The 51,261-nt window shown below is 47.2% G+C and overlaps 1 protein-coding gene across 1 annotated transcript; it reads right to left on the bottom strand.

Annotated features, from left to right (window-relative positions):
* Positions 1-10,523: 10,523 nt before the first annotated feature.
* Qsox1 (quiescin sulfhydryl oxidase 1) lies at positions 10,524-47,009 on the bottom strand. The gene is made up of 12 exons (XM_090340317.1): positions 46,656-47,009; positions 37,293-37,393; positions 30,455-30,500; positions 29,863-29,965; positions 27,127-27,217; positions 24,882-25,027; positions 22,964-23,098; positions 20,458-20,587; positions 15,742-15,864; positions 14,265-14,412; positions 13,107-13,286; positions 10,524-12,299 (listed from the first exon to the last, which is right to left on the bottom strand). The coding sequence occupies exons 1-12, from the start codon at positions 46,948-46,950 to the stop codon at positions 11,545-11,547; spliced, it is 2,253 nt and encodes a 750-aa protein (XP_090196443.1). The 5' UTR covers positions 46,951-47,009; the 3' UTR covers positions 10,524-11,544.
* Positions 47,010-51,261: the final 4,252 nt, after the last annotated feature.

The raw sequence follows: 51,261 nt of genomic DNA on the forward strand, positions 1-51,261 counted from the left end.
AGTGTCCTGGATTCAATCCCCAGTACCAAAAAGGAAAAGACCAAAAAAAAAAAAAATGTTTACAGTGCCTTGATCATTTCTTAATTTATGCATGTATTGAGTACCTAATATAAATCAGCACAGGCCTATCATACACTAAGCTTCCCATATATAAATGTTAAGTATCTTTAGTGGACAGGGCACTCAGTACCCTCCTGTGAGGAATACTGAGAGCTCTGAGTGTGGGGGAGAGCAAAAGATTTACCCTAAGGAAATATTCTTCAGAATAAGTCCTCTCTGATGCTAGGCTCCTCTGAGGTTTACAGCTATGTGAAGTGAAACTCACTAAGCCTCTGTTTTCCTTGATTTGAGTATTTCTCAGCTAAGTCTCCTGAAAAAGCCTTAAGATATCATAAGAGATCCAATATGAAAATCTCCTAAGGCAAATGCTCTACAAATATTCCCATTCCATCTCATCTCCCCCCCCCCGCCCCCATAGCTCCTCAGATTTTTCTTCTTTTAGTTGTGGGGGGTGGAGTTTTTCAAGGACTACAGAGGTCTGGGACGGAGAGTTCTGCATTTCTACTGGGTTTCTGGAAGATTTCCTGACAGTGTAAGGAGCTGCAGAACTGCTGTACAGTCCTTGGCAGCCACTGGCCGTGGTGGGTATAGTGTGCATAGCCTTGTGGCTGGTCAGAATTTGGATATACTGGGTTTTGAAAGCTTAATATACAGAAGAGAATGAAACATCTCACTCAGATTTAAGTTTAGTTCACACATGGAGTGAGTATTTTTGATAGATCAGGTTCATGTATTGCTTCTTTTAGCATGGCTGTAGGAAATACAAAATTACCTAGTGACTGGTGTATGGTCCTTTTAGGGAATAATCCTATTCTAGGGAGTTCTGACTTGCATGGGACTGTATACACCACACACACACACACACACACACACACACACACACACACACACTACACACAGGTATGTTATATAGTCCCCTTTCCTCCCAGCACCTAGCACAGTACTTGGTACCAAATGAGGATGTAATAAGCATTTGCTGGGGGTGAGAGGAAAGATAGCAGCAAATGTAGCCTCAGAAGCAACGAGCCCCCACAGTGCTGAGGAGACCTCAGCTGCACAAGCTGGTCAGGTGGCTGAAGAATGACCACCTCCCCCTAGCAGTTGACCCTGACCTTCTACCCATCTATTCACTGTCATCTTCAGCTCCACCCTCTGCTCTTTTCAAGGCTTTGACAGCCCAGGAAAAGGAATTCTGGAGTTCTCTCCCTAGGGCTCCCAGAAAAGAGCATCAGGCTGGAAGGGGACTGATTGGGGACTGCTTGAAGTTCAGGGCACAACGGTTCCCTTCAGGCTTCCTGCATGGCTGAAAGCCCAGCCAACCTCATGGGTCCTGGCTGTTATTTTTACCCACTCCCCCCAACCACATCATGGCACCCCCTCTTGGCTTCTCTTTGAGGTCCAGAATGATCCCTGCCATGGCCAGAACCCCATGATCACAGGGCTTAGGCCCCCAGGAACCTGCCCAGACCTCCTTTGAGCCCCGGTTCCTGGAGGGGGGAACAAGAGGAGGGGCACAGGCACCACTCTCAAGGGATGCCAATGAAGGAAAGGCAAAGAGGCTACCAAAGATGCACCACCTCCCCTCCTCCACTCCATCAGCAGACAGCCCGGGCCCAGATTCCCTCAGCTTCCAAGTCTCCCAGGGACCCAGATTCCCAGAGGCCTGAGTCGGGTTTCAGGACATGGGGAAATGGGAAGTGGCTGGAGAGAAAGCTAACTTCGAGAAAGGCTGGGGAAACTAGGAGAGTCCCAGGGTGCTGGTGAGTTGAACTGTGCCCTAAATTGCAGGATACTGAGTGTGTGTACAGGAGGCCCACACCCTCCCACCTCCTTGGCTCCCACACCCCTCCTGTCCATTCCCCCCCCCTCACCCCCGCCCTCAATAAGCCTTAGCAGGACAAAGAGAATTCTGGAAGCATATGAACTTACCAGAGGCCTGAGGAATCTGCCTTTATGCAGAGGATGGGGAGGAGGAGCTGTTGTCTTGGCCAGTTGCTGTCAAGAGAAGTGGGGTCTGGGAGGCTAAGCCCCCATCCAGAGAGGGACCAGAGAGGGGCATGCAGGTGGGGGCTCCAGACTGCAGGACAGAGCCTAGTGCAGGCCTTCTCTTTGCTCTGAGAAAAGGCGTTCTACTCCCCTTTGGAAGCTGGGGAAAGCTGGGTCTGCCTAGGGGGAGGGTAACAGAGGGGCTGGAGACCGCCTCAGAGAAAATTAAATTGCACTTGAGGGCAAATTCTATTAGGGAATAGAGCCTGTCTCTCAACAGCCTGTGTCCATTTAGGTGATTAGCTCAGCCCAGCACCTCCACCATGGCTTAGCCAGCTCTGTCCCACTGCTCAGGGAGCCAGGTGGTAGCCTCTGGTGGCTCAGCCATCCTGCTTTCATCCTGGTCCTCACCCACTCTAGGAGTGAAATCTCTCTCTACCTGCAGCCCCATAGGTCCCCTTTGAGTGAGTGAGGGCAGGTGGGAGGCACAGATGGGTTATGGGGCAGATCTGGAGCAGGGATGAGTGGAGGGGGTCAGAGGTATATGGGGAGAGATCACTGGGTGTTCAGGAGGGCTGGAGTGCAGGGGGCTGGGAGACTGGAGGGGGGTGGAAAGGTGGAGAGGGCAAGAGGCAGAGGGAATCTGCGACTTAGAAGGAGCCAGTGGGTTCAGAGAAATACAGTGGCCAAGATTCAGAGAATGGAACATATAGTGGTAATTGAAGTGAGCATAACACTGAATGGTGAAATAAATTCATCTATTAAATGGGCTTGATAATAACTTAGACATTTCTTGAACTGTTAATCTACTCCTGTGCACATATGACGAGCAACAAACACTGTCAACTTGAGCATAATTCAATTGTTACAAGCGCTTGCCTAGCATTTGCAAAGCCCACAGTTCAAATCCCAGTACCCAAAACCCAAACCACAACAACAGACATTGGGGGCTATTACTAGCTACTCAGTGTATATACATATGCTGCCCAGGATTTGGCAGAAGACTCTAGATTCCAAGCCTTATGAGAGCCTTTAAGTTCCACTCTCACTTTCTATTTCATAGCAGGTGGATGGGTGGACCCTCCTCTGGATCCTGCTGCAGCTGCTTGATTTCCTTCACCTTATGGCTATTAAACTGATCTGCTGAACAAAAATGTATTAAACCCATCTGCAATGTAATCTTAGGAGACTCTTACACAATTTCTAGAACTAGGAGAGATGTAAGCACACACAACTTAAAACAAGTTCTGAGAATACTTAAAGCACAGTCTTTGTCCATGTGCATGAAGACCTTATTTATGGGACCCTCCTCTCACAGTCTCTCCGAAAGCTTCCCATGTGCCCTGGGGATGCAGAATTTCAGCCCTTAGTACATTTAACCTTTAAACCAGGGGCTAAATCATGCATTTATATTACTGGGGTAGCTGCACTTACCCAAAGGGATGAGTGCAAGGCAGAGTGTTGGGGGCTGGGAAGGGGATGCTCAGTGTGCAGGAAGGAATGTGTGGGATATAAAGACACAAGTGTCCCCAGGCTGCAGGCTAGGATGCTTCAGGCTGTGGACTCAAGAGAGCCCTGGCCTGTTCTGCCCACCCCCTGAAGTTCAGGATTTCTTGAAGGGGAATTCTTCGCCCACGTGCTAGGATCCAGTGAGCTCCTAGCCAATCCTTGACACCTGCCTGATTTTCAGGGTGTAGATCTGAAGATCCTGTAGGTCAGGAGACCTGGCTGGTGTGGCAGATAGCCAGGTGCCTCCTGGTGGGGGCTGGTCCAATTTCCCAGGGTCTAGGCTTTGAAAACAAAGAGCTGACAAGTGTCCTGTTCCTCAAGTATACAGCCCCATGGTGTGAGCACAAGCTCAGCTGTCTTCAGGACAAAAACATCCCTAATCACACTTCTCTCAATGGGTTGGGTACCCCCACCTCGCCCCAGTGGTCTACACATGAGGACTTAGCCAGGTGGCTATGAGAAGGCCTTGAGGATTGCTGATTCTCATTTTGCTCTTCAAGGTTATCAGTGCTGTGGTGCTGGGCACCCACCATGTACCAGCTGAGAGAGCTTTGGCAAGGCATTTAACCACGCAGTGTGGATGCCTCTTGGTCCTGGCTTCTTCAGAATCATCGCAGAATTTCTGCACTCCGTGCCTGCCCTGAGGAACGGCTCCACAAAGTGGAGTGCTGGGCTCCTTTCTCGACCTCTTTTTGCTAGCTGAATCAAAATGGCCGATTACCCTTCTATGTTCAGCTCTATACATAGCACTCCAGCACAGTGGGCTTCTTAGGAACTATTTGTACGTAAAGGGAAAGCATGAATAAGTTTATAAGTAATTTGCTGCTACAGCCCAAGAATGAGGGGAAAATGAACCACTTCCTCTTGGGGTCAGCGGGGCTGGCAAGGGACACCTGCTCTCCAGAGCAGCTGAGCCGCAATGGTGGCTCTGTCAAGCCTGGTTAGATTATTGGCACTGTTATTAGTGTGGTCAGCTGGCTAGATACTCACAGTGATGCGGCTGTCAGGGCCCTACTTACCTCTCATCTGTAATGGTCCCTGGCTTTTTATGTACTTCCTGCTCTCCCGTGGCACTCAATGGACTTTATTACATTCGCCACATGGTGTCCTGTGATGGGAGCTAAAGCAGAAGGAAGGCTGGGAAAAAAGTCCAGAAATGGAAGCACCAGCCTTCTCCATCAGCCACTGTTGACTGGGGTAAGTCAGGCCAAGGGAACACACCCCACTTCTGCCTGCTTTCCACAGCCCTTCCCCGTCAGCTCCCAAAAATTGAGTCTTGACTCTATTCCCAGAAGCCTCCAAGCCCAACTGCCTAGCCAGACAAATGTAATGACTGTAGTATCCCAAGTGAGTGGTTTCTGCCTCAGTGTGGATACAGGATTCAGAGGCTTGGAGTAGCTAGAAAGGGCATCTTGGTGCTATGGTGCACAGGTGGCTCAAAGAACCACATCTCTGGTATTTGTGTCCTTGCAGAATCATCTTCTTGATTCTGGGTTGAGCTTTTGACTTGCTTTAACAAATTAAACAGCCTAAGTGACAATTAGTTCTGCGACTGAGCTATAGGAAACCTGGAATTCCCCTTTCCCCCCACACACTGGGTTTAAGTTTTATTTGTTATTGTAAAAGTGATGCACAGGGGCTGGGAGTGTAGCCTAGTGGTAGAGTGCTTGCCTAGCACACACATAGCCCTGGATTCGATTCCTCAGGACCACATACACAGAAAAAGGCCAGAAATGGTGTTGTGGCTTAAGTGGTAGAGCACTAACCTTGAAAAAGCTCAAGGACAGCTCAAGGACAGTCCTGATTCAAGCTCCAGGACTGGCAAAAATAAATACAATAAAAATAAGTGATGTACAGAGAAGTTATCATTTCAGGCAAGGCATTCTGAGTAGCTTTAAATCCTTCAGTCTTGTAAGAACCCCAACTAGTTCAGCTGAGAGACAGAGAGAGGTAGATGGGAGTGAGTGTGGGTGAAGATACAGAGAGAGGAGAGCTTACTTTCAGCAAAGCCTAGCCTTCGGTTTGCCAGCTTGCTGAACACAGCCACATTAATAGTCCTGGCAAGACCTGCAGAAGAGGTGCCCAGTGAAAACTAGCCCAGACTGCAGAGTTGTACACAAACAAAATGGGCGTTGTTTGAGGCTGACTGTTGGAGGTGGTTCATCAGATAGCGATAGGTAAAGGAAATAAATCAGAACATGAGACACCTGGAACCTTGATGGCAAAACAAAACCACAATAAATGGAAGTAGGATGTAATATTTTACAATGACATCATCTAGAATGTATGGACTCTTAAGTGCCTGGTTCAAAGGAAGAGAAACTGTGTGGACTTTGGTCCCTTGGTACAGAGATGACTTCCATCATTTCCTTTCGCATCCCATTGGTCAAAACTAGTCGTGAGGCCCCAGCTCCCTGCTCAGGGCTGGAAAATTGAGGTGAAAATGATTGACTGGTGAGCATTACTGCCTCTTCCTTTGTTTTTAGACTTCAAATACCTGCGAGTGACGTGCAAATGATTCGATACATTGTCATTTTAGTCCATTCTGCTGAAGCAGAAAACTTCCCCATTTTTAATCATGAATGTGATCCCTATGCCTTTCAAGAGTTCAGAGATGCACTGCAGTAACAAATGAATGACACAGGCAGGGGTTTGGCAGTGAGCGATCTTGAAACCTGGAAACTCACAAGTTCTACTGTCTCAGCAGAGACCCAGGCACCTGTCAGGATAGCCAGAGAGACAACAGAACAGACACTTCAGAGCAGCAAGATCTCAGTATGTTACAGGCTGAGGAAAGCTTGGACTTGTTAGGATATGACATCTTAAGAAATACCTCAGGCTGTGCCCTGCTCCGCTGAATAACTGCACCCCCCCAAAAAAAACCCCCAAAACTTCTGCCTACAGGATCTGGTTCAACTCTCCAGGCTGTTCGTTCATCTTAGGACATGGCTGTTTTCTCTTAGCATCTCAGCTCCTCTTTCTCTGTTCCTCCTAATCCCATGACGGATGTGAATTTCCCAATGAACCTGTGAACCTCTTATTCTTTCTATAGGATCACCCCTCAACTCACTTTGCCATGAGAAGGAGGTGACTGCTTATACTCACAAGGCTTGTCATTCTGTATATTCACTTCCAGGTAAGTTGTATGAGACTCTACAGGTCAATTTCCTGGCTATGAGCATTACTTCCCCATCTCTCTTTTCTCTCTGGAAAAGCCTGCCTGTAGCTGTCCTCTGGAAGGGGCAGCTCATCTTCTGTCCCACAGATTGAAGTATTAGCGGTTACGGCTTCTGGTAGTGAGTTTCAAAACATGTCTATAATTCTTCAACACCTCCCCAAAATACAGCCACACTATGGCTTCATTCTTTTTCGTCTCAGAGAGAGGACAGTGGTGACAGGAAGTATTGCTCTAGACACAGGCTGGACACAGAAAGGAATTCTTCCAGAAACAGAATGAGCACCCCTCCCTCCCTCTGATGTTGAGAAGTGACAGCTTCCTTTCGGCTGCTAATCCACCATGAAGGCTGTGTTTCACACTTGTGCTCTGGAGTGGGCCTACAGGGAATTGCTCCTGGAGAGTGAAAATTGGAACCCGTCAGGGTAATTTGTCCATTTTACCACACACGATGCCATTCAATGCTGCTGCTCAAGGACAGAGCTGGGACTACTATGATTAAGACTGCTCTCAGAGAGCTGGGAGCTTGACTTGGTTACCCTTGGTTCACAGAGGGCTTGGCCAGCTGACCAGCAAGCCTGGCCACTGGCCCTGGCATGCTCTTCACCTGCTGTGTCATCCCAGCTATGCATCTCATTGCCCTGCTCCTCCCAGATCAAGGGCAAGAAGAATATCCTGCCAGGCCTGTTGGATAGAGTCGTTCCTGGGTCTAACTAGGGAGATGACAGCTGAGGTCTTAGATCATCCAAATACTTTCTTTTTCTCTTTCCTTTCTTTTTCTTTCTTTTTTTTTTTTGAGTTAGTCTCTTGGATTGTCTCCCAGTTTGTGGTCCCTTGCTTACTTTTCCATGGAAGGGAATTCTTCATTGAAAGATAAGTCCATTGATACGTTACCTTATGGTTTCAGCTTTGAACTTTCTGTATAAAAGGTACTTGATCTACCACTCTACCTAAGTAGTATACTCTCATATTTTCTTTTATTGGCTTTATAATTTTTCATATTTATGTTTCATATTTATGTTTCTAAACCTGAACAATCCATCTTTGGTATAAAGCATATATGAAGCCAGCTTTGTATCAGCAGTTACTAATTCATTGATTTATGTAGTCACCTGTATTATATATCATGTTTTCATAGATATTCCTTTGAACATTTTTTTTCTTTTTGCCAGTCCTGAGGTTTGAACTGAGGGTCTGAGCGCTGTCCATAAGCTTTTGTGCTTAAAACTAGCACTCTACTACTTGAGCCACAGCTCTGCTACCAGTTTATGGTGATTAATTGGAAAAAAAGAGTCTATAGACTTTCTTATCCAGGCTGGTTTCAAACCTCAGTGCTGAAATCCTTCTGAGTACCTGTGCTCAGCTCCTTTGGACTTTTTATCATAAGCCAGTCATCCCTTTATTTTTTCCTACAGTAAAATTATTTTTTGTACCATTACTAGGCCTTAAACTCAGAGTCTGGTGCTCTTGTTTAGCATTTTTCTTTAAGTCTGGAATTCTATGACTTGAGCCACATTTCTACACTGGCCTTTTTGCTAGTCAACTGGAGATAAGAGTCTCATGGGCTTTTTTGTGGGAGCTGGCTTCAAATCTTAATCCTTATATCATAGCCTCCTGAGTAGCTAGGATTTTAAGTGTGAGCAATGGGCACCCAGCTAAAACCCAAGGTTTTTTAGGGGTCATTTATGAAGAGCTCTATCATTACTGAGTCCTAGATAGTAGCACTTACTGAGGTAACTCAGGGATGTCACCTAAAGGCACAGTGCCAGAATCCCTTACCTGCATGGTACTCTACCTAGGCACAGCAGACTCCCTTAAGTTTGTATGAGGTAAGACAGGAAGCTGGCATGAACAGTGTGCCCTTTATTTTTGGCCATCATGGCACAATAGTCTGTGAGTGAGGTAGCTTAGCTCTACTCATGCACAAAAACAAGGGGACTTCAAGAATCAGTTACACATCTGGGAAGTATTAAGAGCTGGATTCAGATTCAGACATCAGATTCCAAGTTCACTATCTTTCAGGGTAGACTTAACTCCTCAGTGTAGCCCAACCCAGATTAAGGGCTTCCTCTGGGTACTCGGGGGTGGCCTGCCCCTGGGCTTCCCTATATGGCCTCCCTTGGGCCTCCTGTAGTAGGAAATAGAGAGCTCTTGGCTTCCCACCCTCCACTTATTGGCTTTGAATCCCAGGTCTTGAATAAGCCTCTGGATCTTCTCTTTGCTGGTGTCTGTCCCCAGGAAGCACTCATTTCCATCTGTACCTTTTACCTCTGTGTTTTACCTCTGTGTGTGTGTGTGTGTGTGTGTGTGTGTGTGTGTGTGTGTGTGTGTGTTTATTTGTAAAACTTATTTCCAGACAGCAGGAAAACATTCTTTGCTTAGAAATTCTCAAGTTCACTACTTTGCTTCATTGGACTGAGAGTATGCTTTCTCCTCTGCTTGTGATACATCTTTCTGTTTATTTTCTTCACAGATGCCTACTCATCTTTCATAGTTCAGCTTGGCTGTCACCTCCCGAGTCTTTAGGAGGTCACATGTCACACACACACAAGCAGGTCTTTCTAGCCCTAGAAAAAAATAAAACAGCAACAACAAAAGAAACATATCCTTGCCCCCAGACCCTCTTTTGCCACAGGAGCCTTCTAAGGGTCAGGGAAACAACGCCGCAAGGAGTGTAAGGCACAGCCAGTCCCAGCTCCCAGCCTGGCAGCCTGGTGGGGGAGGGGACCAGCTGGTGGGCAGGCTGGCTTATCAAAGCGGTGGACCAGAGCCCTGGGGAAATCAAGGTGAAAGGCAGCAGTCCTGCAAAGGAGGCACACCCTGCCTATCAATCAGAGGGGCTGGGACATGGCAAAATGAGGCATGCTGTGAGGAGGGAAACCCACGCTAAGAAGGTTCCTGAATAGGACCTCGCCTCCATCTCCCCCGTGGGTAGACCCTACTGAACCAGAGCAGCCCATGACAGCAGTTCTAGCTGAGCTCCAATCGTAAACACCCAGGTCTTGGACTGAAAAGGTGGTCAGTGAAGTCTATAGGAGTTGCTGACATGAATCCTCTGCACTTGACATTAAAAAGAAACCAGGTGGCGGGGGGGGGGGGGGGGGCAGCAGGCTGACAGGCCTTGAGCACTGGCCCTGCCTGCTAGATGTGCTGGCCTATCTGTCTCTCAGACTCCAGCCAGGGCCCGCGCAGCACATGCTGCTCAGGAGGATGGATGGGGCAGGTGGGTGGCTTAGGCTGAGGCATGGAGAAGGAAACTGTCCCAGAAGCTAAAGAGGTCAAATGACACCAGCTGTCCAATACAAGGGCTATCCTTAGCATTCAACTAGCTCCACTCAGTGCTGAGACCATCTGACCAGAGTGAAGATGTCAGAGAAAACCCCAAATCGGATTGAGGGCTCCTGCCCCCTTAATGAGGTTCATTATCAGCTGCTCTTATCCCTGTAAAATCCAGCCAGCTGGATTAGGGGCAAGCACTCTAATCCGGGTGACTTCCTGCTGAGCAGCAGCCAGGCCTGCTTAGACCAGCAAGCCCTTCATCCTGCAAGAACTGAGGCCTGAAAGTGTTGATGGCTTCTCAGGCAGGCACGCTGGGGAGATGGGGAGAGCAGGGGTCGCAAGACCAATATCATGAAGACAGTCTCCATTACATATAGAACCTGGAGGCTGGGCACAGAGCACTCTGGGGAAGCGTGGGGAGGACTGTGAGTTCTCTCCTAGGGGAGGTGGAGGCTGCATACCATGTCCAAACCCTGACACTAGGATCCCAAGGAATTAAAGGACACACAGATGCTTGCCTTAACAAAAATAATTTATTCCACATCCCTCCCTAGTGGTGGGTAGGGTGGGAACCAAGCACATATACAGCGGTGTCTGGCCCTCAGACTCCAGGACTTCTCCCAGCCGGGAGGTGGAACCTAGAGGGAGAGCACACTCCTCACTGCTCTCAAGCAGCACCCTCCACATCCAACAGCTAGCATTGATTTAGAAGACCACAACAAAAGCCCAAAGACCCAGCTCAAAGGAAGGAGCCCCATGGGGAGAACACAAATCACATCCTTCTCACTGTACCCCTCAGAGTTGAGCCCACCGCCATGGTACCACAAAGCCCAGCATGCTTCCTGCACTGGCCACCTCGTCGGGATCCACCAAGCAAGCCACACCCACAGCCCAGTAACCATCATCTGGGTGGGTCCACACCAACCCAGGACACTTGCATGGCAGAAACTTTCGTCTTAGCCCGATCTGGGAAATGAGAATGATTTCCAGAAGATTCCAGATCCCCTCCCTAAAGCAAAACCCCTCATAGGTCTGAGAGGGATGTTAGATAGGCCGGAAGTGGCTCTTCCTCTTCAAAGGAGCCTCCTCATGGACCCAAAGAAGACAGGGGCAGCCGGAGCCCTGGAATGCAGTGAGGAGTGTCACTGAATCCCCACCCAGCCTGGGATCCTTCTCTGGGCAGGAAGCCTTGGGAATTCTGAGCTTGTGTGCTCCAAATTAGAGCCAAGACTAATCAGGAGAGGCGGAGGCTTCAGCAAGAATGGGGCGGGACTTCAGATAAGCTGAAAAACAGGAAATTGGTGCTGAGAGACCAGGGCCTTATTTTCCCATTCCCTCAACTGCTAGTCCAAATTTCAGTCTTTTGTCTATGGGACTCTCCTTCCCTGTTCCACCAAGGATTCACTAGAGCAACTGGCTTTCTGGTCTTCTCACTTTCCCAGGTTGGACAGGGGTAAAAGGTGGAGGGAGGCAAGGGGCTGGAAAAGCCCCATGGATAGCAGTTGCCTTCCCTACCCTTTCCCAAGTTGGACAGTTCAAGCCACAGGGTGACCAGCATGGCCTTTGAGGGCCCTCATTCTGGCCCGGAAATAGGTGTATACAGCCAACAAGCCCATGAAGGACAGGGAATAGAGCCCCACACAAAGGCTAACATCCAGGTGAGAGAAGCCCCCTCCTAGCACTTGTAGCCAATGGCCTTGGCCCCTCGCAGCTGGGAGCTCTGGTTCTCCATCAGATATTCTAGCCAGCTGCTTGGAGCCCCGGCCCCCTTGCCTCAGATCTGAAAGGCCTTGGAGGTGGCTCACCTCAGCCCAGGACTCAGCAAGCAGCATGGCCCCTGTGTCTCGCTTACTCAAGTGTCGCTGCCCCTGGGGCTGCTCTGGCACATCCCTCTGAAGCTCTTGCACATGCTCAATAGATCCCTGCTCTGGCCTAGCTCTAGTCATTCTGAGGTCTGGGTACAGATCCTGGGGGCCACTTGCCTCAGGTCCGGGGGACCCTGCAGTACCAGCCTGCTGAAGGCCCAGTGCTGAAGTTCTGGGTGTCAGTTTCCATGCGCCCATTACCAGCTTTGGGGTATCTGTAAAGCTCTGCACACCCCTCTGGTGGGCCAGCCCAGATGTAGGGGAATCCAGGATGATGTTCCTTGGGGAGAAGTGGACCTTGAGGAAGCTGAGGGTGGCATCCACATCCCACACTGGCACCCCGCCGAGCTCATTGTGGCAGGGAGAACAGAGTTCACGTGGTGGCCACTGCACCTTGGGAAACTGGGGGTCTTCACTGGGGGCACCTGGAGAAGGAAGCACACACAACCGGGCTGAGACACTCCAGGCCTGTGAAGGAAGCCAGAACTCACTCCCCCATGATGAATATCTACTTCCTTATTTGCACAAAGGGCCTTCAAAGAAATGGAGCCAAGAGATTCATAGAAAACTTGCACAGAGGGGCTGGGAATGTGGCCTAGTGGTAGTGATTACCTAGCATGCATGAAGCCCTGGGTTTCATTCCTCAGTTCCACATAAACAGAAAAAACCAGGAGTGGTGCTGTGGTTCAAATGGTAGAGTGCTAGCCTTGAATACAGAGAGGCTCAGGGACAGTACCCAGGCCCTGAGTTTAAGCCTCACAACTGTCAAAAAAAAAAAAAAAAAAAAAAAAGAAAGAAAGAAAGAGAAGAAAAAGAAAGAAAGCAAAAAGAAAAACTTGCACAGAGCCTGGCACAGCAGGCTGGCAATCAATGATATATCTGCACCCCACCCTATCCTACCCCAGTCCTCTGGCTCTAGGAACTCTCCCAGAGGAAAGCTGGCTTTGCATCTTGAACCTGACATGGCCAGAGTAGGAAGACATGGGACAAATTGCATTGCAGGCTGGTTGGTCTACCAGTGTCTGTCCTTTTTGCCCTTCACAGTTTTCCGAGATTTTACTTGTGTTGATGAAAGGGATGCATTTCCTGCTGGTACAATTCCACAGGTGCACCTCTCTACCCAACTGCTGGATGGAGGTAGGCAGGACAAGGCAGGCTGAGGGGAGAGGAGGGGCCAGGCTGACTGGGACAATGGACAAGTTCTGGGAACTGCACCGGGTGCATTCTCTTACCTGCAAGGCGAGCATTGACCTTGTTGTGGCTAGTCCAGAGCCAGAGAACTGCATCATTTGGACTTCCCACCTCGTGCATAGAGGCAGCAGCCATTTGCTCAAAGTGGTTAGCGCACTCTCGGCAACCAAAGAAGTAGCGGATGTAGCTCCGGACTGCTTGGAGCACTTCCTGGCCACTGGCTACAGGGGGAGGAGACACTGTCACTACAGGAGGAGGAGACCCTATAGGCTGTCCCACCCAGCTAGCTCTACCTTTGTTCCCTTCACAGGACAGCTGGTCCTTCCCAGCTCTGCTACAGTCACCCCTCCACAAATGCCTCCTAACAAGGAGGGTGTAGGCTCCCCATGCCCACTTCTCCCTTTCCAGGGGTCATTTTAGAGGTGACTCCTTTTCCTCCCAATTTCCTAAACCTCACTTCTACTAAATCCTGACTACTTTCTCCATAGGCTCATTGGCAACCACAGCCCAATCTATCACTTGGAACTATTTTATTTCTACAGCTTTCTGATTGGCTGCCCTGCCTCTCCTTATCCCACAAAGCCCACCATCTCTCCAACAATCTTGCAAAATCATCTTTCTTTATTCCCTTGTCAAATAAGAAGTTTCTCATAATACAAAAGTGAGATGGGAATCCATCCCTCAGCAAGGTCCTCAAGCTAGCATGCTGTCTCTGCCTGACTTCTCTCTAGGCTCACTTCCCTCCCTCCCTTCCAGGCCCCATGCCACAGTGCTCTTGTTCTTCCTCCCAGGCTCCATGCCTGTTCTGTTGTTCTCTGTTCCTGTTGGTCTTGGCCTCAAAATCTCCATGTTCAAGTTCTAACTTTCAGTTCCTGAGAATATGGCTATCTTTGGGACAAGGTCTTAAAGTAACATTTATATGGTGGGTCCTAGTCCACTATGACCAGCTTCCTCATCAAGGAGAAAGTTTAGACACAGGCAGGCAGGAAGACTTGGTGAAGAGCCACAGTAAAGGTGGTCATCTGCCAGTTAAAGGGAGAGGTTTCAGAAGTGACCAACTCTGCCACACTTCCATCTTGGGCTTCAAGTTTCCAAAACTGTGTGTCACCCAACCCTAAATGTATACAGCAGAGAGCAAACTTGCCTCTTGGAGAACAATAGCTCTGAGGCATGGTAGGGTGAAACCAGCTGGGACTTACCTGGTCCATGCGAAGACTCTGCACTTTGTTGACTCGCCTGCACAGTCAGGGTGTGGAAGAGGACCCACAAGGAGCAGGGAAAGCCTCGGAAATGTGGCTGGCTGCCCTGGCAGCCAACCCAGTTCACCTTCTCAGCAAGAACAGAGTCCTAAAGGACACGTGTGCAAGTAAGTACACAACAGAAAAAAAGTTGTGGGAAAGGAGGGGATGAGAGATGCTTCCCAGAGATTCCACAGTCAGCTCACAGACCTACGACCCTTAGGGCTCAGCCTATGTTCTCAAAGCTTCATGCATCAAGGAGTCAGCAGGTTTGGAAACACCTTCATTCTAGCCTCACCTCCTGCGAAACGAGGGGCTAATCTCTAAAGCCCTTTAAGCTTTGATATCCGACAAGTCTATAAATTTATAGAAATGTATAAAAGCACCTACTTGTACAAATAGCTACAAGAGCAGGATACCAGAAAGAACCCTGGGCCTGGAGGCAGCAAAGTCACATTTAAAAACTCTGCTGTTGGGGCAGGGAGTTTGGACTAGTGGTAGAGTGCGTGCTTAGCATGCACCAAGACCCAGATCCAATTCCTCTGTACCACATACATAGAAACATTGGAAGTGGTGCTGTGGCTCAAGTGGTAGAGCACTGGCCTTGAGGAAAACGCAAGAATAGTGCGCAGACCCCGAGTTCAAGCCTCAGGACTGGCAAAACAAAACAAAAGACAAAAACTCCACTGTCTCACTGTCTTTTATTCCTAGTCATCTACTAGCACTATGTGCTCTCAGACAAGTTATTTAATCTCTCTTATACTCAGTTTCTTTATCTAATAAATGAGGATATCTACCTCTTTACTCATTTATGACACTAAAAGGGGCATGCTTGTTATGTGCCAGTGGCTCATGTGTGTAATCCTAGCTACACAGAAGGCTGAGATCTGAGGATCACAGTTTGAAGCCAGCCTGGGCAGGAAAAGTCCAAGAGAATCTAATCTCCAATTAACTACCAGAAAACTAGAAAGGGGATCGTGGCTCAAAGTGGTACAGTGCTAGTGTTAAAAGCAAAAGCCCAGGGCCAGGAGTTTGGCCTAGTGGTAGAGTGCTTGCCTAGCATGCACGAAGACCCGGGTTCGATTCCTCGGTACCACATACAGAGCAAAAAGCCGGAAGTGGTGCTGAGGCTCAAGTGGTAGAGCTCTAGCCTTGAGAAAGTCCAAGGACAGTGCTCAAGCCCTGAGCCCAAGCCCAGAACTGGCAAAAAAAAAAAAAAAGCAAAAGCCCAGGCCCTGAGTTCAAGCCCCATGATGGACAAAAAAAAAATAGTGATATGCACATAGCGCTTAGTAGCAGTTTAGCAATTATTAATGGAATGAGATCTCTGCTTCCTGAATGCAAATTGAAGGAGGCTGGAGATTAAAATATTGACCTCTTCTACTCCCTTAAATATTAAGGATGGTGAAAAAAATACTCATTTGTTTCCCACACTCACCTCTCTCCTGTTGTCCAGAGCAAATTTAAAGAAATTGTAGGGAATTTTCTTTCTCTGCTGTTTCACAAGCCAGTCATTTACAGAGTGCAGAAAGTTCTGGACCAGAGGCTGGCCAGGAAAGTACTACGGGAAGGAACAAGAGGAAGTTGTGGAGTTAAAAAGCCATTCTGCCACTCTCATAGTCCTATAAAGAATAGGAGCAAGGGTAGTCCAAGGCAAGTTCTCTAGAACGTTCCAAAACCACTAGGAAAATAGTCCGCCTAAGGTACAGATGTGAACTTTTCACTGCCTTTGCTCTTAGAAGCCGGTAAGACAAAAGGGAAGAAGTGGGAAGGGAGGACACCTAAGTGGGGACAGTTCCCAAAGGTCTCTCCGCTTAAGACTGAGGCTCTCATGCTAACGTGCACCGTGCACCATCACATGCCACCACTCCAAGGAAGGCCTGACCACCAGGCCGTCCCCAGGGCTGCTCTTCAAGTAGTCTTCTATTGGGAGCAGCTGGCTAGGCTAGAAAAGACCTTACATTTGTATTCATGGACTACCAGTAGGGACCAGCCAGCTCAGGGGCTTACAGCCAACATCCAAATCTTGATGGGAGCTCCCACAGTCTCGGAGGAACATGAAAAGCTACTCTGACAATACGTCAACTCAAATCTGATTAGTATCAGCACTTTAAAACCACAAGGACTCCAGGGAGGAGGATATATGTGTGCGTGCACATGTGTGCATGGGTAGGAGTGGGGGTGGGGAGGCAGAGCAACAGAGCAGGGCAGATAAAACCATGAAGAGGCAGATGGAGGAGGAAAATGACCCTGAGAAAATTACAGAGAAAAAAGAAGCAAAGAAAACCATTTGAGAAGTTGGGCACCTGTAACCCTAGCTATTCAGGAGGCTGAGATTTGAAGATCAAAGGTCAAAGCCAGTCTAGGCAGGAGGGTCTCTTATCTCCAATTAGTCACCAAATAGCCAGAAGTGGAGCTGTGGTAGAGCACTAGCCTTGGGCAAAAAAAGCTCTGGGACAGCTCTCAGGCTTGAGTTCAAGCTGCAGAGTCAGCACAATTTAGAAACATAAACACTGAGTCAAGGACTGATGGTTCACATCTGTAATCCTAGCTACTTAAGAGGCTGAGATCTGAGAATCAAGGTTTATATCCAGCCCAGGCGCGAAGGTCCATGAGACTCTTCTCTCCACTTAAGCACCAAAAATGGGAAATAATAGAGCACTAACTTCAGGCAAAAAAAAACCTGAGAGAGCGCGCCCAATCCCTCAGTTTAAGACCCAGGACCAAAACAACCACAACAGAAAGAAAGAAAGAGAGAGAGAGAGAGAGAGAGAGAGAGAGAGAGAGAGAGAGAGAGAGAGAGAGAGAGAGAGAGGGACAGAGAGACAGAGAGACAGAGAGAGAGAGAGAGAGACAGAGAGAGAGAGAGAGAGAGACAGAGACAGAGAGACAGAGAGAGAGAGAGAGGAAGGAAGGAAGGAAGGAAGGAAGGAAGGAAGGAAGGAAGGAAGGAAGGGAAGGAAGGGTCCATAAGATTATCTCCAATTATCCAGAACAATAGCTAGAAGTACAGCTGGGGTGTGCACATGCTTATATGTATATGTGCTTGCATGTGTGCTCATGCATAAGCACATGCATGCACACACACACACACACACACACACACACACACACACACACACACAATTTGAAGAAGGACCCTGAAAATATAAAAATGAATAAATAGGAAAAATAGGCTACCAGATCCAGTCCTCTATGAATGCCACTAAATCTTCTTTTGTTTGTTGGTTGTGAGGCTTCAACTCAAGGCCTGGATGCTGTCCTTGAGCCTCTTTATAATCAAGAGTAGTGCTTCTTCTGGTTTTTGAGTGGTTAATTGGAGGTCAGTCTTATGGGGAGTTTTTCTGCCTGGGCTGGCCTCAAACTACAATCCTCAGATCTCAGCCCCCTGAATAGTTAGGATTACAGGCCTGTGCCCAATGAGTGACTAGCACCTGGCTCATCAAATACTCTTATTAAACCTCGGAGCCTGGACCCCTTTCCCTAAGTGAGAAGTTCTAGAAAGAGCTGAGCTTCAGTGTCCTCCTTCCCCATCTGCTCACACACACAGACTTACAGCTTAGTCAACATTTCTCACTGACTTTCTCCTGGGGTCATGAGCTGACACCTGACGCCTTCTAAGGCCATCTTGTCAGAAGGAACAACATATTCTATGGCTGTGGAGTATAGGAAGTCAGGAAACCCTGGTGACCACACGCCACCCAGTGGCCATTCTTTCCAGCTGTTCATGTGAGGCTGAACTGGCAGAGTAGGCAGGCCGGGCCTACAATGAGCCCTCTAGTGGTAAAGGGCAGTGGTGAGGTGGGTGAGAATCTAAGCTTGGGCTATAAGAGGGAAAGAATACTAACATCCCCTCAGGAATTTAAGAAATAAAAGTAAACAAATAATAGTGTAGTTTCAGATAAGAGTATCAGCTCAAGGAAACACAGTTGTTTCCATTATCAAGGAAGAAACTACCCCAGCAAGGATAGGGTCAGAATATTGGGAGGATGGGCTGGCAAAAGGTCAGAGGGGCCTCAATACCCTGACCCCAGGTCCATCTATTTTGCTGTGGCTTGTCCCTGGTTGGCCTCCCTCTGTCCTCTGCTCCAAGGGTCCCTATGTCTTTTTAAGGGCTTTGGCCTCTGGTGGACGCCACCTTGTTCCATCGCTTGCTGCAGGTGGCACTGAGCAGAACATAAAGAGGGTGCTGCTTACATCCCTCCCCAGCTCAGGCACTTTCTACATTTCTGTCCTCATACTGGCTACACATAGCCCCATGGGGGAGCAAAAAACACCCCAAATCCAAGCTTGTGTACAGCTGAGAGCTACATGTATCACATAGGAAACACTGTGCTGGGGAGCGCGCTCTCTCTCTCTCTCTCTCTCTCTCTCTCTCTCTCTCTCTCTCTCTCTCTCTCTCTCTCTCTCTCTCTCTCTCTTCTCCCCCCCCCCCCCAGGACAGTGGAGAAAGAGGAGTGTCTTCATCTCCTGAGCCTTGCTGGAAAAGCAAGCTGGCAGGAAGATAACAAGGACTTGCTCTGGACTTATTTTCCTTTGGGCCCGGTCATTTGGGGCAGTGCACTCGCAGGCCTCAGGGAAAGGTCTTCATCCCCTCAACAGCTTCCTCTAAGAGGACGAGAAGGATGTAACTTCTCTCCAGGGTAACCATGGCGTACTTAGTCACAGGTAAAACCAAGCGGGCCAGGAAGGGTGGGGCTGGGTAGAGTGGAGACTAAGGACAGATGCAAGAAGTTTCTGGAGCCCAGACTTGCTGAGAGGGGCACATGGAGGGCACATGGAAGCACAGGCAGCCCAAGGGGACATGTGCACTCAGCAGCAGCCTCTGCCTGCCAGGCACAGAGAGGTGCAGAGTGGAGTACAGCAAGGGAGAGGGAGCCAGAGTCTCACTCAGAGGAGGGCTGTGGGCAAAATAAAAAGAAAGAAAAGGGAGGAGGGAAGATGGCACAGAGACAATAGGGACCCAGCCTACCTCTCTCCCACAAAAGAAAGAAATAAAGCAGCACAGACTCTGCTGAGGGCTAGTGGCTTATGCCTAGCACTCATTGAGATCCGAGGATCACAGTGAAGCTAGTCCCAGCAGGAATGTCCATGAGATTCTTTTGTTGTTGTTGTTGTTGTTGTTGTTGTTGTTAGTTGTGGGGCTTGAACTCTGGGCCTGGGCACTGTCCCTGAGCTCTTCTACTCAAGGCTACTGCCCTACCCCTTGAGCCACAGCACCACTTCCAGTTTTCTGGTGGTTAATTGGTGATCAGAGTCTCACAGACTTTGTGCCTGGGCTGGCTTTGAACTGAGATCCTCATTTCTCAGCCTCCTTGGTAGCTATAAGACTCTTATCTCCAATTAGCCACCAGAAAACTGGAAGTGGAAGGAAGTGGCACTGTAACTCAAAGTGGTAGAGCACTAGCCTTGAGCCAAGAAGTTCAAGGATAGTGCACAAGCCTAGAGTTCAAGCCCCATGACCCAGACACACACACAACACACACACACAAGTTCAAGGACAGCGCACAAGCAGAGTTCAAACACAGGCGCTCTGGTCCAAACCCTCTAGAAACCCTAAGGCAAGTAATGTGCACCCCTTGCAAGCCATCTGGAACCCTTAACAACTACACTTGCCACATTGTAAAGTAGTAAGAGAATCAACTACTAACAAATGCTAGCACCACTCCAAAGAGCATCGGCCTTCTCAGAAAAGGCCCAAGGAGTAAGGTAGGCAGAGCCAGGGTTCAGGATCAGATTGAGAGGTGAGACAGAAGCTTCAGAAGAGTATTCTCTCCACCGTCGTGATCAGGGTCCTGCTTCTCCAATGGCCATGACAGGGAATGTAAAGCCACATTCTGGGGTGGGAGAACTCAGGCAGGCAAGCAGAGTGATGGCTAATGAACAGCTGGGAATACATCCAGATGTCGGGGCTTCTTGCCCTGTGTCCAACCCACCCTCCTGCACACGGCATTTATGCTTGGCACAATGGGCTGACAACCCCCTGGCTGAAGGAGGAGGGAACCAGTCCATGGCAGAGAGGAACAACTATGTATCTAAGCGTCTAGACAAATGCTGAGCTCTGGGGAGGAGGGGCTGACACAGTGTGTGGCTTGCAGGAAGCACACTAGTCCTGTGTAGAACAGCAGTGACAAAGCCATGGCCCTATACTCACCTTGGCCAAAACTGCCACAAAATTTTTCAGGGCCATCAGGCGCTGCCCTTCCAGAACCGAGAACTTGCCCACTTCTACTCTCAGGATATAGTGTAGTGCAGACTCCAGGTCTGCCATGTAGATCTTGGAGCTGAAGAGCAAGAGAGAAATAAGAGGAAAAAGGAAACTAACTGCAGGGCTGGGCAGGACACCCAGGGCTGAAGAGAGAGCAGAGGAGGGGCACATCTCATGTTCAGAGGCCTGTATGTTAGCACTTGGCTCTGCCAGCAGTTTGGTGAGTGAGCTTGGATGAATAACTTTAGGGATTCATATTTATAGTATAAAATGGCTATTTAGTGTTCCTATGGATTTGTAAGTATAAATTAAAGCAATTAGTAGGTCCCAATATGGGCCCCAATTCCTCCTGTATACAATAGGAATAAACCTGTGTTCACAGACAGGTTGCTGAGAGGACTAAATAAAGCACAGCTTTATTTAGCACAGCCATCAGCAGCTGCTGGGGAAGCAGGGGTTTCTCCTGTCCAGGCCCTCAGCCTATCAATCCTGTGACTCACTCCTCATTCCTCAGGTCATTGGTGTTAGGTTGTTTCTTTCTGTTCTCAGTAAAGACTGCTAGGAACACACACACACAACACACACACACACACACACACACACACACACACACACACACACTACTGGAAATGCCAGGTCCTCTGTGAAATGAAAGGCCATGAGTTTAGCCACCCACTAAGGCTGATGTGCAGGAGGGCAAAAATAGTTTCTTTCATGACTCAGGTGGAGCCCCATCTCAGACTTTACCAGCTGGCTTCATCAACTCATGCCCTTTATGCTTCCCCTAGCGGACCAGGGATCCGGTGGAAACAGTCTTGAATGTTAGCTGCTTCTCTCTCCCTGCTTCCTGAGAACTGGGTTCTGGTCACAATGAGCTTAGGCAAATTGGGCCTCTGTAAAATTACCTAATCATTCTGCCCCTTCAACAAGGCCAATCCCCAAAGTTGCTCTATCTTCAAGTCAAGTCCTCTTCTGTTCTGCACTCTGGTGTCTTCAAGCTTCCCCTTTGGTGCTCTGCTTTAAGAGTTATCCTTATAGAGCTAGGTGCTGGTGGCTCATGCCTGCAGTCCTAGCTACTCAGGAGGCTGAGATCTGAGGATCGAGGTTCAAAGCTAGCTGGGACACGAAAGTCTGTGAAACTCTTATCTCCAATTAACTTCCAGAAAACCAGAAGTGGCGCTGTGGCTCAAGGGGTAGGGCAGTAGCTGAAGAGCTTAGGGACAGCACCTAGGCCCAGAGTTAAAGCCCCACAACTGCCGAAAAAATAAAGAAAGAAAAAGAAAAGAATTAGCCTTTGAGCCAAGTGCAGTAGCTCATGCCAGTAATCTTAGCTACTCAAAAGGTTGAGATTGGGGCAATGAAGCTTGAAGCCATCCCAGTCAGAAAAGTCTGGGAGATTCTATTTCTAAAATAACAGCAAAAAGCCAGGCTGGAAGAGTAGCTTGAGTGGAAAAGTGCCTGCCTTGGGTTCAATCCTCAGTCCTTCCCCCCAAATAAAAGTAACCAATAAAAAAAGGCATGGGCTCAAGTGTCTCCCCACACACAAAAAAGTATTCTCATGAGGATAAATTGAATGACCTGAACAATCTTAATTGGAATGAACATAATGACCATTCCTATCTCAGTCTCTCTCTCCCCCATGGTTTACTAAAAAAACTCTCATCATTCCTCCACATTGAATCCATTTGTTCTTTGTTCTTCCAGTTTTTTTTGTCTCATTTTTGCTTTATTTTAAGACTGGGTTTAGGTCTCCTATATAAGTAACTCTGTATGTAACTCACTATGTAGCCCAGGCTAGCCTCAAACTCAAAATCTTCTGCTTTGGTCTCTGCAACCTGAGTGCAAGGATTATGCATTACAGGTGTGAACCACCACACCCAGCTTCTATTTGTTCTTTTTTTCTTTTTTTTGTTCCCAGTCCTGGCTTGAACTCAGGGCCTGACCACTGTCCTTGGGCTTTCTCAAGGCTAGAGCTCTACCTCTTGAGCCAGAGCACCATTTCTGGCCTTTTCTATGTATGTGGTATCAAGGAATCGAACCTAGGTCTTTGTGTGTGCTAGGCAAGCACTCTACCACTAGGCCAAACTCCTGGACTCTATTTGTTCTTGAGTAGAGTGTTGTTTAAGGGATGTGGGCACTGAGTAGCATTCCTTCTATCATGGTGGAAAATGTGACATGCTATTTATTCAGCACTGGGGCCCAGCACAGACACCAGAAAGGCCACCCATTAACTTCTGTGCTCTGACCCAGCAAGACCCTGTAAACATGGACAGCTGTTCAAGGTCATCCTCGGTCATAGGAGGATGAGTGGCTAGACTCAGTACACAGGTGTACCTGTGACAAGAATGGGAATGAACAAATGTGCACGTGAAGGTGTGATCTGTGACCACAGCAGAGATGGGAGTGAGGTGTTACATGGAGAATACCATGGTGGTATATCGGTAAGCCTTACCGATCTGCAAACTTCCACACTGTGGGTGCTATGTTGTCTGTAACGGCTGGCACAGCTGTGGGTGGGGGCGCCTCTCTGGTGATCCCGGAGAGTCTCTGCAGATAGGCGGTATAGAAAGACCTGGATTCTACCAGCCTGTGAGGAAAGAGAGCACAGGGAATCAGTAAGTACAAAGGACAAATCCCATAGCTGGCCAATGTTGGGAAGGGTCGCCTCTCTAATAGAAAGGCTTATCAAGAAACATCTGGGCTGAGGTGTAGCTCAAGTGGTATAGCCCTTGCCCAAGAGGGTTTAAGTTCAATCTCCAGTACCTACCTACCTACCTACCTACCTACACACACACACACACACACAATAATAATAATAATAATAATAATAATAATAATAATCTGCTCATGGACAAGAATGGGTAGATCTGACTACTTTCCTTGCAGACCCAAAAGGTAGCTGACCTTATGACAGTTTCCACCTATAAGCTTGCTTCAGTGTATCACAGATAACACTACTTCCTAAGGAAGTCAAGGGGTTTGGTGTGTGACATTTAAGAAAAGTAGACACTGTAAGTGCAGTGGATCACATCTGTAATCCAAACTAGATGTGAGGCAGAGAGCAGGCAGATCGAAGTTCAATACCAGCCTGATCAAAAAGTTCAAGAGACTTCATCTCAACCAGTGAAGCTGGGCATGATGGTATATACCTGCCCTTGCTGCTATGTGGGAAGTCTAAACAGGAGCATCCCAGTCCATGTATAAACACAAGTCCCTATTTGAAAAATAACTAAAGGAAAAAAGAAGTATGGGATATGACTCCAGTATGGGGATATGACTGTTAGCAAGCACAAAGCCCTGAGTTCAAACCCCAGTACTACAAAAAGAAAAAAAAAGCATGAATATCAAAGAACCATCAGGATTTTCACAATCATAAGACTTCTCTCTTCTGATATAGGAGTGCTCAAGAGCAGGCAAGAAATGTCTTCAGAGCACAAACTCCCTCTTACTCACCAGGCTACCTAGAGACAGAGAGGTCAAACCCAGCAGCAGTGACAAGATGCCCCAGCAGGGACTGACACTGCTTTCCCCTCCACCATCCTGGCTCAGTGTTTACTGATGAGCAGATGGCTCAGGAGTGGCATCGTCATAAACAATTTTCCCTTCCACCAATTCCGAGTGAGAAAACAATGCCTTTTCTCCCCACCAGGACTGGTACTTTCTGGGCCAGTCTGGAAGTTAGCCCTCCCCCTCCCCCTGTGGCCATCATGCTTCCTGACTCTGACAGGTCTGTCCCAGGGCCACCTGGTGATCTTGCTAGGGCAAGGGCAAGTGGCCATTCTGCCCAGTTTCAACACTGTGTGGCACTAATGGCCCTGAGGAGCAGCAGCAAATTGGGCACCTCAGAAGAGCCTTGATATCCCTGGCTCTCAGCTGCCTGCAGGGCCAGGCCGATATCAATCATCTGCCCAGGGAGGGCACCAAGGCACCATCTGGCGCCATTTAACAGGCCATTCAGCAGCCAGAGGCTGACAGAGGGGCTGATGCTGGCCTGATTGTTTTCTCCTGGCATTTTGGAACAGGCTATTGTCTGGTTCCTAATGAACTTTTCTGCAATTAGTAAACCAAAGGGAGGGAGGGTCAGGCATATCTGAGTCCTTGCCAGGCCTACAGCCTGCCAATGAGTCTGTCTATGGACAGAGGAGGATGGGGTAGGTCTGGGTGTAGATGGTGTAGAAACAGTCAGAGCTGCTAAAGTCAGACCACTGAGCTGTCCTGTACAGAGAGGCAGAAATGTGCTTCTCCTGTTGGGGTGATTCACCTGTCCTCAGAAGAATCTCTAGGGTTAAATGTTTGTCAGGACTGTTCCCTTTCTAGGCAGGAAGGATGAGTACAGGGAGAGGAAAGAAGTGAGGAGAGAGCACACTCACACAGGGATTCGAGCGACAGAACCATTCCGAGACATCAGGTAGCACGATGGGAAGTCAGTGACACCAAACTTGGTTACTACGTAGTCCTCTGTGTCCAAGACCCTGCGCACAGCCAGGCCATGATACTGAGACAGGTCCAGAATTACCTGCAGAGACAGCAGGATGTTTGGGGACTAAGCCACTGGACAGAGGGAGCCAGGAGTTGGGTCCTAGATCAGTGCTGGGCAGGCACCAAGACAGCAACTGTGCTCTGTGCAGACTGTCATGAAGAACAAGACCCTTGTGCCACTAACCCACAGGCAACAAGTGTCAACAACCACCTGAGAGGAGGGTCCTTGGACTGTGTAGAAAATCTTTAATGTCTATATTGAATACAAGGTGAATTGAATACAAGATGAATCGAAGTTTTTTGTTATTGGTGGTGGTGGTCATGGGGCTTGAACTCTGAGCCTGGGCATTGTACCTGAGCTCTTCAGCTCAAGGCTACTGCCCTACCCTTGATCCACAGCCCCATTTCCCATTTTCTAGAGGAAAACTGGAGATGAGAATCTCACAGTCTTTAGTGCCCAGGCTGTCTTTGAACCTCGATACTCAGATCTTAGCCTCCTGAGTAGCTAGGATTACAGATGTACGCCACCGCGTCTGGCTAGAAGTTCCTTTCTAATAAAGGTATTTGAAAATGGCAAAATAAAATTAGCTGTATTCTTTTTAAAAAGCATTCCATATATCCCATCTACATTCAGAACAATATGCTTGCCAGACATGGCATATTCATTTTAATATAACACTTAATCTGTATGAAATATTTTGTTCAGATTGCCTCCTTCAATCTCCAAAATGACATTGTACTAGGAACTGTTGTTCCAGGCAGCACAGTATGATGCCAACAGGTAAATTCAGAGCCATAGGATGAAAGCATTATTGACTCAATTTCTTTGCTTGGAAAAAAAAAGCTGGGCACTGGTAGCTCACACCCATAATCCTAGCTACTCAGAAGTCTGAGATCAAATCAAGGTTCAAAGTCGGCCCAAGCAGGAAAGTTTGTGAGATTCTTATCTCCAATTACGCACAAAAAATATCAAAAGTAGAGCTGTGGTTCCAGTGGTAGAACTCAGTGCCTGGGCACTAAGTACAAGCCCCAGGATGATTAGAAAAAGAAAAGATAAGATAAAACAATAATACAAATCTCAGAAGGCAGTTATGAAGATTACATGGGTTAATTTTATAAAAATATATGTAATAGTGACTAGCACATGTAGGTAGGTAACTAGTTATTAGGAATAACAAAACTCCTATTTTGTAGCTGAAGAACCTGAGGCAGAGCAGATCATTTTCCCAATCAGCATTATCCATCATCTCTGGGTGACCCAAGTTGTGGATAGAGTCTCCAGAGAAGTTTTCCTCCTTCAGGAAAGCTGATTGCTGCTCCCTGTCCTCTGTGCTTTCCCTGAAGAACTGGAATGCCTAGCGAGGCTTCTGAATCAGCCCCAAGCAGGCAGCAGGAAAATGATGCCCCCAGAGTGATGTTAACTTTACCCTCTGAGGTATCATCTCTGTTCACTGATATGCACTATATCCCAAATCTGTACTTGGGAAAAGTTCCAAGTAGTTTGTGGGAAAGTTCAGAAACCAGAAATACTGTGGGTGATGTCTCTGCATCAGACAATGAGGTAGATCTTTATGAAGCACCTACTATGTGCCAGCTGCAAATCCAGACCCTTCACTTTAAATTGTCTCACTGGACTTTGCCAGCAATACTATAAAGAAATATAACTGTTACTATTCTATAGACAGGGAAATGAGACTCAGAAAACTTGGGCAACTTGACTAAAGATATATTATAGACTGACTGAATGGAAATTCAATGTGCATTGCTAGTCAGGGACCCAATTTCTCATGAGGAACTGGGTCATCCCTCATGTTTTGTTACAGTGCAGTGGAGTAGTGGAGAGACAACTTGGGCTTTGAACCCAAACAGCCCTAGGTCAGAGTTCTTTTTCACTTTACTAGATGCATGATCCTAGACATTATCTGATGACCCCTATAGGGATTAGCAGTCATATGTCTAGGACTGAACTCAAACAGGTTGGGGTTACCTTTGGCTTCAGGGAAAAAGGTTTTAAAGTAGTTTTAAAGTCCATCTCTGTATTGCACATGTCCCCAGAAGGGTCAGGCAGTGCCAAGCTAAGTAATGTACAGGGACAAGATGCCATCCCAGGGTGGCGGGGAAGAGGAAGTAGCTCACCTCTCTACCCAGGTAGGAGCCTTCCTTTTCAAAGACTAGAGCCAGGTACTCTTGGTTATTCCTTGGAAAGAATCCGATGATCTCCTCCAGCCTGTAAAAGACAACTCTGAGGTTACTTTCCACAACGAGTGGAATGAGACAAAGTACTCAGCACTCAGCATTGCAAGTATAGACATGCTGTCATGTGCCTCTGTGGGCTCCCTCTACCAATCTCTCTCTAGTGAGGAGAAACGAAACCCTCATTCTCAGAGGATGCTACCTAACCCTGGTTCTCCATTTGACCCACCTTGGGTATTTTGTTTGTATGCACTGTTTTTCTTTCTGTCTCTTTTAGGAATCAGGACTGGGCAGGAAGCAGGCTGGGAAGAGATGTGGTAGGAATGCTTTGTACCAGCTGTCTCCATGTTCTGGGTAAGGCCCTTACTGAGATGGCTTTACTGGTTTCCTAAGAAACTGATGATGAGAACCCATCAAATTTAAGCCCTAATCTGCAGCAGATCACCACCAACTAGGAGAGCTACAATTTCATCTCAGAATAGACACAAAAGGAAAACAAAGAGCCAGTGAGGACCAGGTACAGGCGACCTTAGAAACTAGAGTCTAACCTCTTTGGTTTTAAGGTGAGGAAAGTGAGGTCCTATTTTCTCAGGTAGAAATGACTTAAGAGTTCATATGCTCCTCCTAGCCAGAAAATTAAGGTAAAATTGTTTTAAAAACTCAAATTTCAATAGAAAATAACATGGAATGATTTGTTTCCTTAATCCAGTTAAAACCACACATCTCACACATGCTTCTAAGGCCAGTAGGGAAGAAGACCCAAAGGACAAAGGAGACTAGATCGTCCTCCTCCTCCTCCTCCTCTTTCTTCTTCTTCCTCCTCTCCTTCTTCCTTTCTCTCTCCCTCTTTTTCTCCTTCTTATTCTTCTTTAAAATCACCTACCCGGTGTCTCACTTCTGCTGACTAGACCCAAAGACATGGCAGTGACTGTATCCAGAGAGAAAACATTCATGTGCATAAATTCATGTACATGAATGAACATGCCAGAGAGGCAGGGGTCAGGCTGAGCTTCGCTGGGTGGATGAAAGGTGTTATGGATAAACCAGCCTCCCTCTGGGGCGGTGGTAGTGTGTCTCTCAGACTACTTCTCCAGACCTGCCTTACACCAGCCAAAGAGCACGTCTTCAGCCCTTGAGGAGCAGCAGCTTGCTTTCATCACGCATCTCTGTCTCCTTCCCAAGCAGTTTTAAAAGGATCACTTTGAGAGAGGTTGATAGATTTGACCAATTTGTTGCTTTTGAGATCCTCAGGGCTGGAAATAAACCCCACTGAGGGACATACATGTGTGTGAAAGATGAAGACATTGTCATAGAGAAAGCAAAAAAGGACCAGAGCACAGGCTGGCATAGGTGTTTTCCTGGGGAGACTGTATTGATGATTTGTCTATTCTTCCAAAAAAGGCTTTCATATTGAAAGCCTGGTCTCCAGCTGATGGAGCCAATCACTGAGAGGTGACTGGATCAAGAGACCTCTGACTCAACCAATAGATTAATCCACTGACATCTCTATTTGAGGAAGCAGGACACTAGAGGCATATCCTTGGAAGTTACATCTTGTCTCGGGTATCTGTCTCTCTTTCTGTCCATCCTATGCTTCTTTCCCTATGCTATCCTGCCATTCCTCAGGCCCAAAACAATGGATTCAATCAGCCTTGTACTAAAACCATGAGCCAAAAATCAATCCTTTCTTCTTTTAAATTGTTTCTCAAGGATTTGTCTCAGTGACAAAAGAAACTAACACAGATAGGGTCTGGTTTGGGAACTCCAAATCACATCAGGTCTATACATGGAATCCAGGGTTTCTGCAAGGCCCTCTGGGAAGACAGAAAATTGGGTAAATGATAAAGAAGTCATTATGAATCAGATCAATCAGCAGGGCTATCGTTTTGAAGTATGCCAGCACACAAACCTCCAGAGCTTTCAACCTCCTCTGCCTCACTTAGCCTCTCCAGCTTTGGGGACCTCCACTGTGTCTGAAGCTAGTCCTTGTTGGTACATGGGTTTATTCCTTCTTGGCAGGAATTCCCCCAAGTGAGCCTTATCCTATTGAGTGTTCTCATTCACAAGTATATGTGGAAGAAGGTGTCTAGTGTTTATAAACTCTGTTTCAATACCTCATTGTTGTCATTTTCCTAGCCCCCCAAAAAAAGTCATAAAACTTTCCCACTGGCCACCTACACCTGAGCAGCCCAGGGAGCTGAGGGCCACCCCATTCCCCAGCCACTGCTCAGAAAAATGACGACTTCTGGTTTAGAGGCAGGGCTTTACTCTTCTCCCCCCCCCCTTTTCCTCTAAATGGTATTTGACCTTCATTCTCCCTATTCCTGTGCTGTCAGCTGCCTTTCCTGCCTTAGATCGTGTGAAATCATGCCGTACCGCAAATGCTCCTAAGGAGCTGAGGAGAGAAACAAGTATGGATGACCCAGAGAGCCTCACCTGCTTTCCTGCCCACCTGAAGGATGAAGCCCTAGTGCCTCTGAACAGCAGGGCTCCTTAGTACCTGCCACCACCCACTCTGAAGTATCTCCTGGTGCTAGCAAACTAAGGGGTCTCTGTCCACAAGCAAAGGCAGCAGGATGAATCTATGTGGGTCTCCTACCATGTGGCTCCTACCCCCTTTTTACCCCCACTCTTGGACCCCAGTGTTTGCTCCACATAGCCTTTCCCAGCCCAAAATACTTGGCAGGCTCCAGTGGTGGACAGGCTGTGGGCCATGTGTCACTGTGGGACTCCAGGGCATCAATGAGTCTCTCCCGCAGCATCTGCACAGTAGCACCAGCCACTGCAAAAGAAACAGGCAGGGAGGGGTATCAGGAGAGGAAGGCTGACTCAAGCACCCTGTCATCTTCACTTCCAGAATCAAGGGACCCGAGCCAATTCTGAGAGAGACAGGACACATGCTATTCCTTTTTTATCTGAGAGAAGTGGGGTGGGGGCACCTCTTATGACTGAAAGCAAACCAAAGAGATCCATCTTCCAGATGGCAGGAAGGAGGCCCTCAAAACCAGGCCTTTGAAGGATCTCTCCAGGGGAAAGATCAACTCCATTTTAACATGAAGGCTATTCAGACCTAGATGGGACACAATGAAAGACTTCTTGAATCAGGCTTTCTTATGGCTCTCTCAGGCTTCCCTTAGCAGGAGACCACCCCCCTCCACCCTTGTAAAGATGGCTTTCTTCATTCCAGTAGAAACCCTGGAGGCTAAAGAAGGAGGCAGAGAAAGGAAGATGATGACAATACCAACAGGATAGCCACAGCCAAGACACCCACCTGGCAACACTGCTCCCGAGCCACTCTTGGAAAAGGCCTTAAAGAACTGGAAGCAAACACAGGCCAGAGTCAGCAATGCATGCTGGTTAAGAGCACAATGGTGGTATCAGATAGAACTGTGTTTAAAGTCTAGCCAATTAGCTGGGGTGACTGTGTGTAAATGAGTAAATGACTTCCCTCCTCCTTTTGAGCCTCAGTTTCTTAGTCTGTAAAAGGGAGGTCAGGGAACTTTCCTCTTGGGTCTGGACATTGACTCCTTTCCTCATTCTTGCATCCAATCCCTTCCTCTACAAAATGGAAGCACCCACAGAACCTGCAAGTAGAGGTTTATAACTCTACTAAAGCTGGGCTCTTTCTGTAAGGCACTAGCCCCTAGCTCAAAACCACTGTTAACTCTTTAAGGCACAACCATTGTTGACTTTCAGATACAGCTGAAAAAATAAAGTGAAGTCACTTATAAATCCCGTGGAACACATCATCTTTCCTTGTGTCAATCTGTCTTTGCTTCCTTATCTTAGAGCTTGGGGGCTAACATCTACATCTCCAAGCTTCCCAGCCTGGCACAGCAAACATTGGGCCTAGGGAAAGAGCACCAGAACAGTTACTGTTGAGGGGTGGGTCTGAGCCCTATAGAAATGACTTGAACAGACTGTCCAGTTTGACTCATCATCACTACAACCTGTTTTCCTGTGCACATACCTTAGGCCTCATCTGTCATCTCCTTGGGGAAGAGGACAGAGAGACTAAAGGACAGCTCCTTATAACATGAACCTCTGTCCTAGTAGTGACACCTCCTTCCTCAGGAGAGAAGAGTTGGTTGTTCTGAAATACACTGAACTATCTTGGAGAAGAGTCTGCAAGCTTCTTCCTCTACCCTCAGGGCCACTTTTTGCTACTTTGTGCCTCTGCCTCCAACAGTACCATTCAAATAGCCTTATCCCAGCCTGGAAGCTGAGGGCAGGTCTTAGACTCTAGGAGATATGAGTTCAAGATCTGGCTCTGCTATGCTTTTGCTGTACAGCCTTGGACATTCTATCAACTTCTGTGCATCTTAGCATCTTTAAAATGAGGTTGATGCTATCTACCTTGAGTTGCAAGGACTCATGGCCGATACATATAAAGCACTTAGAGCCCAGTATCAGAACATACAGCAAGGAATTAATAAGTGTTAGGTAATCATCATCATCACCATCACCATTACCATCTTGATCTATTCTCTTCCTACTATTTTTCTGGTCCTGAGGCTTGAACTCTGGGCCTGGCGCTATCGCTGAGCTCTTTTTGCTCAAGGCTAGCACGCTACCACTTGAGCCATAGCACCACTTCCAGCTTTTTCTGTGACTAATTGGAGATAAGAGTCTCATAGTTTTTCCTGCCTGGGTTGGCTTTGAAATGCAATTATCAGATTTCAGCCTCCTGAGCAACTAGGATTACAGGAGTGACCCACCCATACCTGCCTTTGTCCCCTTTTAGAACCATGAATATGATCTTTTATTAATAAGAGAAAACAAGTCACTGACATATATCACTCATATGTATATATATATTCCTTACAGTTGCTGAGCAAATCTTGAGCTAGTAAAATTCTCCTGTTCTAACAGATATGAAAATGATCATAGGGTGGGGGGGAGGGAAATGGGGACCAAGACATGTGGAAGGGTATCAATGTATGGGAATTAATGCACCATCTATCTAGCAAATATCATGTAATCCTTCTATTAATTACAATAAAAATATATGAAAAAAATGATCATAAAAGGGGCAGGGAGTTTGGCCTAGTGGTAAAGTGCTTGCCTAGCATGCAGGAAGACCCAGGTTCGATTCCTCAGAACCACATACATAAGGGAAAAAAAAGCCAGCAATGGTGCTGAGGCTCAAGTGGTAGAACTCTAACCTTGAGAAAGTCCAAAGACAGTGCTTAGGCCCTGAGCTAAAGCCCACGACTGACAAAAAAAATGATCATAAAAGTAAAAAATACAACTTAACTGATTATGGCCTTGTTTATAAACTCAGAAAACAGACTGGCTTCTCAGACACAACACTTCTGCCACCATGAAGCCTCACACTGCATGGCTTTCCCACAACCACTGACACCTAGCTATTTGAATGAATGAATGGATATGAGCATATTGTTTCTACCTTGCCAAACTCAACTACATTGTCCAGCTGATTTGCACTCTGAATCCTCTGCCTCAGGTCCTCACCCACTCTAGACTTCTGGCTCCTCCTAAGCACTCCACACAGGTGTCAGGGCACCCCCTCCCCACACGCCCAGGCTGAGTCACCCCTCCTCCAAACTGTTCCTGCACCTGTGTGTTATCTCACCCAGTGTTCAAGCCTGACACCCAGCCTGGCATTGCCCTCTCCTACAACCTTTATCTAGTCCACTGACAAGTTCTATGACTGTGACCTTTGTGACTCGCCTTCAACAGCTGCCTCCTTCCCCACCTCTTGCTGGGTCCAGGCCAGGTCCAACAGGTGATAACTGATCTGTCCCTATTTGTTCTTTCTTCATGAGTCAGAAATATAAATACTTTGAACCTTTTGTTCTTCAACCATCTTCCTTCTTGCCGCCAAGGCTCAGTTCTGTTGCTTTTCCTCAAACTACTCCATAGCTCACCACTGCCCATGAATAAATACCCTAATTCACTGTACTTGGGTTTTTTTTTAATCAAAGATATGAATTCAAACTGACCTCTCACTGCCCCTGATCCATAGTCTACAGCTATAATGGACTTCACCCTGAACTTTCCACCCAGCCACCCACCCACCTGCTAGGCTGGTAAGCCAGACCATCACTTATTCACCAATGTAAATCCCACTAGGGCCTGGCACAGAAGCTAACACATGGAAGTGTTAGGTTGGGCAGATGTCTGCTCAACCCAGCAGAGACTCTGCCTTTGATCATCATGGAAGCTCAGGAGGAGATCTAGTCAGGGCACATTTTTGTCCTCTTAGTAAAATGTATTCTTATTGATGGGTTGTTGGAGGCGTGTGCCTGCCCAAGGGAAGCACTGGCACTCCTTGACTCCTTGAAAACAGGCCACTGAGCCTTCAGAAGTGAGTTTTCTTTTCCCCAGGAAGAGTTAGCTTCTGTCTGATCCCTTTCATCTGCTGGCACAGAATAAGACACAGGACAGGGGCGTCTTCCTTCATCAACCTTAGCACTCCTAGGAGGCCAAAAGCAAGCAAATGGGGGCTGAGATAGCTCCTTAGGAACCTGTGGAATGACTGATGTCCTGTGGGCCAAAATGTCTGGACAGAACAGAAAATACACTTTCTATAAGTAGATGGTGATGGTCCTAGGTTCCAGCTCCTAGGACAAGTTTTGAAGGAAATAATACAGTCTCCAAATACCTTAAAGGTGCACTCACAAAGATCAACAAACTCAACTACTTCCTTGCTGTAAATAGCCAAGGATGGCTGGAAGATAGCAGGTGATAGTGGACAGGGCGGGGGGGGGGGAGGAGAGGGGAGGTCCCTGTTTTTTCTTTTTTTCCAGACAGGCAGGAGGCATCTTTCTGAGTCCTGTCCACTTTCCTGACATCTCACTGTCACATACTGTAGTGGCTTAGACTCTGTACCTACCTTCCAAGACCCTGTCACTCCTAAGTTTCATCCTTCCCCTGCCCCACCTAACTCCCCGAAATGCCTAACAGAACTGGTCCCCTCAACATGCCACATCTCTTTCTGTCTACAAGCTTCTCTGTCCTGCTCAAACCCCATCTGTCCTTTGACACACTTGAGTTTCCAGCCTACATGAGTCAAAGCTCAGTGAGCCCCAGTCAACCCCTTCAGCATTCATACTGTACATAGATCGTTCCCAGATGCCCAGCCAGCATGTAAGCTCTGCATCCTGAGTCAGGTGTTCCAGCTAACCTTGAAGACATTCCCTCAGTAGATGCCAATGGATGGGGTGGCCTCAGATGCACCTACTCGGAGGAGCTATCACCAGCCTCAGGGGTCGACAAGAAGAAAGAAAACTGACATTTCCCAGATCCCAGATAACACCAGTGCCTCGGCACCTTCACCAGCACAGCCTCACTTCACATTCTGTGACAATCCTATTGGTAAATAGCATCCCATTTCTTACAGAGCAGGAAAACTGAAGCTCATGGTTGGGGGTGGGGGAACACTAGGTTTAAATACCTTCCCAAATTACAGACAATGAACAACAGAGCCAGGATTTGAATCGGCCATCGATGGTTTCCTTAGACTTTCCAACACTGTAGCATCATGTAGTCCTCAATGCAAAGGGTTCCTTTCCCCTTCCACTGAAGGGCACTACTGTGGCCCAGGAAGAAGCCCCTTGTCAGAGGTTAAGGTAAAACCTGTGGCAAACAAGCCCCACCCTCCTTGAACTTTTGTTTTCTTTCAGTCAAACTCCTTTCAGTCTGATTGTGACTTGATCCAGCTGGTCTGCCCTTCAGAGACAGTGTTTGCTAAACAGGCTGGGCTGGTGGAAGCTCAGTCTTTGCTCATGGTGACAAGGGCAGAAGGTAAGTGACACATGTCCACGGTGGTGGCCAGACTTGTGTGGGCCTGTCAGCATTGAACTGGGCAACACTCTATCTTCTCCAAGTCGCCCTCCCCTTAAGGCTCTCCCAGCCTCTATGGAAACAGTGAGCAAAGACTGGTTCTGGTCTGTAGGAGGTAAGAGACCATGCAACAGAGCCACCTGTCTGGCCTGCTGGCAACTGCAGGTCTCTAAGATCTGCTCTGCTTTCTAGGGAGTGTGACCAAGTATACTAGTGATATTAGACTTTCAATGGGTTAGAATCTCTGAAGTCTGTTTGAGTAGTCTTCAAAAATGTTAGAAGCAAACTAGTAGTAACTTGCAAAATTAGCAAGCCATGGGTGGGGGGTGGAAAAGAATAGAAAATAAATGAGTACACTATGTTTAGCCAGAATGGATGTTTCATGAAATTTTGTTTAGCAATAGATACAAATCAACTCTGAGATCACAATGTAAAATGTCTATTTCTTGCTATAGATTATAGTTTTAAAAAACATTCAAAAGTCATTGCATACCACAAATACAGATCCATAAGTTGAACGGGTTGACTATGGCCTAAGACAGTTCACAGAGTGCCTTCAGTTGAAACTGTGCTACAGGTTCCTTGGAGAGGCTTTTCCAAGTGAGGCCCTGACACTGGACAGCTTAAGAAATAGACAGCTGACTACCAGACTGGCCCAGCCAGATGCTGCCTATCTGGAGGCAGGGGAAAGCCAAGAGGAGCAGTTAAGGGCCCTCCCACAGCAGCTGGGTGGGTAGGGAGGTGATTAATCTCTTGAGGCATCCTGGCTGCGTGTGCTGCGTGACCTGAGTAAGTGCTGAGGAGACACTGGCCTGTGACTGCCCGGGCCATTCCCTTCACACCCAGAAGCTGAGCTTCTCCCTGGCAGAATGGAAAAGCCACAGGTGTTGGGCCCTACAGAACCCAACAAGATATTCTGTAATTAACCTCCCTATCAATGCTTAGCTTTCCAAGGGGCTGGGCAGTAGCAGGCCTTCTGTGTCCAGACTTCAGTGGGAGAAAACTGTCTGCCTGTGAACAGCTATCTTTTAGTTCCCATGGCTTTCTGTTCAGCATTGCTTGCCCTGGCTCAGCCCAAGGAACAAGGTACCCTATTTGAGTATTTTCAGTTACATGTCATGCCCAATACAGGCAATGTCTTTGACAGGAAGAATTGCTATTTTAAAGAGATTACTGATAAGCAGTCTCTTTGCTGCCACTTCTGAATGATGTAGCAGTAGCTGCTGGCTCACTGAAGACCACCCCATCTCCTACCCCTAAGTGATAACAGTCTTATCTGGGTGGTGGAATCCCCAGGTCTAGCAGTAGTCAGAGCTGGCATGTCTTGGGCAGCTTGGGTCCTTGCATTTCAGATGTATTTGTTAGACGTAATCAGGCACGAGTCTGCCTAAAACTTGAGGTCCCTGAGTTCGGAAGTGTCTTGTTTCAAAGACAACACTTGTCACTTCTGCTTTCAAAGGGATTTCTGATTATTCCTCAATGCTATAAAGAAACTGTTTTTCTAGATGCCTTTCTGGCAGGCCTGAGCCCTGGGAGGGCCCTTGACATAAATGGAGCATTTCTTAATGCTCTACCTCTTGCTGGAAAGCCTTGGAAGTTTTTCATTTGTTAATTAACTGAGCTGTTGGTTCCCCACAGAGGGCAGACTGGAAGAAAAAGTATCAGAGAGTTCAGCTGAGTTGACAGAACCCTCATGTCTTAGGTGTGATGGAGCCCATGCCAGGCATCCCTACCCCCTGAGGCACTGGGCATTTGTACTACGGGTGAGGCTATGTCTGCAGGTCATTTCTGAGTACTTGCCTGATGAAGATGAGGCTTGCAGTATCTTGGAGAAACAGATAGCCCCTGTAGCCCAATTCTGAAAGGATTGGAAAGGTCAGAATCTGAATTCTGACTTGACATAGTGAGGTCAGCCCCTAAAGATAGTAGGTCAGGAGTGAGAATTGAAAAGGATCTTGGGAACTGGGAATGTTTAATCAGCTTATGTGATGGTCACTTCACAGTCCAACCTAGAGCATCCAAAATTCATTTACCCCAACATAGTCATCTATAGCTCTTTCCTTTACAAAGGCAGATATTTTTTTCCATACCAAATAAGCCTACTTCCTTTTTGCCTCTATTTCTAAAACATCAAGCAGAGGGACAGTCCCAAGGGCTGCGATTTAAACAACTGAAACCTGGAAGCATAGCAGGCCCCCAGAACTCAGCAGCCTAGGCAGATGCCAGGGAAGCACAGAGTAGGTGGCAATGTGCTTGGCCAGAACCAGCCCCAGCCCCACTTTCCCCCTTGTCACACATACCCTCACAGTTGGGAAGCCACGAATGTTGAAGTCTCTGCAGACAGCGTTATTGGCTTCCTCAGCACAGTCTAGAACAGCAAGATTAAGTGCTGGCCTCCAGCCTGAAAGGACAAAGAGAACCCTAGGTAAATGAGAGGAGCTGACACTCTTCTGCTGCCCCTACCATGTGATTCCCACCCCCACTCCCCACCCAATCCCCATAGCACCCAGCACCCAACACCACAGCTCTATGAGGAAGGTCTCACCTTGCTCAGGAAAAGACCTCTAAGATATTACCTTTAGTTTCGTTTAGCCAGAGGCTCACAAGAAAGAGCCTAATGCTTAGGATACACTTAACTAACAAATTAATACTGACTTGTAATGATTTCTTCATTTCTCTAGTACTCTATGAAGTGAGAGTGGGGCTGGTGGGGCTGAGAGAAATGTGAGAGGAATCTGCCCCCCTAGGAAAGGTCCTAGTACCACCTCTGTCTCTGAAGTCCTTTCAGAGGTGATCACTTCCAGAAGCGTAGAGTATGCTTCAGGGGGCTCGGAGACTTCCAGTACCCCCCTGGGATTGAATGATGGTTGCTGGAGCCAGAGGTACTGCAGTCAGTCCAGCTTAGATGGTTTAGATCCAGGGGATTGGGTCCTCAATAATAGAGGCAGGAATTTTCAGAGAGAAAAGGAGCACTTAGAATCCAGGAAGGAAAGAATGTAGGAAGGAATGTAGGCCAGTCTGGAAGATCAACCACACTCCTTCACCAGACTGCCAAGCCTCTCTGGGAAACTAACTAGTAAGCACAATAATGCACAGGCCAGCAGAAGTGAAGCAGAAAACCAGTTCATATTCAGGCATTCCTCCTGAGCTCTGATTCTAGGTCAGGAGCCTGTAAGCACCCACACTAGCTCCACCCACACCGAGGCTGCTCCAGCTACAAGACACACACACGAGGTATCATGAACTGTGAGAAGGCAGTGGCTAGGCTAGTCTAAAGCTATTATGGCGCAGACCTCAGAAAGTCTGGACACTAAAGAGCTCAGTCCTGTGAACCAAGGCTTTGCTGAAAAAGTGGAAATAGAGTAAAAGTGTGGTGGTCCATTCAACCCATAATGCATGGCTAGAGGCTAGAGGGAAGGAAAGAAGAAGAGGGGACAGTAGACTAGGGAGAGAAATTTAAAGAGACCAGACTCTCTAGAGAGGAGGCTCTGGTGGGAAACCTGGCAGTTTAATTAGATGATGGCAGAAAGAAGCCAGGTTGGCCTTATTCCACCCTGAGGTCACTGGTGTTTCTGGGGCACAAGGCTAAAGAAAGAAGCTCGCTAAGCCTCAAAATGCAACTCCATTGCACGGAGATCCAAGGTTCAAGTCTTCCATTGGGAAGAACCACTCCTCCACCCCAAAAAAGCTGTAAGAGCTATCGTTCAAATGGTAGAGCACTAGCTTGAACGGATGAAGCTCAAGGACAGCACCCATGCCCTGATTTCAAATCCTAGGACAACAACAACAACAAGGAGTAGTCCAAGCAAATTGGACCTGAGACAGGGAGCTTGCAGGTCGGATGAGTAAGGTTTTGCTGTAGATTTTGTCCTGATCATAGGCAAGGGCATCCACCCAGGTCTTTCTATGCAACCTGCCAAAGGGAAGACCAGGGAAAGTAAGAACTTAGATCACCTCCTAGAGCCAGCTGGCACTTTCTACACCTGGCTCCTTCTGTTCTGTATCTAGGGTTCTGTTCCCTGGTTTTTGGGAGATCCACTTGTATCAATGTATCAACTAAACACAAAAACAAGAGAGGCAACTGGCCTCTCTTTCACCAATGTACCTCACAAGCAGGAAGCTCCCAGGGTGACTTGGCAAATGGCCAAGGACCCAAAGGCCTCCAAGACTCTTTTCTTATCCAAGAATGGCAGGCCACCATGCCTCAGGCTAGTTGATGTCCACTAACCCTGAGGCACAACCTGAGGAGAGGACAGGACCACCCACATCACATGGATCAACAAACTACCCCCCATGTGTGTCCCCCTGCAAATGAAGACATGAACTGAGAAGCCTCGTGGCTTGACCAATGCTTACCAGAGTTGAAAACCCATTTTCTCCTCTGCCTGCCTCACCAGGGCCAGGGAACTACTTTCGCCATTTTTGCTCTCATTACAGCCATCCTCATCAGAGGGTAGAAGTGCGTGTTTTCTCTGTAACTCACAGTAGTCAATCAGCAGCCTAGGCTCAACTCCAAGAGAATGATGCTATCAAATGTGGACTGAGTGTATTGTATGCTCACTTTATCTAGCAGAGTGCTCTCAACAACCCTATAAGGAAGTAAGAGGGCATTTATCTCTGAACCTGCTTTCTTCAACTGTAGAATGGATTAGATAAAGTGGGGTAAGCTAATTAACGGTGAAGCTGGGGTCTCAACCCAAGATTTGAGCAAAATTAGGAACTAAACCCAGGATGTGAGTAAAGTTGGTGTGTCTGAGCTCAGGATTTGAACCTTGAAGCTAATCTCAAAGGACTCAGGCCAAAACAAACAGCTACTCTGTTGGTTCCCAGTGGAGAGAGGTGGGTCAGCAGTGGAGGGCTAAAGGAAAGGTGATGTTCTGCCTTTGCTTCTTCCTCCTGTTTTGATTCTCTGTATCCTTTGAAATGCAATCAGTGCCTTCCTTACCTGGAGTGGAGACTGGGCCAGTCAGAACTGGGAAGGTCCCAAGCAAGTAATGTTGCTTAGGCCTATCCATGTTAACACCCTAGTGAGCCTTAAGGAAACTTTGGAAATTCATTCTCGTATTCAATTAAACATACTTTACAGGAGACCACTGCACTAGACCCAAGAGACCCCTCCAAAAATGTAGCCTTTCATGTTTCAGTCACATACCACAACATTGTAACCAAGTGAGCTGCCCTCCCAAGAAATCAGAAGTGGTAACAGCCAATTGCCAAACAAGTCAGTTTTAGCCACCATAAGAAGTCCTCACTGCTTTATTGCTTACAAGGAAAGAAACTTGAAAATGACTAATCTACTTTTCCTTCTGTTTCTGCCATCTTCAGCCTTTCCTCTCCGGAAAGCTACACCCTCCTGCTCATTAGAATATGCATCCTACTTTCTAGAATGAAATGCTATCCATTCCTCAAATTATAAATAAAAGCCAGTTAAGATCAGAAAATTGTATTTGTCTTATCTAAGTACCCACTGCTAGGGCAAGGCATTTAGGAAAGTGCCTGCTGTCTGGATGAGAGAGATTTTCTGGTATCGTGACTTTATTTTTATTTATTTGTTTGTTTGTTTGTTTTTGTGTGTGTGGCAGTACTGGTGCTTGAATTCAAGACCTGGGCACTGTCCCTTACCCTTTTCACTCAAGGATGTACTCTAACATTTAAGCCACTGCTCCACTTCTGGCTTTTTGGTGGTTAATTGAAATTCCTGCTTAATCTGGCTTTGAACTGCAATCCTCAGATCTCAACATTCTGAATAGCTAGGATTACAGGCGTAATCTGTAACATTCAGCTGGTGAAGCACTATTTCGAAGAAAGTTTTGGAGATTGGAGGCATGACTTCATTGGTAGAGCACTAGCCAATGAGCAAAAGACATCGAGTTTGAGTCCCAGACTTAGACCAAAAAGAAAAGAAGGGAGGTGGGGAGGGAGAAGGAGAAAGGTGGCGGGGCAGGGGGTGGGGAAGAGACAGACAGACATGCACACAGATTAATTTTTCTAGTAGCTACAGATTAAAGAGTAAATGGAGAAAGAGAGGGCCATAAGAGAGTAATGGACAAGGGGTAACTACGCTGGAAATTCTACTTGATCCCACAAAGCTTCTTCTAGAATCAGAGAACTCCAAAGTTGAAGAAAGGCACTAGATCCAGATATAGAAGACTTACTCAAAGCTGTACCATCTGGAGTGCTACATGCTTCTCTTGGCTTCAGCTTCAAATGAGGGCCAGGACCAATGGTTTCTACTGCCCTTTGCAGTTCTGATAACCATTCAGATTCTAGAAAGCAAACTCTTGGCAAGGAAAATGATCATGTTCCTGCTGGTGTTAAACAATCCTGAACCTTCAAAAAGGCCCAGAGGCAGAGACTCAGACTTACCCAAGCCACCAAGGGACAGTAAGATCCAGTGGTCTAGTGATTAGACCTAATTCATTCTCATTTCTGACTCCTCATCCACACACTCTTCAAGAGTATGTGCTTTGGACACTGAGTTAGCTTATATCAAGCCCTGCTACACAGCGTTATGCCTTCACTAGCATATTCTATCCTTTCTCCTTGTCCAAGGCTTCTGGGCAGCAAGGTCACAGCATGGACAAAATGCCTTGCCTACCCCTCACACGTGCTCACACCAGGTCTGAGCCAAGAGGAGCCACAGCACCAGCGGAAGATTCTGTTGCTCACATTATCATTTGGAATCCCAAGGCTCCAGCCATCGGTTGACATGAGTATTTAGACTTCCACTCTATCCTAGGCTTAGTACTAGGTATCACAAGAACTCATGTAAGAGATGTCACCTGTGGCCTCAAAAAGAAAGAGAGGGAAAACCAACAAAGTTTACTGTGGCTGGTCTAAGGTCAAGCATGCACGCATTACAAATCTCATCCCTATGGTTTTGTACATGCTATTTTTCCATCTGTAGCACCCTTCTTCCTCCACCTACCTCTATTCTAGCCCAAGCTCTGGAGAGTCAGAATGAACTGGGATCCAACATCCTCTACCAGGGGCTGGGTGTGGTAATTCATACCTGTAACCCTAGCTACTCTGAAAGAGATAGAGGGACTATGCTTTAAGGTGAGTCTGAGTAAGAAGATAAGAGAAACTGTATTTCAAACAAGCCAGATGTGGTAGTTCACACTTGTAAGCCCAGTTATTAGAGAGGTGATAGTAAGAAATAAAGGTTTGAAGCCAACCTAGGCAAAGGACTCAAGCCCTTATCAGAAAAACAAAACTAGAAGTTAAAGAACTGGAGATGTGGTTCCAGTGGTAGGGTGATTGCCCAGCAAGTGTAAGGTTCTGAGTTAAAAAAAAAATGGGAGGGATGGGTGAAAATGTTGGAAGGGGTGACATTGATTGAGACATATTATGTTCATTAACTGCTTTGTTGAATGGCAACTCCTTTGTATAACTACTTAAAGATATCTTTTTTAAGCCCAGAACAAAACAGATTCAAATTGAGCCCTTTCAACACTTTGACATGTGCTCATTCATACTATGATATATAGTGTTCTTTCCAAAGACTCAAGCCAATGAGACTGTCCTATCTTGAACTCAAACCTCCAGAATCATGAGGCAAAATTAACAACACTTTACTTCATTGAAGAATTACAGGAAGATTCTCATTCTCAGATATTTTCCTCAGGATAGATTATCTACATGGCCACAACATAAGGCTAGTATGTAATAAGTAACTGCTTGAAGGAGGGGCATTGGTGACCAGATTATCCCTCTGTAGCTTGAATTCCTACAACAACAATGACAACAAAAATGGCTGAACCATTCCTGTAGTGCTTTTCAAACAGTTTTGTACTGTTGCCAATTTTCTTGTTGTATGTGGTTCACTGCCCCAAATGCTATGTATACAATGTTTTGTGACTCAATAAATAGTTACTGACTGATTAGCCAGTGAACAGTAATGAAGTTCTCAATTGGGCAGAATTTCCCAAACTTACAGAGAACTAGCAGAAACTGCTGAGAAACTGCGGCAAGGTCCTCACAAAAAAAGTTTCCTGCCAAGGGCAGTGACAGCTCCAGAGGACCTTGCACACAGGCCACTGACCAGATACACTAAATGCCTGAAGCCAGCTGGACAGGATGACAAAGTGCTACCCCCACAACATCCAAACACCCTGTTCCTGCCCCCAAGATACTTCTATCAGCACAGGGCAGTGTGAGAGCTGCCCTCCCCAGCCTACAGTTACTTTTTCATGGAACTTCAGAATACAGATGCTTCTCAGGCTTCTTTTCAGGGAAAGACTGACATTCTATGATTTGGGGGTTTTTGCTGGGGGTACTAGGGTTTGAAGTTAGGACCCTGCCGGCCAAACAAGCACTCTATGTCTTGATATACACTCCCAGCCCTTTTTATGTTTTAGTTATTTTTCAAATAGGGTCTTGCACTTTTGCCTGGCCATAGTCTCAGGTTAAAATCCTCATACCCATGCCTCCCTCATAGCTACCTAATCCCTTCTAGGGATTATAAGTGTATCTCACCACAGCTAGCTTATTTGTTTTTTTTTTTTGTTTGTTTGTTTGTTTGTTTGTTTTTTGCCAGTCCTGGGCTTGAGCTCAGGGCCTGAGCACTGTCCTTGGACTTTCTCAAGGCTAGAGCTCTACCACTTGAGCCTCAGCACCACTTCCAGCTTTTTTCTATGTATGTGGTACCAAGGAATCGAACCTGGGTCTTCGTGCATGCTAGGCAAGCACTTTAACCACTAGGCCAAACCCCCGGCCTATAGCTTATTTGTTAAGGTAGGGTCTTGCTAATATTTTACCTGCACTTGTGCCAAATTATAATCCTCCTCTCTTCATTTTCCAAGAAGCTAGGATTAAGAGTATGAGCCATTTAACGTCTCCCTTTATTTTCAGAACCGTACTCAGAGACTTGCACTTGCTAGGCAGGCACCCTACTGCTAAGTCACACCTCCAGCCTTTATTTGCTAGTTATTTTGAGATAGGGTCTTACTTTCTGCCTGGGGCCCACATCTGAATTGCCCCCCTGTTTTAGGCAGTCTACTGGGATGACAGGCAGCACCAACTTGCCCAGCCTCTTCTTTTGAGGAGTTTTGTGAATTTTTTGTCAAGCTAGCCTGAAATCATAATCATCCTGATCTCAGTCACCCAGACAGCTGGAATAACAGGTGTATATCAATATACCTAGCTACTAGTTTAAAAGGGCAGGGAATGGGGAGAGGTGGAAATAAGTATTTTGCCCCACTTGACTTTGAACCATGATCTTCCGGTATCTTAGTCTCCTGAGTAGATTGGAGGTATGAACCACCAAACCTAACTTCTCTCCAGCCACCCCTACTCTTCTGGTGCCAGTATTAGGGCTTGGTCTAGGTGCCTTGCACACTCTTGACTTTTTTTGCTCACAGAAGACACTATATCACTTGAGCTGTACCCTCACTGCTTGCTTTTTGCTGGTTAATTGGAGATAAAGAGTTTCTGCTTAGGCTAGCTTTGAACTGTGATCCTCAGATCTCAGCCTCCTGAGTAGCTAGGATTGTGGGCATGAGCTACTAGTACTCAACTGTACTTTTGTTTGTCTGGATTTTTATTAAATTTTTACTGCTATTATATTAAAGGTAATGTTCAGAGGTGTTACATTTTGCAAATCAGGTAATGAGTGCATTTTCTTCTAGACAATGTCATCCTTCCCTTTGCTCTTTCCTAGTTTTTCCCTCCTGTCCCTGCCTACAAGTTGTATAGTTCATATTCAACATAGTGCCTACTGAGTACCACTGCTGTATTTCTTTTTGTTTTTTTGTTTGTTTGTTTTTCAGACAAGGTCTTGCTAAATAGCTGAGACTAGCCTCAAATTCATAATCCTCCTGCCTCAGCTCTCCAAGTGCAGGAGGTTGCAGATGTGTACCGCCATGTCCAGCTTAAAAAACCCCATGTGGAAGAGCAATCCTAATATAAGAACAGACTGGATTAGTCTCTGGATATACAAATCATCGGAAAACTGAGCTGTAAGAAGCCAAACACATGAATCAGCTGGAAGGTAATCTTTTCTTTCAGCATTCTCAAGGTATAAGAAAGAATCTTTTAGACCAAGTTCCTCTACAGCCATTGAAGGACTTCTACGACTTCAAAGAGAAAATTGATTAGAGTACTTTTATGCTGTTCAGGCCCATACTGTCCCCTGAGATTATCTCCCCTTTGTGTCCCAGTTCCATGGAACACATTCTTCCTCCCTCCCGCTCTGATCACATGTGTTGACATCACTAAGATAATGTGAAGGGCTGCTTAGAGGTGGATCCTTGGTGACAGGATCAGAGAGGCATGTGGTCACATAAAAATTGGAGGTAAAGGGCTTATAAATTTTGTTTAAAAACCTATTTTCCAGGGTCAAAAGGCTAAACACATACAGACCATTCCATCTAGCTACTTCAGTAACAGCTTTGCAAGCTGCTCAAGGGAAGAGGGCGGCTGAGTCTGAAAATGGACACCTATATATTGTTGAATTTATTAAGAAATATCAATACCATAGCAACAGTTCTAGTTCTCCTTTCTCTAGAAAGACCTAAGTCCCTAAGTTGCCAGTAGTTCTCATACAAGGAACATTTCACAGCCATTTAAGAGTCCTGCCAGTGTCTTAGCACCAAAGCCGCAAGTTGCTCAGTTCAGAAGCAGACGACCAGAAACAAATCACCACCACCAGACATTCCTGCCCCATCAAATACTCACTACCTGGGTTAGGTCCATAAGATATAACAAGGAGAGGACACTGAGGTAACACATGTCCAGTGGTTAGTAAGGTATTTGATATATATGCATTCAGTAAATATTAATTACAAAGGTGACTATAAGTCCTCAATCCTAAGACTTGGGCTTTTAGCCATTTTTACATCTCTACAATAGAGTACATTTTTAAATCTCTATGAATTTAATGTGTTTCTCATCTTGCTACCTCTCAGACTGTTATTAGATGCACCATTGTGCATCTTACAACTGGCATCTTAGAATCAAGAAAACATGCTCTTAGTACTCTGGCTAGAGAAAGGCACATGGAGAAAAGGCCAAACAGACCTGGTAGGGGTTGGTTTAGTCAAGCCTCTGGGTCCATGGAGTTAAAAGTCTAGTGGGAGCAGGCACAGAACCAAGGGGAAGAGAGATAAGGATGCTGATTGGAAGCCAAGGAACTGGGAGTTGGCAAATCGAGACCAGGGCCAAAAAAACAGGAGCATTGCACTGTGTGGCACCCACCTTAAAGACAACGAAGAGGAAGGACCTCCATACACCAGCTGTATCAACTAAGCCACTGGGATGGAGAAAGGTGGTGGGGGAGGTGGAGTGACTGTCAATGCCCTTTACTCCCCAGCATCGATCCTGGGCGCCTAGGCAACCCGGCAGGTCCCTGAGCCCCAGGAAGAGGACTGGAGTGGGGGAAGCCCTAAGGGGTCCGAGGAACACAAAGGGGTCCCAACCCCCTTCCAGATATAGGGGCACCCACCTGGCAGACGACCAACCCAAACAGAAGTTCGAGGACACAGGCCGCCAAGAGCGGGAGAGAAGTGGGACAAAAAGGGTAAAAAGACAGAAATGGAATTAGGGGGATGTGAAAGCGAGGACGTGCGAGGGGCAGAGCCGACCCGGAGGTGGGAACCTGGGCAGGACAGGACGGTGGCGGGCCGGTCCCGACGGGCCAGGGGGAGGAGGCCTCGGCTTCTCACCCTTGACGTCCTCGGCTAGAGCCTTCCACATCGGAGCGAAGGCGATGCAGTGGCCGCACCAGGAAGCGAAGAACTCCACGGCCCAGGAGCTGCTGGAGTGGAGCACCGTGCCGCGTACCGTGTCCGCCTGCAGCAGCGTCAACGGGTCGGAGGCCGAGTAGAGCACCGAGAGCTGGGCCGCGCCAGCTCCGGGAGCCAGCAGCAGCAGCGGCAGCAGCAGCAGCAGCGGCGGCAGCAGCAGCAGCAGCGGCGGCGGCGGCCGCGGCGGCCCGGAGTGGCGGCCGTACCTTCCCATACCGGGCGGCTGGATCCACCACCTCCGACAAGTTTGTGACTAGCCGGAGCCGGGCGGCGCTGCGGCACCCCGGGGCCTCCGCCCGGTGGGCGGGACCACGAGCCCCCGCCCTGACTCCGCCCCCCACGCCTGGCTCCGCCCCCCGTGCCGCCCTCTGTCGGCAGGCTCGGGGCTACGAGGCCAGTCGACCTCGAACTCGGTGCGGGAGCCGGGCGGGCGGCCAGCGCCCCCTAGACGGACAGCTGACTCCCTCAGACCTGCACGAAACGGTTCCCGCTCCTCGCTGGAGGAAGCCAGCTGCCAAGCCCAGGCCCACGAGTGCCACCCGACAACACAAGCCCCCGGAGGGGGGGAGCGGGGCGGGGAGTGGGGGAGTCTCTGGGGCGGTCATTTGGCCACTCGAGGCCTCCGTATCGGACGGGAGCGAAGTCCGTTGGGATAGATGCTACTGACCTCCTCCTGTTCTGGAAAGTTCCTGGAACCCTATCACAGCAACTTGACGTTGCGCGTTTGAAGTAGGCGGGAAGGAAGAGGGCCACGAGGTAGGACAGTCTGCGAGTCTGTGGCCGGCCGCCACGATCCACAGGGATCGCGGCACGTGGCCTCCGGAGGCCGGGGACCATGGAGGAGGAGGAGGAGGAGGAGGAGGAAGGGCGCTCCGGGTCTCACCGGCCACCAGGCCGAGTGTGAAGATGTACATGGGTTTTCCGCAGTCGCCTTTTGTAGCCTCGGGGTCTCGTGAGTTATTTTAAGGGGAGGAGGAGGTGTTGGGTAAACTTGGGTGCCCTAACTTTTGTGATGAGGTTGGGGCCTTGGTCTACCTCACCAGTGAGTCAGTCCTCGGACACTAGATTTGTCAATTCGTGTTTTCAACGTTTACGGAGTTCTGAGGACCAAGACGAAGGCGGTAAACAGACCGCAGGGTTGAGAACTGACATTATTTGGGGAGATACAGAGATGGTAGAAGTAGATCCCATGCTGTCAAATTCTATGAGAACATATACAGAAGGGTAGAAATAGTGACAGAGGAGTTGCTTTTCTAGAGAGAGTAAGTCAGAGACAAGCCAATCCCTAGTATTTGTAAAGATGGAGTCAATAGTGCAAATGGAAACCACATAAGATCATGTATGTCCATGTGCTTAAAAATTACAAACCAGCTGGGCCCTGGTGGCTCATGCCTGTAATGCTAGTTACTCAGGGGTCTGAGATCTGAGAGTGGCAGTTCAAAGCCAGCCTGGGTGGGAAAGTCCCTGAGACTCTCAGCTCCAATTAGCCACCAGAAAACAGGAAGTGGCACTGTGGCTCAAAGTGGTAGAGCTCTAGCCTTGAGCAAAAGAGCTCAGAGACAGCGCTGAAGCCCTGAGTTCAAGCTGACCAAAAAATTACAAGCAGGGTGTTGTGGCTCACGCCTGTAATCCTAGCTACTCAGGAGGCTAAGATTTGAGGATGGTGGTTCAAAACCAGCCCAGGCACTAAAGTCCATGAGACTCTTATCTCTAATTAACCACCAGAAAACTGGAAGTGGTGCTGTGACTCAAGTGGCAGAGTGCTAGCCTTGAACTGAAGACCTCAGGGACAATGCCCAAGCCCAGAGTTCAAGCCAAAGAAAGAAATTACAAATCAAATTGAGGGGTGTGTGTGCCAGTGCCAGTACTGGGGCTTCAACTGGGCCTGGGTACTGTCCCTTGGCTTTTCTTCACTCAAGGCTAGCACTCTACTACTTGAGCTATATTTACACTTCTAGGGTTTTTTTGTTTTTTTTTTTTTTTTTTGGTATTAAATTGGACTTTTCTGCCCAGGCTGGCTTTGAAGCACAATCCTCAGCACTCAAACTGATGAGTAGGTAGGTTTATAGGTGTGAGCTATTGGTACCTGGCTTCCAAATTAAACTCTTATTCTGAAAATTCCTACTTATTTTTAATCTAACGTATGTATGTTAGAAGGTCAAATTGAAGTTGAGAATGAACACTTCTGAGATAAGCACTGGAATATAGTGACAGTGGGTAACTGGTTTCTGGTCCTTATCTTTCCTTTCTTCTCTTCGCAATTAGTTCTCTTGTTTACTTCAGGAGGCCTTATACCCATCATTTGCACCTATAATATCCTTGTTTGCACTTCTGAATTAATGAACATATACAAACAGCCTCTTTGTTCACTTCTTGGGAAAAGGGAAGTTCAAGCTATTTCCCTTTTGCTGGCTTGTTGCTATAATGACAATGAGCTTTAGAGTCCCAGGCAGCCACAGAATTATCCCAAAACAGGTGAGTGGTTGCAGCTTTCAATGGTCACTTGTCCTTGGCTCATGGGGTTCTTGCTCTGTGGAAAGGGTTATCACTAGAAGAGGATCGGAGAGTCCCCAAGGTTTGTAGTACTGTTGCAGTTTAATAAGATAACTTTTGAGCCAAAGCTTCAAATAAAGGCCAACAGTATAATCTGGGATAAGAGCATTCCTAGCAGAAATTTAGAGGTAGGAGCTTTGCTTTCCTTCTTGTGTTACTTGTTTGCTCTGTCCACAATGGTGAATTGTATAAAGACATTATTATATTGTTGGAATGTTGGTACACCAATTCTGGATCTGGGAACTCTTCCTTGGGATTGCATCCATGAACAGCTTCTATGACCCACTTTCCTCATTCCTAACTACTACTGGAACCAGGCCTGGTTATAAAAATGGAGGATCCCTGTATTCCAGGAACTGAAAGTATTCCAGAGGTTGGAAGTACTGCAACTACTGGATCAGATGTGCCTTCAAATGTCTATTGTTTAACAGTGTCATAGTTACCTTCCTCATAGGCCTTTGAACTTAGGAGACTTGGTTTACTGAATAGGAGGAGTGTCTGAGAAAGAAGGACACCCCCAGATAAGTGCACTGAGTTTCTTTTTTGCATCTCTTTCAGAGCATCAGAAATGGTAAAGACTATAGACAAGAGAAAGTTTCTTGGCAGGAAGGCTGAAAGATGAAAGGACTGGAAGTTTTACGGCCTTTAATACCTCATTAGAGCAGTTCAACCTTGTAAAGAAACTTAAGCTGAAGTAGCAGTACCTACTTTCTGTGGGCTAGGGGATTCTGGGGAGCTCCATGCTCCCCAGCCACCATTTGTAAACCATTAGTCTAGAATATTACCGATTGTCCTGAAGCTCCGTGTTGATAGGGACAGGTGCTGAGGAAATCATTAGAAATAGGAAGGGGCTCTTAAGAATTTCCTGCTAGGATCCTTTTTCTCTCTTCTTATACATAAATTATAGGAAAGTGGGCCAGGATTACTGAGCTAAGACAGCACTATCAGCGATTGCTAACACTTTGCATGCCATTCTCAGCCTTGCAGGGTACACATTTAGTCCTAACCCTATAAAGTTGATACCCATTTTACAGATGAGGAGACCGAAGTACAAAGAGCCCTGGTGACTTTCCCACTCGTGAATCATTCATAAGTTATACATAAATAAAAGAGGTAATTTGAAAGTCCAGTGAGCTAGATGGTAAGAGGAATGCAGCTTATACATAAATACAGATAATTATGGTGAGCAACAGAGGAGTATTTGGTAAAATATGTCACCTGCTAAAAGAGTATTAGGTGACTTTCCACTTACTCACCTGCATCAAGAATCAGAACGAGTGAGAAGCTAGAGGCAAGTGCACCGGGAGGGTGCCTGAGTCTTGGCTCTTCAGAATGTGCCTTCAAGTCTTCCAGTTGTATCTGTCTTAGAGTAATCACTTTCTGTTGCTAATAACACAGTGCCACAGACTGGGTAAGTTATAAAAAAGAGGTTTGTTTATGAATTGTAGTCTAGCCATCCAAGATCCAAGAGCCACATCTGGTGATGACCTTTTTTTTTAAGGGTGAGAGGGAGTGGTAACTGAAGTTGGAAGTCAGTTGCTAGGCAGTTGTTCTAAGCTTGAGTCACACTTCCAGTCCTTGCTGATTGTCTTTTCTTGCTGGCATTGTCCTAAGGTGGTCAGCACATCACATGACAGGACACAGGGGGTACATGTGTGTGTTATCTGGTCTTCCCTATTCTTAGCACCAGGATTCAATCGTGGGTACTCCAGTTTGGATTGTATCTAATCCTAATCACCTCTCAAGGGGCCTTGCTGCAGTACAGCAGTCACTTGTGTTTCCATCTCTTTTCTTTTTTTTCTCGAAAAGGTCTCAGTATGTTTCTCTGGCTGCCTTGAACTTTGGACCTCCTACTCCAGCCTTTAGAGTATCTGGGATTATAGGAATTATAGGTGATTATTACCACAACAAGCTAAATTTCCACCTTTTTAATACTTCCCAGCAGGGAGAGGTTTAAATTTCAACACATGAA

This window comes from Megascapheus bottae, chromosome 10 (assembly GCF_031878675.1).
Source record: "Megascapheus bottae isolate mThoBot1 chromosome 10, mThoBot2.hap1, whole genome shotgun sequence".
Classification (NCBI taxonomy): domain Eukaryota; kingdom Metazoa; phylum Chordata; class Mammalia; order Rodentia; family Geomyidae; genus Megascapheus; species Megascapheus bottae.

What these genes read in the sequence shown, in the direction of transcription:
- Qsox1 (XM_090340317.1), bottom strand. Translation starts at nt 46,950, where the DNA reads ATGGGAAGGTACGGCCGCCACTCCGGGCCGCCGCGGCCGCCGCCGCCG. An exon ending in GTGTGGAAGTTTGCAGATCG is followed by an intron (nt 20,588 to 22,963) that starts GTAAGGCTTACC and finishes CTTGCTCTTCAG; the next exon opens with CTCCAAGATCTACATGGCAG. An exon ending in AGAGTCTTCGCATGGACCAG is followed by an intron (nt 13,287 to 14,264) that starts GTAAGTCCCAGC and finishes CTCCCCCTGTAG; the next exon opens with CCAGTGGCCAGGAAGTGCTC.